This window comes from Theobroma umbraticum, unplaced genomic scaffold (genome assembly GCF_002168275.2).
Source record: "Theobroma umbraticum cultivar Fairchild unplaced genomic scaffold, ASM216827v3 scaffold_30.0, whole genome shotgun sequence".
Classification (NCBI taxonomy): Eukaryota; Viridiplantae; Streptophyta; class Magnoliopsida; order Malvales; family Malvaceae; genus Theobroma; species Theobroma umbraticum.
The window spans coordinates 14422561-14494649 of record NW_018397254.1 but is presented as its reverse complement, the minus strand read 5'-3'; the positions used below and the strand labels follow the sequence as shown (position 1 = coordinate 14494649).

General features: G+C 32.6%; 4 protein-coding genes and 1 pseudogene across 7 annotated transcripts; 4 read left to right on the top strand and 1 right to left on the bottom strand.

Annotated features, from left to right (window-relative positions):
- Positions 1-32296: 32296 nt before the first annotated feature.
- Positions 32297-34823, top strand: LOC110418394 (flavonoid 3',5'-methyltransferase-like; annotated as a pseudogene). Its single transcript, XR_016351065.1, has 5 exons — positions 32297-32554; positions 32765-32850; positions 33335-33479; positions 33627-33759; positions 34220-34823. The product of XR_016351065.1 is annotated as a flavonoid 3',5'-methyltransferase-like (transcript).
- An 8847-nt stretch (positions 34824-43670) lies between these two features.
- LOC110420931 (flavonoid 3',5'-methyltransferase-like) lies at positions 43671-45226 on the top strand. The gene is made up of 5 exons (XM_021434352.2): positions 43671-43758; positions 43876-43961; positions 44130-44274; positions 44381-44512; positions 44814-45226. Exons 1-5 carry the CDS (start codon positions 43702-43704, stop codon positions 45105-45107), a joined length of 714 nt encoding a protein of 237 aa, XP_021290027.1. The 5' UTR covers positions 43671-43701; the 3' UTR covers positions 45108-45226.
- Positions 45227-46494: 1268 nt separating this feature from the next.
- Positions 46495-50956, top strand: LOC110427336 (ELMO/CED-12 family protein). 3 transcript variants are annotated; one of them, XM_089782410.1, is made up of 9 exons: positions 46578-46811; positions 48607-48716; positions 49075-49143; positions 49396-49511; positions 49589-49643; positions 49896-50016; positions 50175-50222; positions 50416-50510; positions 50654-50956. In XM_089782410.1, the coding sequence occupies exons 3-9, from the start codon at positions 49105-49107 to the stop codon at positions 50750-50752; spliced, it is 573 nt and encodes a 190-aa protein (XP_089638536.1). In that variant the 5' UTR covers positions 46578-46811; positions 48607-48716; positions 49075-49104; the 3' UTR covers positions 50753-50956. The 3 variants fall into 3 exon arrangements, with proteins under 3 accessions (XP_021298504.1, XP_089638536.1, XP_021298500.1); XM_021442825.2 differs by lacking the exon at positions 46578-46811 and adding an exon at positions 46851-48467; XM_021442829.1 differs by lacking the exon at positions 48607-48716 and having other exon boundaries at positions 46495-46811.
- Positions 50957-52278: 1322 nt separating this feature from the next.
- On the top strand, positions 52279-56745 carry MAP65-8 (microtubule-associated protein 65-8). The gene is made up of 11 exons (XM_021424411.2): positions 52279-52701; positions 52796-52999; positions 53321-53578; positions 53675-53887; positions 54149-54304; positions 54375-54534; positions 54629-54780; positions 54860-54947; positions 55301-55374; positions 56246-56320; positions 56424-56745. The coding sequence occupies exons 1-11, from the start codon at positions 52618-52620 to the stop codon at positions 56742-56744; spliced, it is 1785 nt and encodes a 594-aa protein (XP_021280086.1). The 5' UTR covers positions 52279-52617; the 3' UTR covers position 56745.
- A 340-nt stretch (positions 56746-57085) lies between these two features.
- On the bottom strand, positions 57086-57593 carry NF-YC13 (nuclear factor Y, subunit C13). The gene has a single exon (XM_021424422.2). It carries the CDS (start codon positions 57554-57556, stop codon positions 57089-57091), a length of 468 nt encoding a protein of 155 aa, XP_021280097.1. The 5' UTR covers positions 57557-57593; the 3' UTR covers positions 57086-57088.
- Positions 57594-72089: the final 14496 nt, after the last annotated feature.

Genomic DNA, 72089 nt, shown 5'->3' with positions numbered 1-72089 from the left:
TTTGCAAAACAAAAATAGGAAAAGTAATGTGTAATTCATAAAGACTTTACGAGTGGATACAAGGAAGAGGACAAGCGAAGGGAAGTCTTTGTAACCTTGCATTTATAATCTCATGACATTCATAAAATTTTTCAATTTCCATAGTACTCATGAAACATATCATTTAAATACATTTCCAAAAACATTTAATTCAAAACAAGTTTGCATAAATCGTTGGAAACCATTTGCCTTTGAAAATCCCTTAAAAACACTTGAAAACCCAATTTTGTGAAGAATTTATTGATACATTTGGGAATGTATTGGTAGATTTCACTCAAAATGTCTCATTCTATATTCCGTACAAAATCAATCAATACATTAACCTCATGAATTGATAGATCAGTCTAAAATCACAACTTTTTGGGTAAACTCCTTGTTAGAAATGTTAGCTCACTAAATAAATAACAAGAATGTTCAAGAGGGGGGTAAATTGGATTTTAAAAATTTTAGTGACCTTTGAACCAACATAGATAAAGATTGACCCTAAAGATGTTTAAACTTGATGCTTCTTCAATATCCCTTTTAAGAATGATATACCTATTTAGAGTTAACTATAAAGATTCAATAGTCGATTCTAGGGAAGTGTTTTCAGAGAAAAATGAACGTTTAATTTTGTGAATGACTTGAAAAATATGGCAATTTAGAACAAGCCTTTTTTCAACTTAAGATGCACAACTAAAGGTAATATGAAAATCCTTTTTGAGAATGCAAAATGTGTTTCAAATGATTGAATCAAAAAGGTATTTCCTAAAGAAATTGAACAAGCTAAAGAAGTAAAATCGTAGACAAAAACACAAACAATTTCTAAAGGATTGGTTTTCTCAGTTGCCTACGTCATTTCCTTCAACAAGTTAAAGAGTTTTAAATCCACTGTGGAAAATATCTTTTAATGAAATCAAGCAAAACCCTTATAAATTGCTTTTTAATGGGATCAAACAGAACACTCACAATAGTTTTTTCTAAGCTCAACCACAACCCTCACAATTGCTTTTCACAAGAGCAAGCACAACCAACAATTGCCTTTTCACCACAGCAAGCACAATCCACACTAACTGTTAAAGGGTGATTTAGAACCTTTACAAGGATGTTTACAAAGATGAACAGCAAGCACAATACATTTGGAAATGTATCGATAGATTTGATTATGGGAAAAATCTATCAATACATTTGGCTATGTATCGATAAATGTTCATCTAAATGCTTTTAAAAGGCTTTTTGGACAAAATCTATTGATACATTTAGGCCATGTTTTGATAGATTCACCTCTAGATGAAATCTATCATTACATTTGGTCCATGTATCAATATTTTTGCTCCAATAGCTGAAAACAAGTTTGAAAACTAGTTCATTTGGACTTCAATTCACGCCATACTTTGTAAATCATTTTTGTACATCCAACATGAAATTTTCTAAAGTTAAAAACTCAATTTAAATGTTCAAAACATGAAACCTACATGCTCATCTATGGATTCCTTAATTTATCCTTTTACTTAAGGTGAGATTTCATATTCTTCCCCTTTTAAGAAAAATTTGTTCTTAAATTTAAATAATGTACTAAGCTCTGTTAAATAAGTACAAGTACTTCACTTGCATGTCGTTTTCAATTTCCTAAGTTATCTTCCCACTCAATTGATTGTGCCATTGCACCTATACCAATGCTACCTCTTTGGAGTGTAATTTCTTCAGTCGCCTATCTAAAATAGCTATCGATACTTCCTCGTAGCTTAAATTATCTCCCATTTGTAGGGGCTCATGCTGAATCACATGAGATGGGTCAAGGTTATATTCCATAGTATTAAAATGTGAAACATGGGATGAATGCTAATAAGATCTAATGGAAGTGCTAATTGACAAGCTATTGCGCCAACCTTCTCAAAAATCTCAAAAAAGTCCTATTAGAAACATTAGCTCGATAGATAAGTGACAAGTATGTCCAAAAGGGGGTAAATTGGATGTTAAAATTTTTTAAGTACTAGAAAAAGGTGCTATAGTTGACTATGATGAGGTAATAGTCGACTATCCTCGTGATTCTTTTGAAAGACCTTTGTTGAAGTTATTTGAACAAACTATTTAAACAAAGTGTAAAGGAAGGTTTTTGAATAACTTGATGAAGATGTCAAACAAGAACAATTATTACAATATTTTGAAAAATTATAATCACATTTAGAAAGATTAAAACATTTTTCAAGTCTAAAACAATAAAGAGTAAACAAAGATATTTTTCAAAAATTGTTTCAACAAGTAATGCATAAGTTAGGTAAAAGAGATTTAAACAAAGACACAACCAATTTGTAGAGGTTCAACTTTTTCAAATGTCCACATCCTTTCCCTTAGTAAGCTAAGGAGTTTTAAATCCACTATGAAATATGCTTTTTAATGAGATCAAGCAAAACCCTCACAATGGTTTTTTTGGGCTTAACCACAACCTTTACAATCGCTTTTAATTGAGCTCTAGTGCCACCCACAATTGCCTTTCACGAGAGCAAGCACAACCTACAATTGCCTTTTTACAAGAGCAAGCACAATTGACACTAATATTTCAAATCTAAGTTAAAACCTTTACAAGAGGGAATACTAAGGATGTGTCTAAGAGGTGGATTTTCTTTGTGAGTACAACGTAGGAAAGGTATGGTGGGTATAAAGATGTATGCAAAGAATAAGAGTGAAAGCACAAAGAATTTGGAGTTCAAAAATAGCTTAAAATTGAAGCTAAGTGGAAGAATGTGAACTGTTTCTTCCAACTTGAATTTTTTTTTTCTTCTTTATTTTTTCTTCATAAGATTTGATACTTGAGTATTTAATGTTTTTTCCCACACTTCCAGTCTTAAAAATATGTTGGAGAAGTCCTTTTAATAGATAGAGAAGTCTTGGAGTTGTTAGAGATGAATCTCATAAGAAATTAATTGTTTTGCTTTTGAATTTTTCATTTGATGGTTAATTGAAGTCAAGTATAGAGTCTTTAGGGTCGACTGGAAAAGCTCAAGGGTCAATTGAGGCTTTCAAATCTTCATATTTTCATGTGTTTTGCCTTAGGGTCAACTAAGAGACTTATAAGGTCAACTAGAGCTGTGTTTCTTCAAGATTTTTCACTCATTATGTTGTAAGGTCCACTTACCTTGATATAAGATCGACTAAGGCTTTGATTCTTCAATATATCTCAACATTTTTGCATGTGTAGTTGGCTATATCTTCCTTGTAGTCGAATGTTAAGCTAAGATTGAACTTTTTGACTTGAAAAACCCTTGATGTTGTATAGATTGATGATCTTTGAGTGCCTTAATATAAACTCCACAACTTGTGAACATATTTGCACTTTCAAACATCTCAAGAATGAATGTTAGGAAAAGCATAAAAAGAACTCATTCAATCTAGTTTTAACACTCATACAATTAACAAGAATGTAGACATATGTGAAATTAGTGTGCAAAAGTTCAATAACTTAAAGAATTCACACAACAAAAGAAATCAAGTTTGTAATTATGTATGAACAAATGTGTGAAAGTTGAAACATTTCAAGAATTTATGAAAAATCACTTAAATAATGTTCAAGAAAATTTAATCATTTTGACATAAACAAAACTATAATCATTTTAAAGCTAATAGGTCCAATATACCTTGGGCTTAACTTGCCTTCCTTGCCAAACCTTATAATGCCTTTAGTTGACCAAACCCTCAGAAACACATGATCCCCAACCTTAAACTCTAAACTTCGATGCTTATGGTTGGCATATGACGATTGACAACTCTGTGCCATCAACATCTTATTTCTAATCAACTATATCTTGTCGATGGTCTCTTGCATAATCTCCAATCCAAGGAGTTTCCTTTCGCCAACCTTAAACCAATATATGGGCCATCTCTATCTCCTCTTCTACACAACATTAATTGACGCCATTTGAATACTAACCTGAAAACTGTTATTGTAGGTAAACTCTATCAATGGCAAGTATCGATCCCAAGAGACTCTAAAATCCATAACACAAGTCTCAACATGTCCTCTAAAGTCTAAATAGTCTTTTCAAACTACCCATTTTTTGATAAGTGGAAAGTCGTATAAAAGTTCAACTTAGTCCTCAACGCTTCTTGAGCTTTCCCTCAAAATCGACTAGTAAACTGTGTACCTCTATTCAAAACTATAGTGACTAGAACTTAGTGTAATTGCATTACCTCACATATATATAACCTAGCATACTGTGCCAATCCATAGGTGGTCCTCGCCGATAGAAAATGAGCAGACTTAGTTAAACCCAAATAGAATCATTCCCTTTACTTGTGCAAGGTAATCTAGTTACAAAATCCATGGAGATATGTTCCCATTTGCATTAGGGAACTTGTAAAGGTTAAAGTAAACTGGCAAGTTTTTGATGCTCTACCTTAACCTGTTGGCACATTAAATACTTGGTTACATACTCAACCATATCTCTCTTGAGGCTTTCCTATTAATATATTTGTCTCAATTCATGGTACATCTTAATGGTGCCTGGATGTACCACATATGCTACCACATGGGCCTCTTTTAAGATCTCTCATCTCAAATCATCCATGTCTGGCACATATACTCTAAATCCATATCTAAGTAAACCATCGTACTTCTAGTGAACAACTGTCCTTTCCTCCTTTGAGGATCCTTTAAATCCTTCATCACAAAATCATCTTTGTCTTGGACTTCCTTAATGCGATCAACCAACATTGATCTCACTTTAAAATGGGTTAACAATGCCTCGATATCATAAACCTCAAATCGTATGCCCATATCGCCCAAGTCATGCATACATTACACCAATGATCTTCTCTCAATAGAGATATTGGCTCAAGTCTGCATAAATTTTTGGCTTAAGGCATCCACCACTACTTTGGCTTTGCCAAGATGATATAATATAGTACAATCATAATCCTTAAGTAGTTCCATCCATTAACGTTGCCTAAAGTTAAGATCTATCTGCTCAAAGATATACTTGAGATGTTTATGGTCTATGTAGATCTCACAAGTCTCACTATACAAATAATGTCTTCAAATCTTCAAGGCAATACTATGGTAGCTATCTTTAAATCATGTGTAGGGTAATTATACTCAGGTCTCTTGAGCTATGTAGATGCATACACTATAATATTACTATGTTGCATTAATACAAATCCAAGTCTTACTTGTGATGCATCGCAGTATACCGGATAACCCTAAGTTTTGAAGTTTAAGGCTGAAAGGATAAGAAAAAATGGTTTTATAATGAGGTGCCCAAAACGACATCGCAACCTCATTTTCTTGGTACTGCAACACCAAGCTCACAAGTTACGGCTATTTTTCCATGGTAGGGCACTACAACCTGGACTTCATGGCGTCACGATGCCAAACTCTCTAGTGTTATATAAGGGCTTCCATTTTGGTGTCGCAGCCTTGATTTTGTGGCACTATTGCACCATGTTTGCTGTTTGTTTTTTTTTTAACCTACAAAAGAACCTAAAGAACATTAATTGGAATAAATAAATAAATAAATCACTTCAAATAAAAAGTGCATAAGTTTAGAAAACTTGGGTTGCCTCTTAAAAAGCAATTAATATATAGTCATTAGCTTGATTTCTTCAAGTTCATTTGGCCTCGATTGAGGTGATTGATGATTTTTGGTGATTGATTTCGCCTCCTTGATAGTGCTTGAGACGTTTCCCATTCACCTTGAATGTCCTCTTTAAGCTTTTTTTGAATTCTTCCATTACTCCTTGAGGGAATACTTTCATGAGAATGAAAGGTGTCAACCACCTAGACTTGAGCTTACTTGGAATTAGTTTCAATTGAGAATTATAAAGTAGGACATGCCATCTCTTAGTCTTTTTTTTGTAAATCTTGGCATTCTCATAGGCTTGAAGGAAAAACTCCTCCATCTCATTAAGTTGCAATAGACACTTATCTCTAGCTGTTTAGAGATCAAAATTCAGTTTCTTGACGGCCAAGTATGCATTGTGCTCTAGTTTAATTAGAAGATGGCATGCTTTTTCAAAAACCAATCTGTAAGGAGATATCCTAATGCGATATTTGTTGGCAATCCTATATGCCCATAAAGCATCATCTAACCTCTTGGACTAATCTTTTTTGGATGGACACATAGTCTTCTCCAAAATTCTCTTGATTTCTCTATTGGACATTTAAACTTGGGTACTTAGTTGTGGATGATAGGCTATTGCAATCTTATGTATGAATCCATATTTAGAAAGAAATGCCCCAAAGCATTTGTTGCAAAAGTGAGAACCTTCATCACTAATAATAGTACTTGGAATGCCAAAATGATTGAAGATATTCTTTTTCAAGAAATTCAACACCACTTTTGAGTCATTACTTGGCAATGTTGCATCTTTAATCGATTTAGATACATAATAAACAACAACCAAAATATAAAGATAATTTTATAAAGGTATAAAAGGACACATAAAGTCAATTTTACATACATAAAAAATCTCTGACTAAAGGATGTTATTGAGAGGCATATCATATCTCTGTGGGATGTTACCAACTCGCTAACATCTATCACATTTTACAACAACATAGTGAACATTTTTAAAAATAGTAGGCCAACAAAAACTTGATTGAAACAATTTTGCTGCAATTAAGTTAAGTCTTGGTGCTTCTAAGTGCTTTAAGTTTGAGCTTTAACCAATTAGCTCCTTTGTTTAATCAATTAATGAGCTTCTGTGTTTTGCTTCCAACACCCTCTTAATCAGTTAAGTTTTGTGCTAATGGATTTAAGGTTTCTATCTTATTTTTGTATAGCTCCCAACTTTACCTTAATTTATTAAGGCTCTATGTTAATCAATTAACATTGTTCTATCTTCATTTGGTTTTTTTTCTTTACTTTTTTTATTGATTAACTTGTCTTATAATCAAGCAATCTTCTTGACTTGCTTCCAAACAATAAATATATTAAGGGTTTTAAACTTTTTCCACACTTTTAAATAAAGTAATTAGACATCAATGAATGAGAATGTTTTGTTATCATCAAAAACACATGGAGTCAACAATCTCCCCCTTTTTCAATGATGATAAAACATTCCTAACTTAAAAGTGTATGTCTGTTTAATTTATACATCTATGTGCAGTTGAGGGATTGCTTCCCCTTAGTATATTCTCCCTTTTTATATGTGCGTTAAAAAATGATCAAGAATTTAATTCTTTTCATGCAATTTTAATGTCTATCTATATACAAATATTTCAGCATTAAACATTAATCACAAATTTGCAAGACCATAGATATAGGCATAGAAGGACAACTATCAAATAGAGATATAAACTAAACATTGATATAATCATTGTCAAATCAGCAATTATTTACAATTGTTCACTATAGCACATAAAGGTAAACAGCAGAAATATAACAACAAATCAATCGCAAACATCCTATTATTTCTTCTCCTACTTTCTTCCCTTTTTTGTCATCATTAAAAAATATATTCAAAATCCCCCCTTAATGAGTGCATCAAAAATACAACAACTGCAACCAACATTCAATTTCAAGAAAGTCATAAGCTGTTTTAAACACTCAATTTCAATATACACAAGAGAATATATGACCATAGCGGCTAAACATTTAAACACAACCATAATCTTAATTCCTTCTCCTTTTTCTGTTAATATCAAAAGAGGAGTAAAAAGTAAAACATGGTTAATTCAAATGTGATGCAAAAAATGAAGAGATAAATGAGATAATCACTTTAAAGCATATTCTTACTCCCCTTTAAACACATAACTTTTTAATTTTTATGAGAGAAATCATGAGCCTAACAAAATGAGTATTTAAGTAGATATTCAACATTTTCATCTAATATTCAAGTATTCATGGACCTAAATGAGTATGAGCATTTAAATAGATGTTCAACATATGCATCAAATACTCATATTTTTAAGAAATATTTGCAAAGTAGTTCCTAAGCATGTCTAAGGTATCATTAGTCTTCAAGCATCATTCTTAATTATCATCGAGTATTATCAACAATTAATCATCATCAAGCATTCATTATTTATTCTCAATATTAATCACCCAAGCAGTATCAATCAAGCATTTTCAAGAAATTCCCTAATTCATATATAAAAAAGCAACTCAAAAAAAAAAATTAAGCATTCTTAATTACCATATTCAGCAAGCATTCCAAGAAATATTCTCCAGATCATGTATGAAACTATCAATTGAAGGAGAATTTTCACATCAAGAAAATATCATTATTAGTGAAGCATTACTATAGCCTTTAGCACTTATTGCAATCATGTAAATGAATATTATCATTAAGCAAGCACATGCATGATTACAATAAATAAAATATCTATATTCGTTAATCATGATTCCAATTTGTTTCATGAAAAGCAAGCATGAGTATAAATTATATAGACATATACCAATAAAAAATATGCAAGCATTAAACTTCAATGTGGTGCATGCTAGTTCTTAATAATCCTCATAATTCATAAGTGTGCAATATTGAAGATAAAGCACTTAACTCATGAATATGTCAAAAGTGAACATCTAAGCATCAATAAATATCAATTACTAATATTCAAAAAGTGAGTATTTATTCTAAGCACATTGGACATTCACTGCGCTATAGCTCATATTGGATTTGACATTCCACATTACTTATAGTAACCTATAAGCTAGTGTGGATGCACACAAAATCTTTATATCATGTAAACATTAAGACTCAATGAAGTCATAGTTAACATTTAAATGCATATTCAAAATAAATTTTAACTATGTCAACACACAATATAAATATATATGTCATGATCAAACTTGACTTGAGTTATGAAATTAAGCACTATAAGCAATTCTATCCCTTAAGTCAAGTTATACACTTCAATCACTAAGGTCAAGCAAGATTAAAAGTCATATAAGCATTGGACTCAACCAGAACAATAGATGAACAAAAAAAGATATTTTCATTAAGTTCAATGATTTCATCCTAGTTAATTTGATGAGCCTAGGCAATGATTTAATCTTGAAACAATCATTTAAGTACAAACATAAAACATATTTCAAGAATTATTCATAGATTAAGCATATGAACATTTCAATTTGCAAGACATGATTTTTCAATGTAAGCACATAAGAAATAACAAAATCAAGAACTTATGAAAAAGTTCTCATTTTTGCAAATTTTGTCAATTAAGTACAAAAAAATTAATAACATCAATAGTAGTGTTAGTTTTGCTCCTAACTTTAATGCTTTAATTGGTTAAAGAAAGCTTTAATAAGCTAAAGTGCTAGTGACTTGAAAGGTTGTGTTTGAGTTTTGGAGAGAAAAACTATTTTAATTGGTTAAAGGATTTTTAACAAATTAAAACCTTAGTGGTTTGGGTTTATATTTTGCACACAGAATCGTACTCACTGGTTAAAAAAGGTTTTAATTGATCAAAACAAGTTCAATTTTATTTCTAAATCTTCTCTAACTGATCAAAACATAATCTTAAAAACAAAAGATAAAGCCAAATTTCACATAATGTTTATCAAAAACATATTCAATTCAGCTCAATCAAAGTCCATTCTCATCAAGCATTCCTAACTCTCTCATAATTTTGCAAAATTGGTCTTCACTCAAAGGTTTTGTGAAAATATTAGCTAATTAGTGTAAGGTATCCACAAACTCAATTTTAACATCTCCCTTGTAACAACCTCTTCCCACGATCGTTACTGGCATCTGAGACTTGCGAGTAAACCCGTTAACTCCCGAACAAGCCTTAGTTAAACTTTCAGACAATTTCAACTCAACTCATGATTTGAATGCCATAGCTCATTTAAACCAAGTAAACACAATAGTTAAATCACGACATTTAGATACCAATAATCTGGTTTAATAACTACACAACTTATTCAACTTAATAAGTGGCAATCATTAAACAACATTAGGTTTTTAACAAATACATTTCCCAACTATTAATCATTATGAGTCTAACTACTCGACCCAGTACGACTTCTAGGCAGTTGAACGCTCAGAGTGGGTGCCTAAGAGATGCCATTACCTACATTGCAACAAGTCTCGATGTGCTAAGCAATGCATTTGAGCTAATCACTTATCTACAAAAAAAAAATAAGGAGGCGAGTCTCACAGACTCAGTGATCATCAACCCCGTGAGTAGGGCATAGATGGGAAACAAGTTAAAGGTAGAATATTTGAATATTAAAAGTATACAAATATATAAAAACAAATTAACTCAAAAGGAAGGCTTGTGCCTTATATGTAAAACCAGTAAGTTAATGCGAAGTAAGCATTTAAATCAATATCAAACCAGTTCATGTAAGATTTCTACCATCGAAATCATTTAAATACTGGCTTAAAGCAATTAGTATCGTCGCATGAGCTCCTGTGAAATCCATCATTAACAAAGTTTATAAGCAAATCCATAAATCACCTCGTTCACGAGGAATTAAAATCCAACGTCATCGTATAAATAAGGGAGCTATGGGAAAACAGTTATTTCTCACCATGCGAAAAACTTCGTGCATGAAAACCCAAAGAGATATCATTCTCGAGTAGGAATAGAATAATAAAGCTCATGGACCCGCTTCCATGTAATAACATCTGGGAGCTCTGCTCCACTGAATCCCCATAGCCATGGCAATTTCAACAATGTTGGCCGACATCGGAGAAATCAAGCGATCGCAACCGCATATACCACTAGTGGCCTAGCCACAAACAATCACAGACCATGGCCCCAACCATGTTTAACAGTCCGTCAGTGATCCAAAGGTTCTTTAGCTAGAGCTCACTTGTGCAAAAAGGTCACACTTAACTGAAGTGACAACCGACCTACTCTCGAATCTCCTAGTTTAATAAAACTATTTAAAAGTCAAATCGAGTTTTCAAAAGATCATTTCAAACCATTTTCAAAATACAGAACATGGTAGTGCACTAAAACCCTTTTTGTATAACTTTGCAATGTAAAACCTTTTTACATAAGGGTTAGACATCAAATCAACATGGTGAGTATGAAATCATTCATGAATGCACATCACACAATTAATAAGGAACATTTTTGACATAAATTATATTGAAAAGCTTGTTTCCCAATTTGAAAATCCTTTACATATATAACTTGTATATATATATAGTCAAAACACATTTCAAATGCTTGGGCATTCACAAACTCCTAGAATATCTACCAGCTCATGCTTTTCAAAAACTTGCTTTTAAAATAAATCATTTCATATTTGTAAACATATATATAATTGTGGAATTATTTTAAATGGACACCCCCTACTCACCTCACAATAGCTGGACACTACGTCGCTATTGACTTAAGCGCGTATCTAGCTAATTTCTACTTGCCAATATCTCGTTACCTCCTTCAGGCATGCCACCACGACAACTCTGCTTACTATTCTCTTCCTAGCATCCATTCAAACCCAATTTATTTAATTATGCTCATAAATGGCAGCATATCAACTAACAATCTTTAACTAAATCTCATAGTTTTGTCAACAATATTTACAAACATTTATCACACAAATCACATCCTTTAACTAACCAAAGTTTATACAACATACTATAGTCACTTTGCATGCTTACCTCTCGATTTAAGATTGAATTTCCCAAATGTGATTCACAACTTCTTCACTACTAAGATTACCTTTACTGCCACAAAATAACCAATCAATAGACATCTCATTTTTCCTTTCCACTTATGATTTCAAACCTAAAACACTTACCCATTGTTCATTCAGCTTGAAAATCACCATGGATTCTAAGGTCTACTTGCATGCATGCCTTGGGTCCTTTGAATTTGTGTGGGTTCTTGCTACCACAAACAAAAGCACACTTTAAAATTGATTTACAATATATGCATGTCATGAAAAATGAAGATCTCATCACTTACCTTTCCTCGGGTTCACTAAGTCGAACCCTCCTTTTCCTTTTTCTTCTTCCACTTTTCTGCCTTTCTCTCCTTCCTTTCTTCCTTTCTCTTTTCTTCTTGGTAGTGGATAGATATCTCAAGGCCGAGCCTTGAAAATTTCTTTAGTTTTCTCCATTTTGTGCTTACATGGGTGGATTGCCCAAGATCACTTGCCTTTTGCCTTATTTTCCTTTCTTTTCTCTTTATTCTCTCTCATGGGCGGATTGCCAAAAGTTGCATGTCTTGGTGGCTTGTTTCTTTTCTCTTTCATGTGACAAAACACAAGGCAAAAGCCTAGGCACCATGTCCACCAGCCACATTACTTTTCCCATACTTTTTCATTCATTCATTTTTTTTCTTAATTTCTTTATTCATCCCTTATTGCCATTGGACCAATTCAATCCCCACTCACATTTCATGCACAGACTACATCTTTTGCTCATTGGTCCAAAATCTATCCCATTTAACTTCAAATATTGAGAATTACACATCAGTCCTCTAACTTTTTCTTTTTTACCGTGCGACCCTCTAAACTTTCATGTTTTATAACTTAGTCCTTCCGACACTTCTTAAATTTCAATTTCCTTCTATTTTCTCCCTATATATGTGTACAAATATAATATGAGATTTGCACCCCCCTCAACATGTCACCATAATATTTACTTACCCGCTCGTGCTCTATTTAATAAAGGTACGTGAGTCCCACTAATGTCGTTTTTCTTCTGAATTTTTTTCTTACTTCTTCCCCCCCACTTAAATTAGTTATATAATCCTCTTCCATGACTAATCTCAACAATAATTAATATATTAATATATTAATATTATTTTATTATTAAAATATAAAAAATATTATTTTATTTCAAAATATTCTTTTTGCCCACTACTGCTCTTTCACACTTAAATTTTTATCAATTGACCCTTCATCTTATCGACTAGGTCTTATTGATTTTTATTCACAAATACGAGGTGTTACATCTCTCAAGCACATGATCTCTAATAAAATAATATCTAATTTCAATGTACTTAGTTCTAGAGTGTTAAATAGGATTTTTGAAGATGTCAATGGCACTAGTGTTTTCATAAAGATAAGAACATTACGCATGGACGTACCAAAATGATTCAATTGTTGCCTAATCCATAATATTTATGCACAACAACTACTTAGTGAAATATATTCAGCTTCAGTAGTTGAAAAACAACTGAGTTTTGTTTCTTGCAAGACCAAGACACAAGCATGTTTTTAAGAAATTGACAAGTACCACTGGTGCTTTTTTAATTAGTTTTACTACTAGCAAAGTCAACATCAGAATAGCCAACAAGATCAAAATATGATCCTTTTGGATACCATAGGCCTAAGCCTTGTGTATCTAAGAAGTATCTAAAAATCCTTTTCACAATAATTAAATGTGATTCCTTAGGACATGATTGAAATCTTGCACGAAGGCATACATTGAATGATATATCAGGTCTTCTTGCTGCTAAATGAAGGAGTGAACAAATCATACCTCTATAGAGCTTTTGGTCCACATCTTTTCCTTTCTCATCTTTTTTCAAGCTTAGTGGAAGGATTAATGGATGTTCCAATTGACTTCAAATTCATCATATGAAACTTCATTAGCATTTCTTTTGTGTATTTTTCTTAGTTGATGAAAATTCCATCCTCGCATTGCTTGATTTGTAGACAAAAGAAGAATTTTAATTCTCTTGTCATACTCATTACAAACTCACCTTGCATTTCCTTTGTAAAATTCTCACATCGTTTTTCATTAGTAACCCTAAACATTGTATCATCAACATAAATCTAAACAACAAGTGAATCATTTTTATTTTGCTTAATGAAAAGTATAGAATCTACACTCTTCCTAAAAAATCCTTTTTTTATCAAAAATTTTGAAAACCTTTCATACCAAGCTCTAGGGCCTTGTTTCAATTCATATAATGCTTTATGCAATTAATAAACATGATTAATCTTTTCAAAATCCTCAAAACCAAGGGGTTGCTCAACATATGCTTCTTCTTGAATAAAACTATTTGGAAACGCACTTTCTTACAATCTTTAACTAGAGTAGGTAATGCATCATCTTTTTTGAGCAAGAAAGTATATTTAAGTATATCTAGAATAATCATCAGCAATAAAAAAGATATATGACTTGCCTCCTAGTGACATCAATAGATCCAAATAAGTCCATGTGTAATAGCTTAAATGGTCTAGAAGTTGAAATTACTTTCTTTGATTTAAAAAGAACCTCTTACTTGTTTTCCAAATTGACATACATCACAAACTTTGTCATTTTTTAAAGAGATCTTTAGAAGTTCAATGACTAAATCTTTTCTTAAAAGTTTTGAAATAGTGTGCATGCTAGCATGTCCTAACCTTTTATGCCACAATCAACTATCACAAACATCATTGGCCATAAAACACGATTCATTATGAAATTCAACTTCATCAAGATAAATCACAAACATGTTCTCAATTCTTAAGCCAACGAATGCAACTTTTTTAGCGTCACTATCAATTACTTGACATTCATGAGAATTAAAGAAAACTCTAAATTTTTTATCACAAAGTTAACTAATACTTAACAATGTATACTTTAGACTTGTAACAAATAAAACATGCTTGATTTGAGTTGGAGAAGTGTTACCAATGGTTCTAATTTCTTAGATGATACCTTTGGAATCATTACTAAAAGAGATAGTACAGCTTTTCTTTCTATCAAGCTTGACAAATAAATTTTCATTTTCGGTCATATGCCTTGAGCAGCCATTACCCAATATCAAGTCTACTTCTCCTTTGGTTAAGCTTTCAAACATTATTCCTTTTGTTCTTACCCAACCTATAAAATAATTTTTTATTTCTTTTTCAAATTTACCCATACTTTGATGGGTCTTTGGGGGTTAGTAAGCACATAAAACTCTTTAAGCACCCAAACCATCTTGGTTTTGGGAAGATTATTACCCTTATGATAACAATCAAAAGAGAAATGGCCTCTCTTGACACAAGCATAACAATGGAACAAAGATACATCTATTTTCCTCATAAAAATAGCATTTCCTTTTAGTTTCTCTTCTCTATTCAATTTTAGTTTTGAACTTTTTTTAATTGAAGCTTTGAGAGCAACATTTTCATCCAATGACTTTCGCAAGGTTTCATTTTTGCTTTCTAGTTCAAACTTTAAAGATTCAAAGTCTACTTTGGAGCACTCAAGTTTAACTTGAAAAGTATTTTTTTGATCAAAAACAGAATTGAAAACGTACTTGATTTCCTCTAATTCATTACCTAAAGATAAATCGTTCTTTTTCAAAACCTTATACTCTAAAGCTAATTTTTCAAATTTAGCATATAAGCAATCATACTCATCTTGAAATTCATCATATGAAATATCACATAAAGGAGATGTTACCTCGAATTCATCATCTTTGGCCATTAAGCAAAAACTTACTTTATTTTCTATCTTGTCTTTTTTATCCTTCGAGCTAGAGGAGTCACTCTCTGACCATGTTACAACCACCATTGCCTTTTTTAACTTCTTGGCCTTCTTTGAGGATTCTTCCTCGAGTAGTGAACATTCGAATTTAAAGTGACCAAGTTTTTTGCACTCAAAGCATACCACTTCATCCTTTCTTTTTTTGTACTAATTTTTTCATGAAAAAGCTTGATCTTTTTTTTTATTTTTTTGCTCCAAATCTTCTGTCTTTTTGTCCCATTAACTTTTTGAATCTTCTAGCAATTATGGCTAGCTCTTCATCATTATCACTTGTAAGATTTTCTCACTTTTCTTCAAGTGAACTCACTTTTAATACAAGATTTTTCTTTTTCTCCTTTGCCTCTTTCTTTCCTTTTCCTTAATTCGAGAAGTTCCCTCATGGATGATCCTAAGCATTTCTCAAATTTCCTTAGCTGTGCTATGTCCAGAAATTTTGTTAAATTCAACAAAAGTTAAAGCATAATAAAGAGTGTTGATGGCTTTAGAATTTATTTGGACTTTTTTCATTTCAGCCTTAGTCCACTCTTCCTTAGATTTGGGCATTTTCTCACCTGTGATCAAATTTGTGCTAATAGGAGTGTAAGGACCATTTGTGATAACATCCCACACCCAATAATCTGCAGCTCTAATGTAAATTGATATTCTAGCACTCCAATATTGCTAGTTTGATCCGTCAAATAGAGAAAGGTTATTTGTAGATTGTCACTCAGCCACATTTGTGTTTTGTGTAGCCATTGGATCTCCCTTACTGATGTTAAGCCTTAAATCAAAGGGTTAGGCTCTGATACCACTTATTAGTCCTAAAAAAAGTATTAAAAGAGGGTGAATAACACTTAAAATTATTTTTAAAAGTAGCTCTTGAAATTTAAAATTTGTTTAGAAGATTTCAAATGAATGGTTTGAAAACTTGTTAAAGTTAGCAAACACCAAGCAAAAAAGGTTAAAAGAAGTGGACAAAACACAATATTTATAGTGGTTCAGTCCACCTGACCTACATCCACTACCTTAATATTCCCAATCAAGGATTTTCAACCCAACTTCACTAGAACCAATAAAATATTGATCCAAAATAAATATGCTAAAAGGGGTGAATAGCACTTTTTTAACTCTCACATAAATTGATTTTTAATTGAGGGTAAGTTAAAGATCAATGATGAGAAGTTCGATACAAGATGAAGGAATGATTAACAAAGAATGAAAATAAAGATTTATAATGGTTAGGTCAAAGACGTACATCCACTATCTTGATAATTAAATCAAGGATTTTTCAAACCATATCACTATAAATGGTGGAATTCCCAAGCTTTCACCAAGCTTCTATCTCACAATCTGCTTGAACCCGCTGACTTCACTTTTGATTTTATCTAACTAACTCCCTTGATTATTTGACTAATAGGCTTTTGTTTTATTGCTCAACTGTTGAGTATAACAGAAATAAGTTCTTAGCATTCAGATATCATCAACAATCCATCAACAATTAAAGTAACACATTGTTATAAACATAAACAACCCAGCATTAACAGAATTAAGCTCCTAAATTACCTAAATTACTTTTATCCTAACTTATCTTTCCTAGAGTCTTTCTACTTTCTCCCTTAGGGTTGCTTCACCATAACCTATCTCCCTTTTTTTGTCATTATAAAAAATGTTGAACACCAAGGTGTAGACTTAAGAGGAGTTTAAAGAAGTTGATTCATCTGTTCCATAATGTACACTGAGGGGTTTTGAAGCAGACACAGCTAAGGCTTTTTGTGATGAGGATTTAGCAGGGGATGTGTCTGAAACTTGTATTGGATCTTGAATGGAAGTTTTGGCTAGGTGTTTGGCTTTGTCAGCCAATTTGGAGGACTTGCTCCTCTTGATGAACTTTGTCTTGGTGGCCATGATTTTTCTACCTTCACCAATTAGTTAGGATTTAGCTTTGGTGGATGCAGCTACTTGTCTTTATTCTTTACCAGTAGGATGACTTTTTTTAGTGGTGTGATCTGATTCAGGGGAATCATAATTTGTGGACTTTTAATAAGACTTGCATAGCTTTTAGAGGTGTATCTCTCCTTTTTACTGTGATTATCTCCCACAGAGATGAGGGATCATAATCCTAAGGAATTTCAAACTCTCCTTCATTACACTATACATGGAGTAGATTTCCCAAATCCGTGACTGTGATTACAAATATATCAACCAATTGATGCAAGGTGTTGACAAACTCAATCTAAATGTCTCCCTTAAGCATATAGTCTCTAACAAAATGATGTTTGATCTCAATGTGATTTGTTCTTGAGTGCTAAATCGGATTTTTTGAGATATTGATTGCACTTGTGTTATCACAAAATATTGGTACATTATGCATGGTCACTCCAAAATCCTATAATTATTGTTTACTCCATAAAATCTAAGCACAACAACTACCTAAGGAAATATATTCAACTTCAGCTGAGGAGAGTGCAACAAAGTTTTGTTTCTTACTTGACCAGAATGCAAGCATATCTCCTAGAAATTGACATGTACCACTAGTGCTCTTTTTATCTATTTTGCTTCCAACAAAATCTGCATCTGAATATTTAATGAAATTGAAGGATGTTGCTCTAAGATACCATAATCCTAAATTTTGTATTTAAAAGGTACCTAAATATTCGTTTTACTGTAGTTAAGTGGGACTCTTTGGGTTGAGATTAAAATCACACACACAAGTATACATTAAATTGAATATCAGGTCTGCTAACAGTTAAATAAAATAAAGATCCAATCATACCTCTATAGAGCTTTTGATCAACACTTTTTCTTCACTCATCAGTATCAAGTTTGGTAGTGGGACCCATTGGTGTGCTAATTGATTTCAAATTTAGCATATCAAACTTTTTCAGTATGTCTTGAATATATCTTTCTTGATTGATAAAAATGCCATCTTTGCATTGTTTGATTTGAAGGTCAACAAAAAATTTCAATTCACCCATCATGCTCATCTTAAATTCACCTTGCATTTCTTCAACAAAGTTCTTGCGCAAAGCTTCAGTAGGAGCACCAAATACAATACCATCCACATAAATTTGAACTATAATTAAATCATTCAAGCATTTCTTAATAAACAATGTTGTATCAATACTTCCTCCAATATACCATTTTTCAACTAAAAACTTTAAGTCTTTCATACTAAGCTCTTGGAGCTTGTTTTAGTCCATATAAAGCCTTATGTAGTTTGAAAACATAATCAAGTTTTTCAAAGTCCTCAAATCCGGGGGGTTGATTAACATGGACTTCTTCTTGAATAAGTCCATTTAAAAATGCACTTTTCACATCCATTTTAAATAATTTGAAGTTCATAAAACATGCAAATGCAAGCAATAATCTTGTGGCTTTTATTCTAGCAACAGCAGCAAATGTTTCATCATAGTCAATACCTTTTTCTTGGTTATATCTTTGAACCATTAGCCTAGCTTTGTTTCTAACAACATTAACTTGTTCATCCACCTTATATTTCTGAACACCCACTTTGTGTGAACAATTCGGTGATTTAATGGCCTAGAAACCAGTGTCCATACTCAATTTCTTTCAAATTGTTCAAGTTCTTCTTGCATGGCCAATATCTAGCTTTTTTTTCTTTCCGCCTTTTCAAAACTTTTAGGCTCAATTTGGGAGATGAAAGTTGAGAATTCACATGTTTCTCTAATTTCTCTTCTGGTTTTGATTCATTGTAAAATATCACCAATGATCTACTCTTATGGATGATCTTTGATATACTTCCAGCTCTTTGGAAGATCAATGTGTTGACTTTTAATTCTTTGCAGAGATTATGAGGCTGGAGGTTTTACTTCTCTTCCAAATGAGGTTTCTTCAATGTTTTTCTTGTTTTTGTGGCTCATTTCTTCCATTTGTCTTTCAAAGTCCTTTACATAATTTCATCAACAAGAGCTTTCTTTTTCAAGGTTCATCAAAAACTACATGAATGGACTATTCAATTGTTAAAGTTCTTTTGTTAAAAACTCTATAAGCTTTTGAGTTCAATGCATTTCCTAGAAATATTGCCTAATCACTCTTAGCATCAAACTTTCCAAGAGAATGTTATCCATTGTTCAATACAAAGCATTTGCAACCAAAACTCCTAAGGTGAGAAATATTTTCTTTTTTACCTTTGTACTCATATGGGGTTTATTGATACTTTATTGAGAATATAAGCTATTTTGTTGACAACTTCTCCCTAAAAGTACTTTGGTATATTATTTTCACAAAGCATAGTTCGAGCTATTTCTTTTAAGGTTTGATTTTTTCTTTCTACAACCCCATTTGTTGAGTGTTCTAGATGCAGAGAAATTATGATCTAAACCTTTTCATTACAAAAGTTTTCAAGCTTATCTTCTTCGAACTCACTTCTATGATCACTTCTGTTGTTAACTATGACAAGTCCTTTTTCATTTTAAACCTTCTTACAATGATTTACAAATGCAGGAAGAGCATTGTTTTTATGAGCAAGGAAGTAGACCAAGTATACCTAAAGCAGTCATGAACTATCACAACGCCATATGATTTGCCTCCTAAGCTAGTTATGTTGATTAGACCAAATAAATCAATATACAGCAATTCGAGAGGTCAAGAGGTTGAAATAATCTTTTGGTTTTAAAGGATGTTCTAACTTGTTTACTTAGTTGACAAGCATCACATATTTGATCATTCTAAAATTTAAGTTCAAGCAATTCTATAACCAGATTTTTTCTCATCAATTTTAAGATGGTATGCATACTCACAAGTCTAAGTATCCTATGCCATAACCAGCTATCATTTCCATCATTTACCATAAGACATGTTTCACAATTAAGCTCAAGATCTTCAAGAAATATAACATACATATTCTTGATTTTTTTCCTATGAATGAAATTTTGTTGGTACTAATGTCTATCACTTCACATTTATATGAATCAAAGCATAACTTAAAACCTTTATCACATAATTGACCGATACTTAATAAATTGTGTTTTAAACCTTTAACAAAAAACACATGACTAATTTGAGCTTAAGAATTCTTACCAATAGTTCCTATACCATGAATTTTACCTTTTCAGTTATCTCCAAATGATACAATACCTCTCTTTTTCTTATCCAATTGAGCAAACAATATTTCGTTTCCAGTCATGTGTCTTGAGTAGCCACTATCCATGTACCAGGGCTACTTTTGATTTAGTTAAGCTTTTGAACATGTTTCTTCTCGGTTTAGCTCAGCCTATTAGACAAATTTTCAATTGTTTTTATCAGGTATCTATACTTTGATGGGTCCTTAAAGGTTAGTTGCTACATAAGATCCTTTTGGAACTCAAATCTTTTTTGTTTTCTGCGTATTTCTTATTCTATAACAATTATAAGATAGATGACCAAGCTTATCACAAATATAATATCTAGTAGAGACATTATCAGAATTTTTCTTAAAGTATGTATTTTTTCTTAATGTTTCTTTCCTCATACTCTTAAAAGTAGTATTTTCATCAATAGCTTTTTGCAAAGCTTCAGTTCTATTTTCCAATTCTAATTATAGAATTTCATAATTTGTTTTTGAATGTTCAAGTTCAATTTGAAGAAAATTTCTTTGTTCAAAAATAGAGTAGAAATCTTTTCTAAATCATTATCAAAAGATGAAGTCTTTTTTTTCAAAGCCTTGTATTTTGATGCGAGGTTTTCAAACTCATCATAAAGACATTCATATTCTTCTTGAAGTTCATTAATAGAAATATCATAAGGAGCAGAATATACCTCGGATTCATCATCTCTTGCCATCAGAAATAAATTTGCCCTTTCTTTCACTTTTTTTTCTTTAACATCTGAGCTTGAAACATCACTGTCAGACCACGTTGCAGCCACCATTGCCTTTTTCAATTTTCAATTTTTCTTTGGAGTTTCTTCCTTCAGTAAGAGGCATTCTGACTTGAAGTGTCGAGTCTTCTTGCATGCAAAGCATATAACCCTTTCCTTTTTGTTAGACTCATTTTATTTCTGGTTATCCATGAAGAACCTTGATTTCTTCTGTACCCTTTCTTAGCCAATCTCTTATCTCTTTGTCCCATAAGTTTTTTGAATCTTCTTGTTATCATAGCTAATTCTTCATCATCATCATAGGATAAACCGTCTAATTTTTCTTCAAGAATGTTTGCTTTGAAGGTAATGCTTTTTTTCTTTTCTTTTACTTCTTTCTTGTCTTATTCTTCCTCTTCTTTAAGCTTTAACTCATGAGTGAGAAGAGACCCACAAATTTCATCAAAAGTGATAACATTTAAGTCCTTGGCTTCACGAATAGCAGTCACTTTTGTCTTTCAATTTTAAAGTAGGCTTCTAAGAAGTCTTTTGACAATCTCATGTTTAAGAATTAGTTTACCTAGCTGATTAAGTTTACTGATGATGTTAGTGAACCTATCAAGCATGCTGGTGATATCTTCATTAGGTTTCATCTTAAACATCTCATAGTTGTGAGTTAGGAGAGCTATTTTGGACTCCTTGACTTGAGAAGTCCCTTCATGAATAATCTTAAGTTTGTTCCAAATTTGTTTAGTTGTAGTCTAGTTTGACACTTTGTTAAACTCAGTGGGAGTTAAGGCACAATGTAGAATGTTTATTGCCTTGAAGTTTGTCTGAACATTTTTTGTTTCTATTTTAGTCCATTCTGCCCTTAGCTTAAGAATCATTTCATTTGTTACTACATTTATAGTCAAAGGAATGAAAGGTCCATCAATGATGACATCCCACATTTCATAGTCTATTGCCCTTATATAGATTGACATTCTAGTGCTCTAATAGTTCGATCCATCAAACAAAAGTGGTCTATTTGTGGAATGTCTCTCAGCAATTATAGATTCTTGAAGAGCCATTTGGATCTCCCTTAAGATGTTAATCCTTAATAATGAGGGATCTGGCTCTGATACTACTTACTGGTCTCAAATAAATGTGCTAGAGGGGGTGAATAGCACTTTTTTGGCTCTTACTTAAATTGACTTCTAATTAGGGGCAAGTTAAAGATCAATGATGAGAAGTTCGATGCAAGAGGAAGGAATGATTTAACAAAGAATGAAAATAAAAGATAAAACAGAGCAAACAATACACAAAGACTTATAGTGGTTCGGTTAAAGACTGACATCTACTACTTTGATTGTTCAACCAATGATTTTTCAAACCAAATCACTATAAATGATGAAATTCCTAAGCTTTCACCAAGCTTTTACAATAGCTTTTCACAAGCTCAACCATAACCCTTAACAATAGGTTTTTTTTTTTTGGGATCAACCAAAACTCAAAACTAACTTTTCTTAAGCTAAGTTAGAACTTATACAACCAATCAAACTAACCCAAGCTTAATTAATCCCCTTAGAGTGACTCGCACACTCTAAGTAATCAAGGATAATAGAAATAAAGAAGTACCTATGATCACTAACCTGATTTGAATGGTACAAGATGAAGTATTTAATTCTATTACAAAGATTAGAGTGAAGTGCAAAAATTACGCAGAGAGTTCTTGTTATTTTTGCGCTCGTTTTGATCTTGAAAGCATCTCTTGTTCCTTAGCCATTGGGAGTGCCTTATATACTTGAAAAATCAACTCTAATGGGTGTTAGACAAATTCAAACCATTGGAAATAGTTTGAAGACAGTTTTAGCCGTTAATTTGTCTTTTACCAATCAATTTCAAATTTTCAAATAGAATGCTCTTAGTCGACTAAAATGCTTCTTAGTTGATTAAGTCATTTCTGACAGTGAACTCTTAGTCAACTAACAATGTCTCTCGGTTGACTAAGTGTTCTCTGTCTCACAATTTGCTTGAACCCACCAACTTCACTTTTAAACTTTATCCAACTAACTCCCTTAATTATCCAACTAAGAGGCTTCTGTTTTATTGCTTAATTGTAGCTCCTTATTCTTATAAGTTTTGATATTTGCTTTTTAATGATTAATATATTATTTAACATACATTTTGTCCTGCACACTCAAGTAAAAGAGTTCGAAATAAATAAATGAGAATGTTTTATTATCATCAAAAACTAATAGAGCCAACATGGAATTAATAACTTCCACCAAACTTTTACAAGGTGGGCTTCTAATCTAAGCTCCAACCCTTATACAACAAATCTTAAGCTTACCTTAACTTAGACAACCCCTAAAAAGAGGTACAAATGATCACCTAACTTATCTAAATTGTATAAGCTTCAATTCAAACACTTTCATAAAGATAGGAAGGGAATACAAGTGTAAAATTGAAGGTTTTTACTCTTAAAAGCTCTTGCAAACTTTTTGAAACTTCTCTCATTGATTTTTGAATGTTGGAAAGGCTTTAAATACTTGAAAAATCAATTTTAACCATTGAAGACAGAATCTGGCCATTAAAAACAATTTCTAGTCATTATTTTGTCTTTTAGTGCTTAAATTTAAAAGTGTTAACAGTGTTTCATTAATCAATTAAAGATGAGCTTTAACCAATTAAGCTTTCTTTAACTTGCACATTATTTCTCTATGTTAACCAGTTGATGGTAGCTTTAATTGATTAATAACTTTATATTTTCAAGCACCTTTAAACACTATTTTTCATCAATCATTCTTCAATTGATTAGAGCTCCTACTAGTTGATTGAGGCCTCTTTCATTTCATTCTTAACTAATTAAAATGGACTTCAACCAATTAAGAATTCTTTAACTTTGAATCTCTTGCTTTGGTGCCTTTGGATGGTCAACATCACTTTGAATTTGAGTTTTGATGCTTCTAAGTGCTTCAAGTTTAAGCTTTAACTAATTAGCCCTTTTACTTAACTGATTAGTGAGCTTTTATGTTTCATTTCCAACACTCTCTTAATTAGTTAAGTCTTGTACTAACTGATTCAGGCTTTTCTATCTTACTTTTTAATTGCACCTAGCTATGCTTTAATTGATTAAGACTCTATGTTAATCACTTAACATTGTTTTGTCTTCATTCGGTTCTTTTTTTAGTTGCTTCTTTAACCGATTAGCTTGTCTTGTAATTAAGCAATCTTCTTAACTTGCTTCCAAACAACAAATATATTAAGGGTTTTAAACTTTATCTTTTACACTTAAATAATGTAATTAGACATCAATGAATGAGAATATTTTATTATCATAAAAAACACATAAAGTCAACAATCGTTTTCCCAATTACCCTAATTTCTAACCAATTTTCCATTTACCATGACTTGAGGAGATTTGAAAAGTGCATTACATTTGTCATTAAATTGAAATAATAATAAATAAAAGATTAACGACATATGTTAAAATCATTAGAAAAAAGAAAATAGTCAATGATGAATGGATAAAGAACAAAATGCCTTTAACCTCTTGGTGATGAAGAAAAATGAAAACAATCAAAAGAAAAGAAGTTCAACGAAATGTAGAAATTTCAAGAATAAACCATTGTTTGATTGAAGAATACAGGAGAAAAGATGAATGATAGAATTTAAGGACCTTTGAAAAGCCATAAATATGGATGCATGACATCATTTTAGTAGTTAAGCATTTGCATACCATGATAGTAATTTTCATTATTAAAAATCATTTTAAAGTATGTAACCTCCTTCTAGATGACAAATTTATTCCTTTTAAAGTTATGCAGTCTCATTCCATATGAGGAGTTTATTCATTTCAAAGTTACGTAGCCTTATTCCAAATAAGGAGTTTATTCCTTTTAAAGTTATGCAACCTCATTCTAAATGAGAAGTCTGTTCATTTCAAAGTTACGTAGTCTTATTCTAGATGAAGAATTTATTAATTTCAAGATTACATAACCTCATTTCAAATGAGGAGCTTATTCCTTTTTAAAGTTACATAGCCTCATTCCAAATGAGGAGTTTATTAACTTTAAAATTAAATAGCCTCATTCTAGATGAAGAGTTCATTTTTTTTTCAAAGTTACATAGCCTTATTCCAAATGAGGAGCATCTTCTTTGGTCTTTTGGACCAAAATGATGTCTTCGTCTTTGCACAATTTCTAGTTCTCAAGAAATGCGCAAAGAAAGGCAACTATTCTTTGGGGTGTCTATTGAATTTTAAAAATAATAAATATATAAAAATAAAAAAATAAAAAAATGAGATAAACATGAAAAACGGTAAGAATAGGTTTACATCAATCTTTATCCTAGATGAACTTAAAATGCAAAAGAGATTAAGTCAGATTACATCAAACTCAAGAAATCAATTTAAGAAGAAATAGAACACATTAGGTATAAATATACCCAAGCAATAGCGCCAATAACACACAAAAAAAGAAAGAAAACCAAGAGATCGATAAAGGAAAGAAAACAGTTTTTGGAATTCTTGGGTTCTTGGGTTTTCGATTTTTTCTAGATCTAGAAAAATTGATTTAGTTTCAAAATAAACTATTCTGATTAAAGGGACAAGGGCACTAAGAGGAGTTTTATGGTAAAATTCCGTCACGGACAAACAATGGTTGGCAACAATGAACGGTGCTTGGAATAGTGGTGTAGAGTTTTTTTGTGGTTGGGTTCTATGAAAATAAGAAACTTTTTGCTTTTAAAGAGATAAGCTCTCACTTAAAGAGAAAAAAAGTCAAAAATAAGAGAAAAAATGGAGGGAAGCTTTTCTATCATGAGCAAAACGATGCCGTTTTGCATTAACTAAAGAAAACCTTTGTGGGCTGGATCTAATTCACCTCACCTGCACTTGGTGTTTAAGCTCGCGTGAACTCATATGGCTAACCTTGACCCATTAGTTGGGTTTTATTTTTTTTTCCTTTTGGGGTTTTTTAATCCAACTAGGTGAGTTTCCTTTTCATTTCTTTTTTTATTGAAATTAGTTTAATAGATATTTTCAACATTTTGATTAAAGAGTTTTCTTGGTTTAATAACTTTTGAACTAATTTTTTTTTTTTGTGATTCTATTTTTCTTTTAGTTTGTTGATAATTTAAAAATTAAGAATATTACACAAGTTTATAGAAATTATCCAATGATGAATCTTAAGAATACTAAAAGAGGTGGTTTTTTTGGAATTTTTAGATGAGAAAATCTTCCAAAATTTTCCCATAAGAGTTTAGAGGTTTTGGAAAATTTTTAATACCAAGGATTTACATAAATATTTGAATAGAATAAAAAAGATAAAAGTATAAAATTAAATCAATAAATTCTCCAACAATAGATTCTCAAGGATGCCAAAATAGGTGTTCTTGAGAATTTCTAGGTGAGAAAATTTTTCAAAATTATGCCATAAGACTTTGGAGATTTTGGAAAATTTTCAATACCAAGAATCTTTATTTATTTGTTTCAAAAAAATTAACAAAAGAAAAGAAAAATAATAAAAATAGAAAATGGGCAAAGGAAATAAAAATTGAATATTGAACTAGATTTTATCATAATTAATTAGATACCAAAATGGGCATTGTGAGGGTGTTGATACCTTCCTCTCATATAAATAAACTCACACCTAATCTGCTACGTAACTTAAAACCTATTCTTTTTAATGAACCTAAGTCAAGCTTAGGACCTTTTTAGAAAAAATTGATTCATATAGGTGATCAATCACACCTAAACAAAAACGATTGATAACAACTTCTTAAATTGAACTATGAGCTTCAAGACTCACACATTATGACACCATAGCTTTCTCTTCAATTCTTTTTTTTCTAATATTTCCTACCTCTTTCCCATCTTTAATCTTATAATGCACATTTATATTTTAGGTGTAAGGATGCTTTTGATCTAAATTTTATTAAAACCAAAATCAACAAAAAATAATAAACTTTTATCTATTTTCCCATAAATTTATTGCATGAATCATAAGCCTACTATCAAGAGAACTTAGTCTAACACAAAATAATAGTTCGCCATTCAATTAGACTAAATGCTCAAATTAAGGATAAATGTTTGAGCATTTTTTCAATTAAAGGCCAAACATTTCAATTATAACAATTAAGGGCCAAACATTTTTTATTTCTTACAATTAAAGGCTAAATTGACAAGTGGATAAAGCCTGTATCACACGTGATAGAAAATCGCACAAGCTGATAACATGGTAGCTGACTTTGAAATAATTGTTACATCCTATATTGAAAATATAGTTGTTACATGTTATGTTAAATATTTAGTTACTACACACCATGTAAATTTAGTTGTTACACTTCATGTTGATTATACGTTATGTTGAAAATTTAGTTGTTACACGTCATGTTAAAAAATATAATTGTTACACACCATGTCAAAAATTTAATTGTTACACAGCACATTGAAAAATGTAGCTATTACATGTCATATTAAAATTTTAGTTTTTACATGCTATATTGAAAAATGTTTCAATATAGTTGTTATATACCATGTTGAAAAATTTAACTGTTACACGTCATGAAGAAAAAGTTGTTACACATCATGCCATGTTGAAGAATGTTAATGTCCATGTCATGTGCATGTCCTATATAAGCCAAACACCTCTCACTTTAACCCTTAATTGTAAGGAGCCAAAGATACTTGGTCCTTAATTGTTACAATTGAAACATTTGGCCTAAATTGACAAAAATCTAAAAATTTTAACCCCAAATTAAGCATTTAGTCTTTCAGATATATAATAAAGCATCGCACCTAATTAATAGCTCAACGTCTACAAATTTTAGAAGAAATGCATTAATTTTCATTGGATTTCTAAGCTATGTAAGATATGAAACAAGGCTTTTTCATAGAAAATTTAAAATCTTGAGATAGCATCTCTAACTTAGTACCATAAGTGAGGTAAGCTTTAAAGAAAAGTGGGTTGGTTATTGGTTTGGTGCTTATTTCTTGTGCCAAAAGGAATTAATGATCTACTTTGGGCAGTAAAGATTGTGGACCAGAAAGGACTACTAAGATGTAGGGTTTGAGAGGATTCGAAGAGTGAATCAAGGATCGTTGGATCATGAGGGGGTGTTTGCAATTTGCATTCCATCTTCAACAATGTCAATTACCGAAGTGTTTTTATTTTCTGAGTGTGCATGCTTTTGTTGTTACTTCCTGTGATTGTGATTATGTTTTAATTATGAGAAAAAATTGTTGTGGTTTCGTTTAGCACACTTGAGAATGGTTTTTTTTTTCCTTTTTTTTCAATTATTGGTTTCAAAAGAATGGATTGTTATTATTGTCCTAACATGTCGAGTCTAAGAACCCGACCGTTAGACGTGGGGAAAAAACAAGGTAGGAATCACCACCAATTGTCTTTTTTAAGTATGATTGGTCACTTATTAACTCGATTCTAATAGACGAAATCCTAAATTAATTTTATGTCTGTCAAAAGAATGAGAACTGATCTATGATTTTTAGAGATAAGTTCAGGAATGCGGTTACTGTCAGTTAAAATTCTACTACGCAAGTATACGTATCGAATAGACAGTATATCAGCAAGTAGAGTATCGATCCTAGAGGAAATTGATCTAAAAGTTTACAAAGTATTAAAACTATAGCAAATTAATCTTATCCAAACAATATCAAAATAATATCAAATCAAACTAAGTTATAGCAAAATTAAACTAAGAAAATCAAAATAATAAATACATAAATAAATATCAAATCAAACAAGCCTAGGATTACAATATCCCTCACACTTCATTTAAATCTTACCTCTCTTTCTTAACTTATTTCAATGGTTTGAATTGCTAACCTAGAGTCCTAAATTATTTATAAGGGTCTCCCGACTCATCTTATAAAAATATTTATTTTAATCAAAACACTATATCCCTATGTGAATTGAAATTAAAATAGATTCATTAAGTTCAGGCTCTAATCTGGCTACATATGGCCTATAGGTGTATCCCTATCCTATACACAAATCAAGTAATATGATCATATGCTATCCCAATTTTAGTCTACACTAAACTCTTTTTCTCAAGTTTGTCTAGGTTCCTAAATCAATTTAACTGGTGCCCAAGCAATTAAAAACATTAAGAACAAATTGGAATAAAGAATTCAAATCCTATTGAAAATAAGCAAAAAAGAGATTAAAAATTTAGATTACATGTGAGTTCAATTGCAATCCTAGAAAAATAAATTAGCCCATAATATCTGATAAAGACAATATTCAAAGAAATTTAGTCATAAATTCAAGTCAAAAAAAATAAGAAAAACATAAAAGTAAGAGAAAAAACTAATAGTTAGAGCTTTGTGATATTGATTCTCTCTCCAATTCTCTTATTTTCTTACTTTGTTCCTAGCTTCCAATCTCCAGAATAGTTGCTTGCCACCTCCTCTTCAAAATCTCTGAAAAAGGTTTCTTAAATAAGCTCCAAATAACCTAAGTTTTCAAAATCCCGTCAACTTCTTTTATATTTGGAACATCGCCCAGTGCTACGGCGCTACTTCTCCAGCGCTGCAGCGCTGAGCTCTTTGGAAATTTTGTATGTATGCTTCCTTTCATCAACGCTGCAGCCTTGTTCTCCCAGTGCTGTGGCAGTTTATCAAATTCAAACATGAGTTTCAAACTGAGATGTTCCGAACTGGGTAAAGTAGTAAACATAAAAGTTTTATCCCTGTCTCTTAACTTTCCAATGGATGAAGAATCACATAAATTAGACTCTTAGATTGAAAGATATGCTCCAAATACCGCATCATATTCAGTCCTTTAGTACTGCTGCAGTGCTCCGACTTTGAAAAATATTTTGACCATGATCCAATCAGAACTGGGTTAATTAATAAAAATAAACATTGTAGATCTTCTTCTTATAATTCTATTGGCCTAAGAATCACCTCATTTGTAGTTGTTTAGAGAGAGATATGGTCAAACTACTGAAACATATATGAATAAAGTCATCACTATACTTGCACTGATTTTCATCAAATGAGCCTTTTTCATCAATTCCCTACAAAAGCCATAAGAGAAATTAGCAATAACTACTCTTAAAGTAATTTAAAACAAAACAACATAAAATTTAACTAAAATAACTTAAATTAGTCACTTAACAAGTAATCAAATTTAAACTAGAAAAACACCTAAAACGCTAAACTCTAAACCTAAAATCTCAAATATCTAACTACTTAATCCCCCAAAATGTGTCAAAATAACTCTATATAATAGAGTTATCAGTTACACATGGAGAAAGGTTAGCACCTCCGTGGCGCCCGTTCCACTAATGGTACTGTTTAATCATTAAGTTATCCTATTATAACCTACTTTTGATTTTATTCCTATATTTCCTTAACCCTTGCTTATTAATTAATTCTTTATTATATTAGTTGATTAAGTCTTTTATTCAGTTTCACATATGCACATGATACAGTTGTAAAATGATGTTATAATTTGTTCAATTGTAAATGATGAGGTCGACAATCTTTTATCGAAAAATCATTCGTAGACAATCCCAACACTTTGGTGAAGTTTCGAAATTTTCCTCACCTAGGGATATCCTAGGAAGAACTCGTCTATACGAGCTTTTCAAGGAAATCCCATCATTGGAATTCTTGCCTCATTAATAAGATAAATGTGACATGCTATAACAGGACAAAATTATTAGTGATGTCTACATAAGCACACTTAAACATGGTTTAGTTAATTGATAATTTATGGAACAATATATTTTAAGTAACTTGCTGCCTTATTTATTTATTTAATTGTATATATCTTTTGGAAGTATGCTTCTTAAGTCATTAACCTTTAACTAATACTATGAGTTAATATATATTATTTAACTATACATTTCGTATTTAATAAATAATTAATTAATTATTTAACATTTTAATTTAATTAGCTTTATTTAGATAAATTTGTTCAAGCTAATTAACTAACTATACAATATATATTTAAATATAACATTATATAAATTTATTATATTTTTTAATTTAAAAGCGATTACTTGAGTTAATAGATATTGGAATATATAGAGATTGGATTTATCCCGACGCTTCGGTGAAAATTCTCTCGAATCCCACACCTAAGAAATTCACTTTGGAAGAGGCAATTCTTTGCCCTTCCTAGGTGAAATTCTGTCTTTGGATTAACTCAAGTTAACCATTGTATTTTAATATTTATAATTTTGTATTATATTGTATGTTTTTATATTTAATATATTTGTATTTATATTTTGACTAATTCATTGTATAATAATTATTTGTTTATTTTAAATTAAATTAAAGATCTCGGAACTTTAAAATTGGGGCCCTCCATCGTACTGGTGAGGCCTTATTTTGGATTCCAAACCTAAGAAAAATTCGTTCGAAATTATGATTTTTTGCATTACAGGAGAATGTCCCATCACAATATAATTTTATATTCTCTCCATTAGCACTATCATAAGTGTAGGAACACTAATTATGAGCCCTACATGTTACTTCCCTTTTTATTATATTCTCTACCATTCCCCTTTTTATTCTAAATATTTACCTTTTATATTTTAATTTAGTATATCATTATTTTATAACCAAATATTTATTTGCTTTATATATCTATATCTTATCTACCTAAATAAATTTTCCTTTTAACTAAATATTTTTCTACTCCTATATTCATTATAATTATATGTATTTAGTTGCCTACCTAAAAAATTATTTCTATTATTATTATTATTTTATACATGCCCTTTGTATATCTTTATATCTGCTTCAATCTATTTTTATACCTAAATATATTTTATCCTTTTTTATTTTTGTATTTTAAAAATTTTCTTTCCATACCACTGATTCTATACTTGTAAAAAGTACCAAATATCTTTTCATATCCATTTTTATGAAGCTGTAATTTTATTTTCCTAAAAATAACTCAAATAAATAAATAAATGAAACACAACGAAAAAAATCATTCAAAACAGCCATCAAAGATTCAAACCCAATAGCTTTAGAGCCCAGAACATACCAAGGTTCAAGCTTAGTGTAGCCCAAAAATATTGGACCTCACGGATGCCCACAACAGGCACTTCTTCTCCAGCCGAAGTGCACCGTTTAGGACAGAGGGATGGAGGCTTGTTCTTCCTACAATGGCATCGTTTTGGGTGCTATCTTGACTGCTTATGGACTATCGGTCTCTCTCTCTCTCTCTCTCTCTTCTTTCTTTTTTTTTCTTTCTCTTTCTGCCGGCAGCCTTCCCTTGCCACCGGTTTCCCTTCCGATTCTTCCCCTACCCACAAAAAATCCACTCTTTTCTGTGCACCCAAACCCCAATTGCAGCAGAACATTTGAACCATGGCAGATTGGTTTAAGAAGACCATACTTTCTAACAATGCCCTTCAAGAGGTATTTCATGCCACAATGTATTGTCTGTATCAGCCTTTTTTTTTGTTTGTTTCTTCCTTTTCGTCCTGCTTACTCTCATTTTGAGTTTTTGGGCACTCTCTCAATCTCAACAAAAATAAATTTTGTTTTCTTTCTGTTTCCTGGGGCCAAGTAACTTTTTGAGTCGAGTTAGAGGAGAAAAGGCCAATGCTCTTCTCATTGTGTTTGCAGTATATCTTGGAGACAAGTGCTTATCCTAAAGAGCACCAGCAATTGAAGGAAATAAGAGAGGCCACCATCGACAAGTATAAGTAGTGGTAAGTCCATCTTTCTTTTAGTGGTATATCCAGGTTGGTTACAAGCTCTCTCTCTCTCCTTTCTTTTTCCTTTCTATTTTTGGTGTAATGACAGAAACAAGTGTTGTAGTAAGAATATAGAGTAATAGTTAGTGGTCTGATATATAAATAATATAATTGTACTGATTTAATTCAATATAAAGTAGTTGTTTAAGTGATTTTTCCCACTTACATTTAACTGCAAGTTTTCCTATACAATTTGTCTCTACTCCTACATGGTATTAGAGATGCATACAAAGAAGAGTAAAAGGTTAATTAATGTTTTACAGTTCAAAGCAAAGACTGTTTGGAAAGAAGCTTTTCAAGAACGAATGAAGCGTTTTTCACTTGGGAACAATTGCAAGAAGGGTTAAAAATAACATGTGTAATTCAGTATTAACCCACTTTTAAACTCAGAAATCTAGAACACAACTTCAAGAAATGTGATTTACGTGATTCGCTGCAGGAGCATGATGAATGTGCCTGCTGATGAAGGGCAGTTCCTCTCTATGCTTCTAAAGATCATAAATGGCAAGAAAACCATGGAAATTGGAGTTTTCACAGGCTATTCCCTTCTTACTACTGCCCTTGCGTTGCCTGAGGATGGCAAGGTAAGCTTGTGCAACTATTATGCTTCTAAATCGCCCTGTTTCTTCTTCTTTCTTTTCTTTTCTCACTGCATGTACTCCTCGTGAGTAGCATTTTTGTAGCAGCTGATTTCTAAGTTCAAACAACATTATCTATCATCCTTCTGGCAGATAGTAGCTATTGATCCGGATAAAGAAGCTTATGAGGTTGGACTGCCATTTATTAAGAAAGCCGGAATTGAGCACGAAGATTAACTACATCGCATCAGATGCCTTCCCAGTTCTAAACGATCTTATTAACAGCGTAAGTGCAGTCTTGACATACGCAATTAATGACCAAAGTTCCAGAAAGCATACTAGTAGTTGTAACTTTCATTGCTTGTACGTTGGTACCTTGAAATGTTTAGCTCTTGCTTGTTCATCCCTCATCACAGGCAAAGTTAACCGTCCAAGTCTTTTCAAGCTAAGGAAGATACATGAGCCATTTTTCATCTTTTGCATCATATTCAAGCGTCAAGACCAGTAAAAAGTGAGGTCCTTTTCTGTAATTTCCATTTTGTATCCTTCTAGTATGAGCGCTGTCCGTTGCATCGCATGCTCTTCCCGGACAGTATTTTTGCTGAATGCTCATACATTTAGCATATCATTCTCATTGCAGGTGTAGAGAAATTCTCTATGAAATGACTGTTATACCTCGAGTTTTCTACAATTATAACATCCAAGAGCTTCAGTAATCCTCATGTTCGGATTTCCACAAAATGCAGGGTGAAGAACATACCTTTGATTTCATATTTGTGGATGCTTCCAAGAAGGATTACCTGAAATTTCATGAGCTAGCACTGAAATTGGTCAAGATCGGAGGAATTATAGCTTATGACAACACCCTATTTTTGGGTTCTGTTGCAAAATCAGACAAGGAAAGCGTGGAGGAGCCTATTAGGAAACTCAGAAACGTCGTGATCGAATTCAATAGGTTCATAACGGCTGATCCTCGTGTTTAATCATCTCTTCTTTCCATTGGTGATGGTCTTACTCTCTGCAGGCGTCTCTACTAGCAAAACTGGGTCAATATGGGCTATTCCACTGCAACATTTAGTTTGAAACAATAATAATGTTGCCCACAGAACCTTGAGTTTGACATGGTAGCATGCCCTGTCAAATCCATGGATTGTTAGGTTTTTTGTTACATTGTAGTTCTATTTGATTGGAACAACTTTGGTTTAAGAAGTTGTTGGTGATTAATTTTTTACTTGATAAAAAAATTTGGGGTTTCTCGAGTGCTTATAGATATGTGTTAATGTTTTTGAGTTGTATCTAAAGATGTTATGTAAAATTATGAGAAAAATAAAAAAATAATTGATAATTATAATTTTGAAAATTTGTTTGTGAAAAGTTGTGGGAAGTTTTCACAAAAATTATTTATATGTTCTTTGTGTGTGATTTTTCATTTGGACTTACTTGATTTAGGAATTTGTCAAAATATTGATGTTTTCCCATAAAATGGAAGTTTGATTAGAGAGAAACAAAATGAATATTATCAGTTTAATATTCTTTTTTAATATGAAAAAAATTCAGAACAATCAAAAGTCTTGAATTGAAGACACGTGTTCCAATATCCTCTGCAGCTACGTCTAGTAGAACAAAAATGGATATGAGGATTTTTAGTTGCTTGAATCTGATGCTCCTACAAGTTCCGGAATTGATTCCACAGAATTTTCCGCCATATCCGTCAACTTAATTCATATTCGATTCCTCCGTCCCCAGGGAGCCTTTTTAGCTGTTCAATTAATGCTCATCCTTAAGGACTTACTCACCAATTTTGGAGATGCAACGTTAAATTTGATAGTTCCATTCCTGGGTAAACGAAAGGTATTGACATAGTGAAAATAACAATAGAAAATGAAATGTTTTTTGCTTGAAAAAATCTATGAGGAACAAATATTCAATCAACAAAAATATTCCAAACAACACATAGTTATGAATGCATCAAATAAAACTATAAGAAAACACACAATTTTTAATGTGAAAAACTCCTAAATTTGAGAGGTAAAAACCACAAGACCTAGTCCAGAAAAATAATCCATTATAAAAAATGAATGAGTACAGCAAAGAGTCATCCCGCAATTCTAACATTCACGATAGTGTTAGCTCTATTAGTTTTTGATAATAATAAAGCATTCTCATTCATTTATGTCTAACTATACTATTTGAGTGTGCAAAATGAAATGTATGTCAATAATAAATTAATCACTGAAAAGTAAATATCAAAACTCATTAGAATAAGAAGTTACAAATGAGCCACAAAGCAGAAGCCTCTTAGTCAGATAATCAACAGAGTTAGCCAGCTAAAATTCAAAAGTGAAGTTGACCAGTTCAGAGACAGAGAAGACATAGTCGACTAAAAAGCATGGTTAGTCAACTAAGAGCTCACTGCTAGAGACTTCAATTACAAGACAGAGAGAACTTAGTCGACCAAAAAATATGGTTAGTCAACTAAGAACTCATTGCCAGAGAATTCAATTACAAGGCAGAGAAGACTTAATCGACTAAGAAGTATGCTATCATGCATCTATCAGAGTTAGGTTTTCAAGTATAAAAGACACCCCTAACAACTAAAAACAAGAGAAGATGCTTCCAAGATCAAAAAAAGAGCTCAAAAATAGCAAAAAACTTTCTCAATCCTTCTGTCTCTTCACTTCAACCTTTGTAATAGAGTTTAGCACTTCATCTTGTATCATTCAAATCAGGTTAGTGATCATATACATTTCTTTATATCTATTTTCCTTGATTACTTAGAGTGTGTGAGTCACTCTAAGGGGATTAATCAAGTTTGGGTTAGCTTGATTGGTATTATAGGTTCTAACTCAATCTAGGAACAGTTAGATTTTGGGTTTTGGTTGATCCCGTGAAAAACCATTGTTAAGGGTTGTGGTTGAGCCTTTCAAAAGCCATTTTAGGTTTTGATTGATCTCATGAAATACCATTATTAAAGGTTGTAGCTGAACTTATGAAAACCCATTATAAAAGCTTGGTGGAAGCTTAAGAATTTCGTTGTTTATAGTGATTTGATTTGAAAATCCTTAATTGGAAGATCAAGGTAGTGGATATAGATCAAAGAGACCGAATCACTATAAATCTTTGTGCATTGTCTACCTTCTTTTATCTTTCATTTCATTCTTCTTTAAATCATTCTTTCATTCTACATTTAACTTCTCATCATTGACCTTTAACTAGCCCCTAATTAGAAGTCAAGTTTAGTGACATTCACAAAGTGTTATTCACCCCTCTCTAGCACACTTCTTTGGAACCAACATATAGTGCTTACTTACTATGAATAAAATAGAAATCACCAAGTAACAATGCATAAAACCAAAAATAAAAGGTATTACAACCTAACAATTGAGAAGAGAAAAATGCAATATGACCATAAAAATTGAAGCTCACATTGTTAGGAACAACATACTCAAATTCCATCAAAATCAGACCACAAATCACCTTTCAATTGATACCACAAAGCAAGTCAAAAATTTTCTCCCTATCTACTTTTTCCTTTCCTTTTAAAAAACAAATCCTTAATCATAAAAAGCAAAAGCACCTTTTTCTCTTTTTTTATTAATTTAAGTTGTGAGCTCCACTTGAAAACGACCCACAACAAACTCCTCTTTCGACTCACATAGAGGCAACTACTAAACCGATAATCAAACGACAAGCTTCGAACTTTCCCTTCGGTAGATTTTTCATTAACATGTCTGAACCATTATCATCTATGTGAATCTTTTCAAGCTCCAACAACTTAAAGTCTAGAACATCATGTATCTAGTGATATTGCATATCAATATGTTTAAATCTACCATAAAAAGTAAGATTCTTGCTAAGATGGATAGCACTTTGACTATCACAAAACAAAACTTATCTCTACTATGTAAAACCAAATTCATGCATAAAGTTCTTCATCCAAAGCAACTCTTTACAAGCTTTTGTAACAACAATAAACTCAGTCTAATAAGTAGACAAAGCAACACATTTTTGCAATCTAGATTGCCAAGACACAACTCCCTTTACAAAGGTAATCAAATAACCAAACGTAGACTTTCTAGTGTCAATATCCCTAACCATGTTTGAATCCGTGTAATCACAAAGAACATGTTTCCCAATTCCAAAACAGATCTTCAAACTAGAAGTGCCCTAGAGATATCTCAAATCCACTTCACAACTTTCCAATGCTTTCTACCAAGATTTGAAAGAAAACGACTAAGCACACCAATTACTTGCGTTATATTAAGCCTTGTGCAAACCATTGCATACATCAAACTTCCTACTGTAGATGCATAAGGAACATGTTGCATGTCTTCTTTCTCTTTATCATTAAAAGGAAACTATTTAGCGTTAAGCCTAAATTGAGTAGAAAGAGGTGTGCTTACCACTTTAGCTTTATCCATGTAAAATCGTTGAAGTACTTTCTCAATATACTTATCCTAAGACAACCACAGTTGCTTGGTCTCTCTGTCATGGATGACCCGCATGCCAAAGATCTATCTTGTTGGTCCCAAGTCTTTCATTGCAAAAGACTTTCCAAGCTCCTTTTTCAACTTATCAATTTTGGAAAAATTGTGACCAACAATCAACATGTCATCAACATAAAGCAACAAAATGATGAAGTCATTGTCAAAAAATTTGTGCACAAACACACAATGATCATAATTAGTTTTCTTGAATCCCTATTGGATCATAACAAACTCAAACTTTTTGTACCACCGCCTTAGTGCTTGTTTCAAGCCATATAAACTTTTCTTCAACTTGCAAACATAGTTTTCTTTGCCCTTAATCATAAAACCCTCTAGTTGCTCCATGTAAATCTCCCCCTCCAAATCACCATGAAGGAAAGTGGTTTTCACATCCATCTGTTCATCTTCTAAATCAAGACAAACTACCTAACCAATAATAACTCAAATAAAAGACATTTTAACCACTAGCAAAAAGATCTTCTTAAAATCAATTCCTTTTTTTTTTGTCTAAAACCTTTGACAATTAATCTGGTTTTGTATCATGGATTGGAAGAATTCTCTTCATTTTTCAACTTGTACACCCATCGATTTTACAAAGCTTTTTTTTTCGTAGGCAACCTGTCCAACTCAAAAGTATGATTGTCAAGCAAAAATTTCATCTCATCTTTCATAGCTTCTTTATAACACTCAAGTTCTTCTTCGTCAATAAAAAGCACATATACATCAGGTGAGTAACGAGTAAAAGGAATTTGCTACCTACTAGACTTTCTAAGTTGAACAGTGAGTTCATAAATAACCTTATGAGCAAGAACATCTACTTCATCAGCAACATCATCATAATTATTCTCAATTTGATCATTAGGAATATAATTCTCCACATCTACTTGATCACCAAACTCAGTTACATCAAGTGTATGTGTTTCAAGAACTAGGTTAAGATCAACTAAGCCATTAGTACTTATAGACTTTAACTTCTCTACCTTATCAATACCTTTAATAGTCTGATCTTCCATGAAAACAACATCACGACTTTTGACAAGCTTATTTTCAAATAGATCATACAAGCTATAGCTAAATTCATTATGGCCATAGCCAATGAAGATACATTGTCTTGTATTGACATTTAACTTGGACCTCTCACCTTTAAGCACATGTACAAAAGCTTTACAGCTAAACACACGCAAGTGATCATAAGAAACATCCTTACCATACCACACTTTATCAAGAACATTAGCCTGCAAAGCAATAAAAGGAGATAAATAATAACATGTGTAATAGTATATAAAGCCTCACCCCAAAAAGATCTAGGCAACTTTACTTTTGAAAGCAAACATCTAACTATCTCCGTCAATATCCTGTCCATCCTCTTTACCAAGCCATTTAGTCTAGGAGTCTTAAGGGGTGTCCTCTGGTGTCTAATACCTTGTTGTTTGCAGTATTCATGAAACGATTCATGGTATTCACTACCATTATTAGTACGAATGCATTTCTATTTCTTTCTAGTTTATCTTTCAACAAAAGTCTGAAAACTGCTTAAAGACACACGAGTACTTTGTCCTTAGACTTCAAAACAAAAACCTAAAGTTTCATTGAATGGTCATCGATGAAAGTCACAAAGTAAATGCACCACTAAATGTTTTTTCCTCATCGGACCACAAACATCTAAATGAACCATCTTAAGCAACTCTAAATTTCTGGAGGAAGGGTGACTCTTAAAAAAGACTATTCTGTTTCCCAACCAAGCAGTAAGCACGTTTTTTTAATCTTACACCTTTCAACCCTGAAAGTAGATTTTTCTTGACTAATCAATTAGGTCCCTTCTCACTAATGTGGCTAAGCTTTTTGTGCAATAACTTTGAAAAGTTGTCATTATCAACTGCATTAACAACATCAGTAGAGACTGAAAGTTTAGTCTAATATAAATTTGAATTGCTCTTTCCATGTCCCATAATCAAAAAACCTTTTGTGAGTTTCCACTTTCCACCACCAAAAGTACTAAAACAACCTTTATCATCAAGAACACCAGCAAAAATCAAATGCAAATGGATGTTTAGTGCATGTTTAACATTATTTAGAAAGAGTTTTATCCCAATATTGGTTTCCACACAAATAGTTCCAATACTAGTCACCCTTAACACACCATTATTACTTATTCTTAAAACCATATAATCATCCAAAGTATAAAATATGAAGAAATCCTCTTTGATGTCACATTGGAATAAGTGCCACTATCGACAACCAGGCTTGTATCATCACAAACAACATTAATCAAATTTTCATTGAGAACAGTCACAAGATCTTCTACAGTAGCATTGGCAACACAATCATCATTGTCAATGTCTTTCTTTTCTTACTTAAAGTTGTTGCTCTTGTTCTTATTTTTTAATTGATAACAAAATGTCTTGATATGTCCCTTTTTACCACAATGACGACCTTCGAGATTTTTGTATTAAGACTTTAATTGACTCTTTTTCTTGCTTGAACCTTTATTGTTTCGTCCCTAATCTCTTTCTTTGCATCTCCCCCTATTTTCAATAACAAAGACCTCAAACTGTTAAGTTGATGCCTCTTGAGTTCTTCGTCTCACCTTTTAATTCAAGATAGTAGTTTTTACATAATCCATGGTAACAACACCACTAAGAGTATACCTTGTCAAGGTCACATGAAGATTTTCCCAAGAATCAAGTAGAATATTAAGCAACCAAAGTTCTAAAATTTCATTTTCAAATTTGACACTCATAATAGATAGCTAGTCAAAACACTCTTGAAATTCACTCAAATGATCAGAAATAGAGCTACCTTCCTTGTACCTCAAATTCATAGCCTGTTTCAACCAAAACAATTTATTGTTGCCAATTTTAAAGGCATACAAGGTATCAAGCTTTTCCCACAAAGTTCTGGCATGTGAATCATTAGCAATATGATTCAAAACATTATCATCTACCTATTGCCGAATAAAATTATAAACCATCTCATGCTCAAAACCTTATTATTCATCAAATTTAGTCTCAGGTTTTTGAGTAGCAAATACTGATAAATGTAGCTTTTTCACAAATAGTAGATTTTTCATTTTTCCTTTCCACTTGTAATAATTTGTGCCACTCAAAGTGATCATTCTACTATAATTAGGCTTCATTTTTCAATCAAGCTAAACCCATAAATAGGGAATCTACTTTGATTCTAGTTGTTCGGAAAGGGTATTGGTATAGTGAAAGCAACAATACAACATAAAGCTTTTTCTACTTGAAAGAACCAATGACAAGCAAATATCCAATCAATGAAAATATCCTAGATAATAGATATAATTATGAATACACAAAATAAAACTACAAGAAAACACACGATTTTTAATGTGGAAAACTCCTCAATATGACAATTAAAAACTACGAGATCGAATCTAAAAAATTAATCCACTATAAAAGATCAATGAGCATAGCAAAGAGTCATTTAGCAATTCTAGAACTCACAACAGCCCTTATTTACTATCAACAAAGTGGAAATCACCAAGTAATGATACATAAAACCCAAACTAAAAGGTATCACATCCCAACAAATAGAGAAGAGAAAAATACAATTTGACCATATAGATTAAAGCTCACAATGTTAAGAACAACATATTGAAATTGCATCAAAATCGAACCACAAATCGCCCTCCGATCAATACCACAAATTAAGCAAAAAATTTTCTCACTATTTTTATTTGTCAGCACTTTTTCCTTTCCTTTTCAAAAAAAAAATCCTTAATCTTAAAATACAAAAACACTTTTTTTTATTAATTTAAGTTGTGGGCTGCACTTGAGGAGGACCCAAAACAACATATTTAATTAAGTTGATTTAAGAGAAAGAAGGGAGTAATGTAAAAAAAAAATTCTTTTATGAAAGCTAGTTTTCCAATATATATAAAAGGTAGAGAAAATTACATTTTTATCCCACAACACTATGTGTAAAATTTAGGGATGCTTTTTTTAGTCTTCAAAAATAAAGTGTTTTTGAAAATAACTCTTTTTGTAATTTTAACTGTTTTTAGGTAAGAGGAAAGATTTTTGGAGAAAATTACTCTTAATGAAACCTCCTCATATTCAAGTGCATAGGTTGAAAAAAATGTTGCTTGTTTTTTAGAAAAAAAAATCAACCCCACCAATATTTAGGAATAATGATATAAAGCTGTAAAAACTAACAATACAAGATTTAAATTATAAGAAAAGAAAGATGAAAGAGAAGAAAGAATGGTCATAATCATAATCATGCACAAAAATGAACAAATGGGAAAAAAAGAAAAAGAGAAGTGGAGACAAAGCTATTTTGGTTTTCAGTGAGTCTTTAATTTTTTTCCTTTGGTTGGAGGGGTTTCTGCAGAAGGATCCCAAAGCCTTGATAACTACAATCCTAAGGATGTACTAGTGGTATACAGCTGCTATAAGTGCTTCAATGAAAGGAACAACTCAAAAAACTCAACAAAAAATATTGTTACATGCCATGTTGAAAAAAAAAATTGTTACACACCACATTTAAGGTGTTTAACTCCAAGAGTTTATGTCCTAGTAAATACAAAAGTAAAGATCAAATTACACATCATGTTTAAAAAATAATATTGTTACACGTCATATTTTAAAAAAATTATTGTTACACGCCATATTGAAAAAAATTATTTTTACACGTCATGTTTAAAGTATTTAACTCCGAGAGTTTATGTCTTTGTAAAATGCAAAAATAGAAACCAAATTACAAGCCATGTTGAAAAAAAAAGTTGTTACACATATTGAAAAAAAAAAGGTTATTACACGTCATGTTTAAGGTGTTTAATTCTAAAAGTATACGTCCAAGTGAAATACAAAAAAAGAGACTAAGTTACGTGCCATGTTGAAAAGAAAAATGCTACACATCATGTTTAAAGTGTTTAACTCTAACAATTTATGTCTTAGTGAACGATAAAGGTCAAGGCCAAGTTACACTCCATATTAAAAAAATAAGTTGTTACACGTCATGTTAAAAAAATATATATTACACGTCATGTTTAGGGTGTTTAATTCTAAGAGTTTATATCCTAGTGAAATACAAGGATAAAGATCAAGTTACATGTCATGTTTAAACCATGCCATATTAAATAGATTTGTTACACGCCAAATGCATTAGAGTTGTTACATACAGGTAAGGCATGTAACAACTTTGAACAGTATTCTAATTTACATATTTCACTTATATAATTTCAACCCATTAACTTTGGTGTTCTGTGAATGTAAATCAATAAACCCAAAAACATACATTGATATCATCTTTGTTTTTTGATCTGTAAATCGATGACGCTATGACAACAAATAGAAAGAGAGATGGAGATGGTGGTAAAATTAAAGAGAGCTGGATGGCGGGAGAGAGAAATCAAGAGCACAGTAGATTGATGCGGGAGAAAGAAATTGATAAAATTAGAGAGAGCTTAATGGCTAGAGAGAGAAATCAAGAACACAATAGAAGGATGCTGGAGACAGATATTAAGAATTTATAATAAATAGTTTAATTTATCTGAAATGACTTCAAATGTATTTTTGTCAAATCATGGTAAAAATTAAATAAAAGTAATTTATATTAAGGATTAAAATTTATAAGAGCTGAAAAATAATGCGTTAATCATTCTCGCATGCAAAACAAAAGTGAGATTGTAGCCACTTGCACTCGCTATATAAAGCTTTGCCTTGGTATTCAACCATGTAACCAACCAAGTGCAACTCATTACATTTAGTGTTACCATGGCAGTCTCGAGCTTGAAGCATAAGTCGCTCATTGTACACCGCCCCATTTTGGAGGTTATTTAAACAATTCTCTTTTTGTTTTTCTTCCTCTACTAGCTGTGGTTTGGGATTGTTAAAGGAAAGTCTCCCTGTTATTAACAAAGTGTAACTAAGACTATTACTGTATTGCAGTACATCTTAGAAAAAAATGCCTATCCCAATGAGCACAAGCAACTGAAGGAATTAAGAGAAGCCACTGCCGAGAAGTACGGAAAAAAGTATGTTCATCTTTCATTTAAAGTGGTTTGCTTCCAATCTAATTAATTACCGGCAGGCTGCAGCTCTTTTCTAACACTGCTTATGTAATAAGCTAATGTTAATTCTCCTTCTCCAATTAGAATTATAATGTACTTTTTACAAATCTGATTTTGCTTGATCTATTGCAGAAGCATCATGAATGTGCCTGCTGATGAAGCACAGTTTCTATCTGTGCTTCTAAAGGTCATGAATGCCAAGAAGACAATGGAAATCGGGGTTTTTACAGGTTACTCCCTGCTTGCTACTGCCCTTGCGTTGCCTGACGATAGCCAGGTGAATTTCTGTTTTCTCAGCCACTCTATTTTTCCTCTGATAATCTGTAATTCATCATTTCAATGGCAGACTTCTGATTGCCATATAAAATTTTTCCTCTTGCTAGATAACAGCAATTGATCTGGACAAAGAAGCTTACGAGACTGGATTGCCATTCATAAAGAAGGCTGGAGTAGAGCATAAGATTAACTTCGTCCACTCAGATGCCTTTTTAGTTCTAAATGACCTTATTAATGGTGTAAGTATATCATCAACTTGATATAAATAGTGGTGAACTCGAAAGAAAAGAACTTGGCGCCTTGAAATTGCTTAGTAACAGAGTATACGTGCTAGGACACCTTAAAAAATTATAGGTTCAAAGAGTTAACAACTTGTTTAGCTTGAGCCAAGAGAAACGATGCATAAGTTTGATACATTTAAGTATATGTTTATACATTGTTACTCATAAATCTTAATTTGTAAAATTTTTGTAAAATATTGATAAAGTAATGAGTTATAAACTGTTTAGTGTAGTAACGATAAGTTCAATTGACAAACAGGAGGATGAAGGGACCCTGGATTTTATATTTGTGGATGCCCAAAAGAAGGATTATATGAAACTTCATGAGCAAGTGCTGAAATTGGTCAAGGTTGGAGGAATTATTGCTTACGATAACACCTTATGGTTTGGCTCGGTTGCATACGAGGAGGAGAAGGATGAGATGCCCGAATTTGTTTGGGGAACCAGGGAGTATGTAATTCAATTTAATAGCTTCTTAGCAGCTGATCCTCGAATTGAATTGTCTCTTCTTTCCATTGGTGACGGTGTCACTCTCTGTAGGCGCCTCCACTAGTGAAACTTTTGCTGATATTTGCCTTCTTTAACAGTATCCAACAAGCCGTGGCCAAAAAATAAAGAACAAGAAAAACAGTATGTAACAACTAAGAAGCTTGAATAAAAGTACATATCTATTGTCCTACTTCTGCTTTTCTTCTTACAAACTTAGTATTACACAAGTACAGACAAGACAATCGTTGCAGCAATGAGCAGCAAAACGAAGAAAACGAGGACGAAGCTCGAATCAAAGTACAGCGAGCAAAGAAAGTAAATAAAAGAGCAACTATAGCCTAGCAACAAGCAAAGGCAATACAAAAAAAAGGGTAGAATTATGGGTTTGGGCACTAGTTTTGGTAACAGGACTCTACCCAGAGATTAATCATTATCAACAACTCCCTGATCATAAAACAACAAAGTTCGGCTGTTGGCTCTAACGTCACCACCAACAGCATAAAACATGAAATCTCTATATGGGGAATATTTGCCTTTGCCTCTTTCGAATTTCTTTACTAATAGCAATTGGCAGATCCTTCAACCATTGCTACTGAACATTTAGCCATGTGAGCAGAGAAGGCAGCTGAGGGGGGGGGCGCTTGGGGCACAGCGTGGGTGACATCCATGATTCGCGTTGGCATTTTGCCCTGCCTTTCAGGCTCCAAAAAAGTCTCCTCCAAAGCTCTCTTTCTTTTGGTTTGCCTTTCCCCACCCTGCCATATAAAGCCACGTGGCAGCATATCGAATCTCAAATTCAGAGCGCCCGTTGATAAAGACAACGAGACAGACAGCAGAGAGTCGAGTGAGCTTAGCCAGCTTACGGCCAAAAACACACGGCCTTTTTTGATCTCAGCTTTAGTCGTCAGGGTGTTTTTTTTTATAGCAAAATTTCATGATTTGTCCCACCTGACTCACGCGTTCTCCCTGCTCGTGAGCGAACACCTCCACGAATAAACACGGATGTGTGCAGAGCAATCTCTTGAAGGAGAGTGGCGTTGATTTAAAATATAAAACTTATATATTGGGTTTTAGTGTTAAGAAAGTTTCGACGACTTTGGTCACTGGAGGGCCAGGAGTGTTCTGAAGACGGCCTGCCATGTGGAATGAAGCAAATAGACCGCCTTGGACTTCTTTCCACTCTCGACACAGAGTTTGCTTTCGTCTATCTAAAAGTCTAAATTACCCTCCCCTTTTTCTTTCAATTATTAACTCTAGCTTGCATAATACGCCTTTATAAGTAGAAATCATCATGGGATGATGATATTTTGGATTTTGTCACAGGAATAGCATGTTCGTATTTCTACCCTCTAACAACAATGATGCTTGAGTATGTTAAAATCAATTGAGGGAAGAAAAAAGTGGTTTACCAATTAGAAAAGTGAAGCATATTCCACGAGCAGACCAAAAAATTAGGGTAGTTTTGACTTTTGACGTTTAGGCCACTGCCTCACTCCTCACTCGCATAATAAGTCAGGGGCCAACAGGACCGGGGCCTCTCCCTGTTTTTCTTCTGTTCTATGCTCTTATCGTCTGAGACTGAGAGACCGCTATAACCAGCAGCAGGAATCGCAATAATAATAATAATAATAATAATAGCATTCAGGTGATTAAAGGCGTTCTGAGATTGGAAATGAGTGTAGTTAGGACTCAAGGAAGCTGTGTGGCGATCCGCTCTCTTTCCCCTTCCTCGTCCATCAACCGTGCTCTCACGGTTCTGCTACTTCCGGTATTCCTCTCTCTCTCTCTCTCTCTCTCTCCTCTCTCTCTCAGCATCGTTCAATTTCCACGTTGTTCAAGCAATTCGATGTTCATTTTGCAAATCGAAATATATATATATATATATATGTAGTTCTAGCTTTTCCTAATGCCCTGCAATGGTGTTGATTATTCAATAGTTGATTCGCTTAACATGTTCAATCAGTGTTCATTTTTCGTTGGATTTATGATTCAATGACGTAGAACTGAAACGTTTCTTTATATATATATATATATATAATAAAACAAAAAGAAAAGAGAATGATAATGATGAATATATTTCAATCAGTGGGGACTGGGGAGAGGGGCACTATCTCAACGAATCTGGTGCTTTAATGGTGGACATAGATTCTGTCATTTTCCTCCAATCGGAACAGAAGCCGGGAGTACGACTGAAACTCATTTCATGTCCACAGATTTTAGTTTTTCTTTTCTGCCCTGATTAATCTCCATTTGGCGCCGCAGGATAGGGGATCGATTTCAGCATGATTCTAGCGAATTTTCATTGAAACCATTCTGGAATATCTTCCCCATTGTTCTCTCATCTCTCTGACTTTCATTATGCCGGATTTGGCGCAATTTAGGGTTTCTGTAGCGGTCCAACTTCTTCCTTGCTTCCATCGTTATCCGCCTATTTCTCCTTGGCGCCCACAAGTGAACGGTCCATGATTAGCCTAGACTTGTCCTCATCAAACACATCAAGATGTCACCCGCACTTGAATACACCCGAGACCTAGACGATAGACACCCAACCTACGTAATTAAAGTTTTGACTAAACCCAACAATATCTTTTGTTGTTGGATCCATTATTATTGTTTTTTATAAAATATTTTAACGATTTTGTGTATTCACAGGATTGACCCTTCTCATGTCCTTGATTTTCGTACGACGGTGATGCGTCTGATGTGAAGTTTGATTTAATCTTCTTTTTACAAATGATAGAAAAGTCTTATCTTAATAATGCCTCATTTTTTTTTATTTAGAAGAAATATTTCTTAGCCTTAGAATTTATCTAAATTCACTTTCGTCTGACGATTCGCTCACGCGTGATCGTGGAGCGTGTCGTACAGATCCGACCCCCTTTGGATTCTAGTGCTCACATGGGAGGCTATATGTGTCCACATGTGGTCGGGGAAGAGGTCCCACGTTAACAGCTAATGCGCGTGTCCAAATTCTAAAACCACCCCATCTTTGTTATTCCTTGAGTTTGTCCGGTGAATTTCGACAAAGAATGGCTTAAAATTTCCTACTAACTTTCTACACTGCCATACGCAAAATAGTAACTGTTGGGGCTTGTCGAATAGATATATAGTTACGGAGCGCGTACACGAGAACCTCGTCTGTGGGGTCTCGGGTAATGGTAGTAAGCCACTAGGCCAGTCATCTGATGGTGGTCCCTACCACTTACATAGGAGTGCTACAAAGAAGAAGTGAGAACTGCTATATCCACTTTTATGGTTCGTTTCATAGTATCCAAAAATCATGGGCCAATTCTTGCTGGATGCAGCAAATCAGTAGTGGAAATAGGAAGTTTCTTGGACGCCTGAACTTCTTTTCTCTTTTGTCAAGTGAAAATTTCGGAAGTTATGGTTGCTATGAAATGGTTTGGTGTAGCTCTGGGGCCAGGTTTGCTAAGCACTTGCTTCTGCTTGTTTTTTGGCATTTTTTTTTCCATCTCTTTGTTGGTTTCAAGCTGTGAGCCTGTGACTGTAAACTTGGCTGGCTATGTAAAAACAAAAAAAATCGCTCCAATGGTTGTATGCAGATGCTGCAACATGTGGGACGCCTGCTTGGATTGGTAAGGGCCTTACTTGTGTTTGCTTCAAGCGGAAGGGAGCTTATGAACGGATCTGCATTAACTTGACACCCCTACAGGCAAGTTCATAATGATGATGTTTTTTTATTAACATGGGGAAAGAAAACAAACAAAAGTATATGCACTGTGAATGGTTGCTTACGATTTGGACTAAAATTGAAAAGGTTGTTTCTTTACTGATAGTGCTCCAGAAAAAATGTTTCTAGAGAGTAGGCTAGCTTGCCACCCTGTCTTGATCGTGCCTTGTTAGGTTCAAAACCAGAAACTGATTACATTGCAGGTTTAAACCGTTTTGAGAAAGATTGCAAGATGCTTAACATTAAGCAACTTTTCTTTGGAAAGTTCTTGGCATTGTTACATTAGCCAACTTATTCAGGTAATTTCCCCGTATGTGATAGTTTCATTAGCAAGTTGCAGGAAGAAAGATTGAAGAGATTGAAGCACCGGATGAAGGTTTACTTTGATGGCTCTAGGCCCGATCACCAGGTTTGCATTTTACACAAATTTTATATTTGAAAGGTGCTTTACACTATAATATTGTCCATTGAGGACAGTAACTTGAATCGGAGGGCCCTATGGTCTCTTGAGAACAACCAAATATCCGTACAGACAAGCATATGCTCATGCAATAGTTATGACTAAAGATGGTGTGATCTAATTACCAGTTCTATGTGCATTTTTCTCGTAAAATATTTTCTTTAACCCAAACTCACTGATTCAAATTTTTCATGATGACAGGAAGCCCTGAGAGCACTGTGGTCTGCTACATACCCTGGACAGGAGCTCCATGGCTTGATATCTGATCAGTGGAAAGAAATGGGATGGCAGGGAAGGGATCCATCTACTGATTTCAGGTTGGCTTTACTTGCTTTTCTTTGGCAAATTCTTTATTTTGTTCTGTGTCCCCTGACATTTTTTCGTGATCAAACAGAGGTGCTGGATTCATTTCTTTGGAGAACCTGTTATTCTTTGCAAAGACATTCTCGGTAAGTATATGAATTTAAGATATGCTAATTAGCTAGCCAAAATTCAGTTAAGCATTGTCAGGAGCATTGCTTGGATTAAGTGACAGTTCTTGGTTTCAAGTCATCTCTCCTTACCTCTGTTTGTGGCATCAGATAATACACAAAATCACTTTGTGGGAGGACCAGCCATATAGTGTAGGAGCCTCAGCGTCCAAGTAAATTACCACTACTATTTTGCATTGTGAAATCTGAACTTGTCACTTGTTATTGCAGACATCATTTCAACGTTTATTAAAAAAGCAGGGAGGAAAGCGAGCTGCATGGGAGTATCCATTTGCCGTTGCTGGTGTAAATATCACATTCATGATCATGCAAATGCTTGACCTTGATGCGTGTAAGTGGAAAATGAATAGGTGAACTATGTTTGTGTTCTACTTCTGAATATCATATCTAGTAATTAAACCTTGAAGTACGATATTTTAATATGACTCCGTGTTCATTAGTTTATTTAACTTGAGGATGTAGCTAATGCCCGCTTATTCATTTTTGCAGCAAAACCTAGGACATTTATCCGATCAGTTTTCTTACAGATGTTATCAGGTAAGAGCTGCAACTAATCCTAGTAAACAAAGCATTAGGGTTGTTTCTGGTCTAGTATCGCCTTACCTGCCAATGGTGAAATGGCTCAGATATAAACATAGCAGTTAGCGGTCCTGCTTGGATTAAGCTAATACATGCACTAATTGACTGGATTATTTCTCTGTACTTTTTCTTTTCTGCAATGAATGTTCAGAAAATGAATGGGCATTTGACTTGCTTTACTGCGTGGCTTTCATGGTTATGGACAAGCAATGGCTGGAGAGAAATGCCACGTACATGGAGTTCAATGTGAGAATCTTTATATCTTTGCTCATAAGATTACACCCATGAAAGTCCCCATTTTGCAAAAATTACTGGCATTGGCAATTCTGGCTAGTCCTCAATAATTTTACTGCCTGGTTGTAAAAGCTTGTCTGCATGTTTTCCTTCAGGATGTTTTGAAATCAACTCGGGCTCAGCTGGAGAGAGAACTTCTAATGGATGATGTCCTACGGATCGAAGACATGCCTTCTTATAGCCTTCTCTGTTAGCAATAACCAACTATAAAGTTCAAGCGGGAGTCCTCCAATACCAGTTCAGTCCCATGATATATTTATTTTAACTTTAAAAGTTGTACAATCCCTCTTCCTGTCCCTTTCTTCTGGTAATTGAATCCATAAGCTGGTCATATTGATACATGTTAGTTCCCCTTTGATAGATTCCACCATTCCAACCAACTGTTATAAAATTGTTTTCGATGGGGGCGAACAGGGAAAGAATCGAAATCGTTGATCTTGTTCTGAGTTTGTGAGGTTCATCCTAGAAATTCAAAAGGTAGTCAAGGGCCTCTACTTGAGTTATTTGATTCTAGTGTAATTTAGATGGGGATAAAAATTTCAAGTTTAGGTTTTGGAGATAGAAGAAACTTACCTATAGGAAATTGGGAACTAAAGTGCGGCAATCAGCACAAAACCTCAAAAAGCACAATCAGTTTGGGTTAAAGTACAATTGGATTTATAAACTTAAAAGAGAAAACGAGCTAAGTTCATTGCACTGCAAACGTCAGTCATGGTATTAAGTTATAGAAAATTTGAACTGTTAAAAGACTCATGGGGTGAGAAAATCTTGGGCAAAATTCCCATAAATTACAGGTGTAGTTTATTGTCCCATAGACGGAGCAGATTAATAATGGTTGCCAATGTGAAGCTGTCACAAATCATCAACCATTCACAAAGTAATTGATGTTAGAGCATTCTATCAAAGGAAAATTAAAAAGTCCTCTCTTTTGAGCCCAATTGCCCATGACCCCCCCCCCAATCTTAAGAAAGAAGCCCTTTGGGTGCGTACGCAGGACGGGGGATGTCACTTTTCCTTTTTGTAGACAGCTACTTGTAACAATAAAGTACATATATAGAGCTTGGTTTGAAGATTACTTCTTTACAGGTAGGCCCTGATTTGGGCTTCCCTGGCACTCTTGGCATCTAATCCTCAAAATCACCGCACCTAAATTCATACCTTGAATGAGGGTCTAATGATAAGGAAGAGACACCTTAATTCCCATTATATGTTTGTTAAAAAGGTGAATGAGGTGGAATGTATTGGTTTGAAAATGATTCACTAACTATCCTCAACTGGCAAGAATATATGTTATGTTCCCTAATCAAATGGAATCTCTAAAATTATTGCAAATAAGAATATCTTTGAGCATCCCAAAAATATATAATCCATATTACTAGTTCCAGCATCACTTGCTCACGACTGAACCTTGGGATCAGATGGTCCAGATTCTCCAGTTACTGCCATTTTGCAGCTGAATCACGTTAAAAAGAAACAAAAAAAAAAAAACAAAAAAGAAAGCACAACTGTTGTTGAGTCTGACATTCTAACACTGGATGTAAAACTGTTCCATTTGGACACAGATTGCTTAGGAATCAAGTTGCTGTTAAATCCAATCCAAGACTTTACCTAAGCGGAATGTTCATATACTACATCAAATATTATACAATGCTTGATTAGTAATACATACCTGAGTGAGAAACGTCTCTTTATTCTATTAAAGAAGGAACCCCTGCTTAACGTATTATTAAAACGGAGAGTCATATATTGTCTTTCTGCATAATTTAAATTCAAAATAATGAGGAGAGGGAAAGGCTGAACCTGGAAAATCCACAAAAATCGGATGACTCTTGAACCCAAAGCTTCAGGAGCACCTACCTCTGTCAGCCTTGTCTTTTAAGCAAAAACTCACAGCCCATTATTCTCTCCCTCTCTCACCATGGTTTCATTGCTTATCAAACAACTCACTCAGACCAACAGCTTCCACCGTCCTGTAGTCCAAGTCTCCTAGCCGACGCGTCCAGCTTCCAGCAGTTTCAAGTGTCTCAGCAGCAGCTGTCACCGACGCAGGGATCATCAGATGGGATCATTTCAAGCGCCTACTGGGACGAGAAGCTCTGCATTGTTAGAAACTTCATGTGGATATTTACTTCAAGAATTGCAGGCAAGAGATTTTCCCCCTTTTTTCCCCTTTTGATCTTTTACATAAGCTAATGGTTATAACCTGCTCTATGCTTTCTGATATTGTAATGGAAAAGATGATATGGGATGAGGTTGGAGAGGATCAGTTAGAAAGAGAAAAGGTTCTACTAGAATTGGAACAGGAGTGTCTGGAGGTCTACAGGAGAAAAGTTGACCGTGCAAATATATCAAGAGCTCGACTACATCAGGAATTGGCAGAATCTGAAGCTGAATTTACTCACCTTCTTTTGTCTCTTGATGAACGATCTCTTCCCGGACGGGTACCTTATTTATCAACCTCTGCCCTGTTTGAAGCTAGTGGTCATATTTAACTTACACACAAAAATTTCGAAAATGCATGGTGTTGCCTATGGTTCAAAACATTAATTGCCCAAAATGATCTGCATTTCATTGATTTTTCTCATAGTAAAGGACCAACTGACAAGAACTTTCCCCTATCACTTGAAAAATTGTGCAAAACTACATGACTTTGAGTGATTGATCCAGTCAAAGATGAAGAGTAGGAGCATATGTTAAGTAGCAAAACTAATTCTTATTGTTTATTGCCTGGTTTCATGATCTTCGACTTAATGTCTCTGCAGCCAGAGAAAATGTCAGGAACACTAAAGCAACAACTAGATTCCATTACGCCAGCATTGCGTGATATGCGGTTAAGGAAAGAAGAGAGAGTGAATCAGTTCCAGGCTGTGCAAGGGCAAATTCAGAAAATATCTGCTGAAATTGCTGGTCAGTCAGAGTATGATGACTCAATAACAAATGTCATAGTGAACGAGAACGATCTTTCTTTGAAGAAACTAGAGGAATATCAGAATGAGCTACAAAGACTCCACAATGAGAAGGTACAATACTTTCTTGGAAATATGATTAATGAAGTTGTGCAGAGGAATCATCCTAATTAACATCTACTTTTTTTTCCTGTTTCCTTCATTCTGAAGAACAACAGACTCCAGCAAGTGGAAAAATATATAGATGCTGTTCACAACTTGTCTGCAACCTTGGGGATGGAATCCTCCATGATTATTACAAAGGTTCACCCAAGCTTGAATGAATTGTGTGGGATTTCAAAAAACATAAGTGATGGTATTTTGGCCAAACTCAACAGCACTGTGGATTCTCTCCAAGAAGAAAAGCAAAAGCGGCTTGAGAAGGTACTGTCATGCTGGCATTCTTCTGAACAAATCTTATTAGAGGACAAAGTAAATTGCTATCTAACCTCATAAATGACAACATAAACATAACATCATGGTAAAAACAGAAAACTTTGATTACTTGAGTGATCAACCTTTCCTTCCTCTGTTTCCCATGAAAGATAATAAAAAGATTCTTCCATAATCATCTGTCTTCCTTTTAGCTCAGTCGTAAGTTAAAGTTTCTGACAAAATCTTTTGCCAAATTTGTCTACTTCGCAGCTTCACCATCTTGGTAAAGCATTGACAAACTTGTGGAGTCTAATGGATACACCCTATGGAGATCGCTACTTGTTTTCCCACATCATTGATCTACTATCAGTCTCATCACCAGAAGTATCAGATCCTGGAAGCCTTACCCTGGATATAATCCAACAGGTTGGTGCTATTATCATCACTTCAAACTATTACAACAAGTTTATGTTAACACTTTTTTCAATGTTCCAAGGCTGAAGCTGAAGTCAAGAGGTTGGATCAGTTAAAGGCAAGCAAAATGAAAGAGCTATTTCTCAAAAAACAGAATGAGCTTGAAGAGATATGCAATAAATCACACATGGAGATTCCTTCAAGATCAGAGATGGAAAATATACTAAACCTTATAAACTCAGGTGGGATTGAGGAAATAACATCTTTTATCAAGATAATTTCCTTCTTACTTGTTTAAATGCAAAGTAATCCATGATCTAACTATAACATATAAAGGGGAGATTGACCATGCCGATCTCCTCATGAGCATGGATGAACAGATATCAAGAGCAATGGAAGAAGCCTTGAGCAGAAAATCAATCATGGAGAAGGTGGAAAAATGGATGCTAGCTCGTGATGAGGAGCGCTGGCTGGAAGAATATAGCATGGTTACTCATCTCAGAACAATTTTTCTGCAAAATTAGTTGGTTATCTCTATCGCTGAATCACTTTCGTGAATATTTCCAGGATGAGAATAGATATTCAGTCAGCAGAGGTGCCCACAGGAACCTGAGACGTGCAGAACGGGCACGAGTAACAGTCAACAAAATCCCAGGTAAAATAGAAAAGTCCCTTCATATTAGAAAAATATATGCCCCATAAAAAGCTGATGCTCGTTAAAGCACTCGATGCATTGACCTACTTTTACCAGACCAGAGAAATTTATAAGAAGTGCATAGCTAATGGTACATGGAATTCATTAACTGGCCTGAGCAAAACAGTTAAATGAATATTGTGAAACCTAAGTCACTGAACTATGGTACATAATTTAATTAGGTTGTGTGAAGCCTTCAGCACTCTACCTTAAAGCATGATTTTCAAGTGTCAACCCCGTGAGTCTTGTGTGCATGAATGTATGTATGTATTTATTTTTGAACATTCAAATTTTCACAAAATGGCTTCATGCAGCATTGGTGGATTCACTCATAGCAAAAACAAAGAGTTGGGAAGAAGAAAGAAAGAAAATTTTCTTGTATGATGAGGTAAGATCATATATTTCATATGATTATGGATTGATAAAAACATATTTTCTTTGATTGTGTGACAATAACGTGCATGATGCTGAAAATGGAAAAGGAAGCACCATTCTTCACCTAAAGTTAGAAGTTAAATCGCAGACAGCAGTTCAAAAATAGTAAGATCAATATAAATCAGGCATATACGAAAAAGGTTAGCAACTATATCCAGCATAATTGATTCAGTTTCCAAAAAAACTCACGACTAGTTATTTCAGAACGTCAACATGCTTTTACATTTAGGTTCAATATGAAACACTGCAAAGTACATAGTTGAAATTTATCCTCAGACACACCTTCCTTCTCAAGGCCTATAGAAGCCACTCAAACATTGAACCGATTATTCTTCCTGAGCAACCCTTTTTCATGAGATCATTAACTAGCTTCCAGAAAAACTAAAAGCCAATTCATAGTTAGTAACATGTACCAATTTAACATTTAAATTAATTTTTTATTACCTTGCACCAGGAATGGCCTCTTAGGATCTATGTACCGATACCCCTGAAAGTATATCTTGCCCCAAATTTCTAATCTTATGCAATATTTTCATCTGGGGTTCACCTATATATCATTAATCAGATATCCTTCGCAAGAAAATTACTAAAATAAATCATAAGATGTTAGCATTCCATAGAAAAGTTATAGGTAATTCATTAGGGAATGCATCAAGACATGGAACTCTCAACTCTTGAAGTGATCACTTGAAATCCCTAGCTGTAAAAAACTCTCTATACACTAACTTGAAATTAAGTTTTTGATATAATATCTCATGCACGATGTAATTAACCAAACAAGCTGCTATGTGGGAATTTGGGAAATGACATCTATGGTTATCTAGGTACCTCTTATGGCAATGTTGGAAGAGTACAACCAGTTTAGGCAAGAAAGAGAAGACGAAAAGCAAAGGCAACGGGTCAGTATAATTCCACATTCAACCAAACTAGAATTCAACATTCATAATGGCTTGTTTATTACATACCTACATTTCTAATAAGGAGCATCATTTTTTTTTTCAGGATATAAAGAAAGTCCAAGGCCAGGTAGTAGTTGAGCAAGAAAATTTCATTGCATCGAGGCCAGCCACCAGCAATCGGTGCCTTTCAAACAGGAGTTTAAATGGAGGTTTTGGCAATGCAACCCCTTTAAACAGGAGGCTTTCTCAGAGTATCCAACACTTAGGATCAAACAGCATAAACTCAGCAACTCAAGGCATATCCTACATTAAAGAAGGAAAGAAGGTGCAAGGAAAAAGGATATTTCCTAGACCCAATTTCGCACAGCAAAAAGATGAAACAGCTTCAGTGGTTTCAACATTTTCCGGGCCCTTATCGCCTTGAAATTATGAGATTCCATTCTGAATATAATCACAAGTAATTGTAATATGTTCTGCAGAAAATAAATTCAGTTTATTGAGTCAGTTTAAGCCTCGAGGATAAAAAAAATACTTATTATGTATTTATCTGTTGTGCTTTTGTTCCAATTCTTAGGTTAAACGAATTTTCAGTTCAATGAAAAATAAAATGGAAAATACTTCAATTTTCTTGCTTTTTTGGTGCTTGATAATCAAATAGCTAGAGTGTTCCTTGCTCCTAATTTAGTAACTATTACAGATTTGACTAGAAGGAAATTTGTCAAAACCAAACCAACATTTAATACAAATTTTGTTAATAAAAAAGAAGAGCTATGCATCGTTTATCTGAATCGGAGCTTCATTTCCTGGCTTACGAAAGAAATGGTCAATGCGGCGAGTTCCTGCCGCGGCGGGTTTATCAGCAACGGGCCGGGAACGCTCTCGATCGGTCACCGTGCGCGCAACGGACTGTGTTGACTCGGCTGGCATAGGAAGCGAGTCGAGAAGGAAATCGCTCGTTGGTCTATGCCTTTTAACGGCGGTTCTGAGGTGCTCGAGCTTCACCGTCTTCTTTTTCTTCTCTGTAGCGACTTCGGCCGATCGCTCGGCGAGGAATCGGAGGAAAAGGTCTGTGGAACATGAGACGATGAATAAGGCCTCTGAGTTGATCTTGTTGATGTCCTTGTCCAGTTTCATGATCTTTTTAACCCTTCCTGTGGGGAATTCGGGTCGGATCGGATCGATGGCCTCATCTTCTGCCATTGATGGAACGTTAGGAGTTGGGACAGAAAAACACATATACAGAGAGAATTTAGGGTTATGAATGTGCGGGAACTTTGTGCTGCATTTTCCAAGGGTAAAATTATTCTCGTTCGACGCATTGAATTACATTGCTTTTCAAAATTCTAGAATGTCTTTTTGAGCATTTGTAGAGGGTGCTTTCGTCCAGTGAAAATTTACCAGCCATATCTTCTGCTATTTTCGCGCCAAATTGAAAGAATAGTTTTGATTTTTAAAAACGTCTAATTTTTAAGTTCGCCAGTCTTTTTTTTTTTTTTGGTCTAATTTTTCTTGTTTTTACAGCGAATACTTTTCCTGACTTTCACTTTTCCGCTGCCTTTAGTTGGTTTATTAAAGGATGTTGTGCAAAAAAAAAAACTTAATATTTAAAATGTTGTTAAATTATATAAGATTATTTAAATAAGTCTCTAATATTTTATTACATTCAATTGAATCCTTAAAATTTTATTTTTAGTTAAATAAACCTTTAAAACTAATCAAAATGTAATTGTATTAATTGTCTTAATAATAATTGTCATATTTTATTCTTATGCATTTAACATGAGATATTGATATATCATAATAATGGATAGGGTTATCATATAACAAATAGCCATAATATTATCATATTTGGTTTAAAATTTCATCACAAGAATGTCCTTCTCATAATCAATGGGAATGTGATTCTCATTGAAAATGGAAGAAATGTGACTTCTTCTTGGTGCAATCCCACCATTGATCTCTACTTCTTCTTCTTCAGTATTTATTCAATAAATCTTTATTTTTTTATTTTAAATTCAAATCAATTTCAAAAATTTTTAATGTATAATTTCCAAGCATATGATAATCTTTACGGGTTTTCTTTGTATTGTTGTGTACTTCAAGCTTTTCTTGTTCCAATATTATTTTGTATTTCATGAATATTTTTCAGCTAATTTGTTTCAACATTTCCAGCTTTTTATGTTCTAATATTTAGATTTTAGTTATTGTTTATCTATTTCAATGCATTATGTCTTTGGCTTGATTGAGAAAAAAAAAAAACAAAGATTAGGTAAGAAATGGGATGAGTGGCAATGTTCTGATGTAGCAGTACCCCTATTTGTGTTTGTAATGTTTAAATTTATGGTTGTTTGTGTTGTTAAGTGAGTTGGCAAGGGATGTCTAATGATAGAGTGTTAGGATGGGTTGTATTGTGGCTGGTGATTGTTCTTGGGGGAAACAAGTTTTGATATGTTGTGTGGCATGGGGAGACATGGCTTTTGCTTGTTGTGCAAGGTATAGGGTAGGAACAGGTCGAAGAATTTGGTAACATGATCATTTGTGCTAATAAGGACCCCATCGATCTAGCCTATAGTATTGCTTGTTGCTTTGCTTATTGATTTAGCTCTGAAATGAATTCTTAATGAATGCCTTAAAAGCAGTTTGATTGCTAGGAATCCATCTTAATTGTTAAGGACATGCACCAATGTACCTTGTGGAAGTAACTCAGCCTCACCAAGGATTATAGAAGCAAAAACATCTATGCAACAACATTGAATCAAAGACAGTAAACAACAGATAAAACACATATACAAAATCTTAGTAGGAAACTCAACACAAGACTGTTGGAAGACTCAACACCACAACGCAACTCATCAAGCAACAAGCAATAATCAACTCAATTTTGAATCCTTGATTTTGTTTCCTTAATATATTGTTACTATTGGAAGACTTTATAGAACCTTTTCAACTTTGTCTCTATAAACCTTGCAATCCAAATGTAAAATACACATAAAAAACTCAATAAAATTCGTCATTCCTTTTTTCTTCTTCCTTTACTCCTCATCTCTGTCTCATCCTTATTCTACCTAAAATTCTTTAAACTTTGTTAAAATTTCTTCACTGTATCAAAGTTATAATGCCATATTAGTAGTCCTCATTTTTCTTTTGTCACAACTCCTCTCTTCTCTCACTCCACCTCGCTCTCTCTCTCTTTCCCTCAAGTTTGTCACTGACGTCAATGTTTTTCCAATTTGTGTCCCCATTTTCTTCATCCTCTTCTTTTTTTCTTGCCCTTGTTGATATCTCTCTTTCTCTAGATATATTTTTTTTAATTTCTTTCTCTTCTATCAAATTTCTATCAACAAAAACCACCATCTCGCTCTTTTCTTTCTTTGGTGCTGCCTTTTTCTTTCTAAGGGATGGGGTTGGGGTGTTTAATAACCTTTTTTTCTTAGGATGCCCGAGAGATGTGTAGGTAAGTTTTATCCTTCTCAAAGCAATAATACCTATTAGTTCGTATAATTGGGTAATTTAAAGTTTTCAATTACCCTATTTCTATTATATTGCTTATAAAATAGCTTTTGAGGTTAGTTGTTAGGAATATTAGCTCAATAATAATGAAGAAATATCTAAGAGGGGGATGAATTGGATTTATAAAAAAAAATTCTTTTCCTCAAATTAAACTTTTAATGAAGGTAATCTAGAAACTTTTTAAATGAAGACAAGTTAAAAAAAGATTTTCAATTTGTGTTTTTCAATCAAATTGTGCCAACAATAAGTTAATGAATTAACAAATAAACAATATGAAAACTAATTTCTTACTCTTCAAGGTAAGGTAGAATCCTCAAATGTGAAAGGTGAAGAGTAAGAAAAGCAAAAATAATTTGATTAACAAATTAATGCATAAACAAGTTGAAGACAAATTTTCAAAACTCTTCAAGGTCAAGTAAAATGCACAAGTATAAACAGTGAAAAGTAAACTAAAGAACAAATAAGTTAAGAACAAATTTTCAAAACTCTTCAAAGTAAAGTAACATGCACAAGTGTAAATAGTAAAGAAAAAATGCACAAGGTATTTATAGAGGTTCAACCCTTCCTTGGTGCCTACGTCCTCTCCCTTAGCGAGCAAAAAAGTTTAATCTACTATTGAATGAATTCAATACAATGCCTTTTAAATGTTTAAACATAACCATTACCTTTTCAAGGATCAAGCATAACCATTGGTTTTTTAAAGTTTAAGCACAACCTTTATACACTACTTTTTAAAGACTAAAGTATAACATTTATGCCTTGCCAAGATTAAGCACAACCTCTAAATACTAGGCTAAGGTGTAACCTTTTTCTCTCTTACAAGATTGAAGCAAATATATCTTTAAAAGGTAGGTTTTGCTAAGTAAGTACAAGGGAGATAGAGTATGATGAATACAAAGATGTATACAAAGAATAGGAGTGGTAGCACAAAGAATTTGAAGCTTAAAGATAGCTTAAAAGCTAAGTGAAAAAATGTGTTTTGTTTGCTTTAGTTTGGTTTCTCTTTCTTTTTCCTCTTTTTCCTCATAAGATTTGATTATTGATCAAATGATGTTTTTAGCCACTCTTCTAACTTAGTAAATGTATTGGAAAAGTCTTTTTTATAGTTAGAGAAGCTTTGGAGCCGTTGGAGAAGGTTTAGTGAAGAAACTAGCCATTTTTCTTTTGATTTTTGTGTGTAACGGCTAGTTCTAGATCAAATGTATTAATACATTTTGGAATGTATTGATACATTTACATTTTTGTAAATGTATAAATATATTTATATATTGGAATGTATCAAAATGTATTGATAGTGTATCGATACATTTTGAAAATGTGTCCATACATTTTGGGTAGAACCATTTTATTTAAAATATATCAATACATTTAACTAAAGTATCGATACTTGTAGCGAAAAATATAGAAAATTCTTCTTTTTGAACCCAATTTCATGCCAAATACTTGGAAATTTTAAATCTAAATGGAAGAGAGATTTATAACTAATTTAAACAAGTTTAAAAATTATTCAAACAAGTTCAAAAATTATTCAAGCAATTTCAAAACTTATTCAAGTAATTTTAAAACTTTTTACATGGAAAGACTTGGGATCTTCAAAACTTACTTAAAGAAGTTTAAAAACTATTCAAACAAGTTTAAAAACTCATTCAAACAACTTCAAAAATAATTCAAAAAGGTTCAAATATCATCTTAGTAATCTTGATAATTTTTCACATGGAAACACTAAAGCACTTTAAAAGCAAATGTATGAAAGTTTTTAGCATTCATAAAGTAAGTTCAAAACCACATTCAAACAATTTTAAAAATCATTCAAACAAGTTCAAGGGTCACTCAAACAAATTCAAAATCATTTAAACAAGTTCAAAGATCACTCAAACAAGTTGAAAGATCATTGAAGCAATTTTATCACTTTTGTTATTTCAAAACTATAATAATTTTTTAAAGCTAATAAAGCTAACATTAGTCTACAAGACAAATTCGATTAACACTCTCTATTTTCCTAAGGCCATTCACCTTTTCGCAAGCAATCAACATTCTCTCACAAAGACAAAACCTTCCTTTCCCTTTCTTTTAGAAACACACAACAACTGTTTTTTCTCATTAAAAAAGAAAAAACTATATTCTCTATTTGTTGTTTTTGTTATTTCTTCTATCAACATTACTTCTACATATCTCAATATTAAACCTTAACCTCCATTAATATATATTTCCAAAATGACTCTCTATCTGATTTTTCTCATTTTTCCCATTATACTAGCTTTCTAATTGTATTTATATTTTATTAAGTCTAATCTTCTTATTTTCTTCAAACTTAATGGCATCCTTATGATACCTATACCTTTAACCCTTAATGTGTGCAATTTTGTCTCAATTCATCTGAATTAGACTAATTTTTAATTGTGGAAAACTCAAATCATAAATTTGATTGAGAGTCGAGACATGCTAGGCTTCATCGTTGGTTAAAACACTATGCTTGATTGGACAATTTCCACTTCATCTCAAATTCTTAAGATAAACCCTATATATTTGGTTTGGAAGAAATCTAATACTTTGTTCGAGGAAGGATCATTGGGACCTTAATAAAAGACGTAATTAAATTGTTATTGGGCTTGAAACTTCATCTAATGTTTGGAAAACACTCGTTGATGCTTTTGCTTAAGGGTCTCAAGAGAGGAGTTTTGTCTTCTACAAACTCTTCAAACTTATTGAAAGGACAATCTATCAATTTCTGAGTATATTCAAAAATTCAAAAGCATCTACCATGACCTTGCTACCATTGACAAATTTATAAGTGATCAAACCAAAGTTTTTCACTTACTTCGAGACTTGGTTCTAAATATGAATATTTTGTTACTATAATGATGAAACCACCAATTTCCTCTTTTAGAGAACTTATGCCCTTAATATAAGGACATGAAATAATGAAGGTAAGTAATAATTTTGAAAGTTTTAGTTCATGGAACCAAAACATGACATTAATCCATCAACATTTTCATTTTTGAGCTAAGGGGAATTAAAGGAACTACAATAACAAGTTCAAATAAAGAAGTCCCATAAAAGTCAGGCCTCTTCGTCATTGATAGGTGGTAGTTGTGGTGATGGAGCAATGGTTGTGGTCAAAGGCAGAGGGGAGGGGAGTTTGTAAGGCCCCCGACCCCCTCTAAAAAAATTAAAATTTTTAAAACATACTTTTATTTTTTCAAAAATTTTATAATTTTTGCCTTACTTAAAATTTTTATAACATATCTTTTTTTAGAAATTTTATAATTTTGCCCCTATAATAAATTTATAACATTCCACAATTGAGCACTATTGCTGAGTTAACTTGTTTCTGGTTGTTATTACCTCACTCTTGCAAGAATTGGATTTTAAATTTAATGAGAATATGATCGAATTGCTCACTCTTGGCACCTTTTTGAACTCTCAGAAAGATTTGGAATTGTTTGATGTTGAAAGTATTTGCAACCTTGCAAATAAATATTACCTTTGATGAGTTTATTGAGCATGATAGGATACATCTAAGTTATAAATTGGATCTATTCAAGCATAACATTCTTCATAATCGGGTTTTAAAAAATATATCTATATTTTCTGAGCTATTTCAAGTATTGAAGAAGACAAGAATATCAGAAGTTTACTTCATTATTGACAGATTGATTTGACTTGTCTTGATTTTTTTAGTTTCCACTGTAACATTAGAACACTCATTTTCTATTATGAAACTCATTAAGAACGAGACTCATAATAGAATGTTAGATTATTTTCATCGAAATTCATTGATCATTCCCATTGCAAAGGAAATCATTCAAGGTTTTGATATTAATTCAATAATAAATGCCTTCAACTCCATAAAAATCGTAGAACTCAATTAAAGATGCCTAATCTTAGTATGCAATAGTTGTTAAAAAATATCTTTATTTTGTACTTAACATGTAGTTGGAGTTATTGTATAATATTTACGTGAATTTTTTTCATCTAAATTCCTTTATGTTGTTGTTAAACATTGAACTTCTAATACGACTGTTTTATAAACACATTGTCTTCACCTTCCAATATGAAATTCTAGCTTCGCAATTGGTTGTGGTGAAACAATATTTTTAGGGGATTTGGGCTCTAATAGTATTTTGAGATTTTGGATAAAGAAAGAGGAAATAAAAGGTTTAGATTTTTTACTTTAATTTTGGGTTTGTATTTTTTTTATGGGAATGATTTCACACAAACACCTCATCAAAAAGGATGGTGAAAGGTTAACCAATACTTTCTAATCATGGTCCATTGTGGCTACACGTTGATCCCAACTATGGCCTTCACCATGTCAACCATCGTGTCAGGTGCGGTCAAGTCAAAAAGTGGTAAATCCATTTCTAAAAATCATTTAGCATTCAAAGTAAGCATAACAAAATAAACAATGTTGTATTTTAGTCGTTTAATAAAATCCATTAATGTCATTTAGTGATTTAAGACGGAGTATCCATTTTCAATACTAATGGATTGAAAATGAATTATACTCAAAATGGGTACCTTATGATAAAAAATATAAATTTATTAAACTCTATAATTTTTTACATAAAGATAATTTTGTAAATTAATACTATGTCTTCAATAAAATATTTCTCAATCAAACAATTTGTTGTTGATTTAATACATGCAAATATACGTATTGAACAAGTAATATAAACAGTTAGTCCATATTCGTATCTCATAGGGATTTGTTATTAGTTGTTCACTAAATACTAAAATTATGATAGATCAATCTTATTCAAGTAACTCAATTTTGTTGAATATTAATTAAAACTAAATTTAATGAAAAACTAAACTAATTAGCAAAAACTAAAAATTCACTAGAAAAAGCAATAAATTAAAACTTAGGATTATGAGTAGTTTTGCTAACCTAGAATCCAAAACTATGTACAAATCTCTGTCGTGATGCTTGCACAAATACCTAACTTAATTGGTTACTTTATGTCTATAGTAACCAATTAAATAAAGTTCATTATGCTAGTGTTTTAATTTGCCTTTATAGGACAATTGGTGTATGTCTACCCTAATCGTGAACCATATCACCTAAGTAACGTGAACATTCACTTGTTCACTAGATTGATCACCATTCAAATCTTAGTCTAATCTAAAATTACTTTGTCGAGTCTCATCTAGATTGATAAATCATTCACTTGTTGACCAGACAATTAAATGCATTAAGAACATATTTGAATAAACATATCCATTCATAGTAAACAAAAAAGAAACAAATATTCAGATTAGATGTTGAAATCTATCATAATCTTAGGAAAAATAAATTAGTTCATGCCGAAAATAAAAATATAATCCAAAGAAAATTATCCATCAAAACAAGTCAAAAAAAGTTAAAGAAAAACAAAAGTTGAGAGAGAAACAAAGAGTTGTCAATTCTTGAATCTTCAATCTTCCTTGCATGTTTGATGGCTTCTTTTTCTCCAAAGAACCCTAGCTTAATTGTGTTTGAAGTTGCTCTCAAAAGCCCCCTTAAATAACCCCTCAAAACCATAGGATTCTAAAAACTCACTAAAACTGAATGCCAGGATATTGGACTAGAGTCACAGAACTGACTTCTTAATGATATTTATCTATGATCCCATTTGAATTGAGAAAAATGGTAACTTAAAATTGTAGCCCTGCCTCTTAGCTTTCCAATAGCTTAAGAATCACATCAATTGGACTTCTAGAGTGAAAGATATGCTTAACATACCACATCATGTTTAGTTTGTGCAAATTGCTGCAGAACTCCGATTTCGACAAGGATTTTGACCATGATCCAATCAGAATTGGAAAAAGTGGCAAATATAAAATTATATCCCTTTCTCTTAGCTTTCTAGTGGTCCAAGAAACTCATCAATTGAACTTCTGTAGTGCGGGTCATACCCAAAATACTGAAGCTTATTCAGTAAAAATTTACACCTAGCCATTGTTGCATGGTTCACTTTCACGAATCTTTATGCACTTATGAACCTTCAAAACAAAGATTAAATTAGTAATGGCTCAAATTAGGACTTTTAACATAAAAATGAGCTAAAATTACTTAAATTAAAGTAGTTCAACATGCGCTATGCTTAATAATAAAAACTACCTAAAATTACTCAAAAACATAAGGACTTAGCTATTTTTAATAATCAAAATGTGACAAAATAACTCTATATCATAAAGTTATCACACTCCAAACTTAATATTTTACTAGTTCTTGAGCAAAACCTAAAAAAACAAAATAACATTGTTGAAAACATCAAACTAGGAGTAAGTAACACCAAGTCATTAATCACTTTTAATTTTCTCATAAATTATCTCATTTTCCAAACTTAAAGTAAAACACACATATTATCAAAATTCACATTACATTCAAATGCAAGCTCATATTTGAATGGATTCTTATGTGTGTGTAAAATCTCTTGCAATGAAAATCATGCATTTTGGATAGGTTTATGCTCATGCAAACTTCAAACTAGTTTAGAGTTTTATACATTTGCTTTTCATCTCCCTTTCCACTAATGTAGGATAGCATTAAACTAAGGATCCTTAGGATTTTATTTAGCTTGTAACGTATGGCTAGGATGTAAGATATGAGATAATAGGTAGCTTGAATCACCCTAAGCACATAATTGTTCTAGGACCTATATAGTCTTATTTTGCTTCATTAAGTATACCTTTTTCATTTCCTTTGACTTTTCATTCATCAAACATTTCTTTTATTCTCAATTCAACACCCCCAAACTTGTTCTTTTCATTGGTAGTGGGATGAATCTTTCACAAAATTTTGCATTTTTCTATACACTTCATCTTTTCACTTTTTTCATCAAATAACTCAACATATATTTCCTCAAATAATATATATGCTTAGGACTAAGGGTTATAAAATTAGAAAATTTCTCAAAAGCTAAGTTAATTTTTTGTCCATGTGCTTAATCAAAGAAAAGGACAATTCAAGCTCAAAAGGGTATACTAAGGATAAAAATATAATTAGGTTAGCTTGAAAGGCTTAATCGGTCCAAGGATGGTCTAAGTCATCTCCTTAACTAAGTATAGTCCATGATTTCGCCTCAAGGAAGAGTAAAACAAATTTTAGAACTCCAAACATGGTTTAAAAATTTTACATTTACATAAGCTTTCTCTAAAGGTGCATAATAATTCAATACAAGAGATATAATGCTAAATTATGGAAATCTAATCCTATCATGATACTAAACAGAAGAATTCATATAACACTCAAATAATGTTAATGCATACTATGAGCAAAAGATTAACAAGATAATTGGTTATCATCATTAGACAGGTAAATCAAATAAATTGGTGTAACTAACTCTAGCTTTAGAATATTAAAATATGCATAAAATTAAAAACAAAAGTTGAAAAAAAAAACTAATCGTAAAACATTACACAAATGAATAACAATAAAACCCTCCCTTAAACTTAAATTGCATATTGCCCTTAATGTGAAAAGCTAAAAAAGATAAGAAAAATAAACACCCTTATCAATGGTGGCAGTGAATTGAAAGTTTTAATATTCTTCCTCTTCATCTTCATGCTTTCCTAACCTACATACTCAACAAAACAAGCTAAGGAGAGGTTATAACTACTTATTTAAATGGAAAAACAAAAACTAACTAAAATAACCACAAAATCTAAAGGGATATAGTTTGGGTTATCTTCCAAGAAGCGTTTTTTTATAGTCAATAGCTTGACCTTGGTTGAGGTCTTCATTCACCATTTAAGAAGGTTTGAGTTTGCATGGAAAAAGCTTGAGGTGTGAAAGTAGCCTCCTCCTAAGATGAGGTTATAATGGTTTTAACTTAAGATTTGGTGCTTGCTCTACCCAAAGTGGTGGAATTTTGTTTTTCTTTTTTTTTTTTGCAAAAAATGTCCATGTATAGATTGTTCAGAGCTTGTCTAATTACCAACTAGCTTTGTTAAACGTGCTTGCTGGTAATTGACAGGCAATCGAAGCTCTACAATCTTTTTGTTAATGCAGAGAAATGCAAGTTGGAATAAAGAAACCTACTTTTTGTAATTACTCAATATATCGATGAAATATAATGGTGTGAAGTTGGTCATCATAAAGGCTAGAATCATTTTGCACACCTTTGAATCCGTAATTGATACTGATGGATCATAATCTCCTCTATTTTCTTTATCATGTGAGGGGATTGTGATAAGATTTTCAATTGGGGGAATATTTTCAATGTTGAATTGTACGCTTATTAGACATGAGATATTTTCAAGCTTGGACTATAGGGTTGTTAAGGGTTATTTTGATGCTTTTTATTTCAATGTAATCATAAGTCCAAAGCTAATTTGTGGTGCTTTGCATTAAGCAATAAAAATTGCATACTTTTCAAAACAAATCGATGAAATATGACACTTTTCAAAAAAAAAATCTAATTAGTAGGTGGCACTTGGTTAAGCTATCCGACTCATTTTGATTGAAGGAAATTTTGAGTAATTTTTTAGTTTAGATCATTTTAAGGTTGAATTATGCTATATTTGGATCATTTTGAATTCAAGTAATTTGGTTTGACCTGTTAGTTATTTAGATTATTTCAGTATATGTTGTTGATTTTTTAAGTCAAATTCAAATTAGAGATGGATAGATTCTGCAACTTTGAGTCATTTATATTAGTTATTTGAAGTGTTTGAGTTCAGATTAATTTAAGTTTGGATCATTTTCGAATTTGAGTTGAAGGATTTGGATTGTTAACTATTTTTTATTGAACCAAGCTAAGTCAGATTCAAGTTGGAGGAAATTTTTAGGTTCGATCAAATTTGTCAACTCTAATAAGATGTCTTGTTATAGGAACCATAAGCTACTTTTCCTTCTAAATATCTTTTACAATAAAAGTTCTCTTTATCCTTTGTTTAAATAAAATTAAATCTTAATTTTGATTTGCCTAACCAAAATATTTCAAAAAAAATTTCTAGAAAGAGAAATTATACTTTAGCTTTTCAAATATGGGAATCCATATATTTATTATTGAGTAAAATAGTTGGATACAAAATAAAAAATAATATTTTAAGTAATTTTGAAATATTTTTAAAATAGAATAAATTACATTTATGGTCTCCAAACATTGAGCTGCATATCATTTTGATCCTTATAATTCAAAAATTCACTTATTGGGTTTTATACTTACAATTTTATAACAAAAGGGTCCTTTCATTAGTATTTTTATTAATCTAACCATTAAGTGATAATTGACAACGTGTGGGAACTCACATGTAAGCTGATGTGTATAAAATTATTTTTTTAATATTTAGTTAATTTCATTGCATTCATAATCATAGTCTTTAAAGTTTTTTAAATGTTATTAGTGTTTTTTATATTGGGTAAGTTATCCGCCCTTTTTAAATTTTGACCATAGTCCATTAGTATGGAAATGGGCACGTCACTCCTAAATCATTAACACCCTTAATAGATTTAAGAAAAGAATAAAATACCCAACAAATAAAAAAAACCAAACCCACCTCATTAACACTTTTGATTTTCATTTCTACTTTCCCTGAAACCGTTTCTTCTCTTTCAATGTCTCTCCTTTTCTAAAAGCACTTGTTCATCACCTTTGGCTTCGCTTGTTCGTTGCTAGCGCCAATAATGGTAGGTTGCTTGGGCAGATTCCTTAGCCAAAGAAGGCATGGGACGTGAAAAGACAATAAAACACACTCACTACACATCACACGCTTAGTCAACTAGCATGGTCTTTCCACCATCGAAGAGCCACATATCCAAGGTTGACCACATCATCATTGTTTTATCAAGGTGTGGCTATGATCTTTGTCAACAAAAGGTAGTTGGATCTTAATTAATAGATTAGCAATCAAAAAGTGCTTCAGTGCTAGTAATGCTCAAGGTTCTTGAGTATGAACTATTCCACTTTTATCCAGTTAAGGAAAATATCACAAACATATCATTTGCACCAATAGGCCTGCATGACATGTTCAATAGAAGGAGTGTTGTAGAGCAATTCGAAGTATAAATAACATCAGATAAAAAGCCAAAACTCTTTGATGGTGAGGTTTCCTCGAAGGTGACTTCTCTCAACAACAATCGAGCTCCAACTGCAATAATCATCTTCAAAGCTAAAGTTTTAGATACTATTGCGAAGTGTATATAGCATCGTCTATGGACATTTATTGCACATAGGAATTTCATTTCTATCCGAGTGCCATAATTGTACTACAAGCATGTTACAAAGGTCCTTTTTATGTCTAGACACCTAATTTTCTAATCTAATGATACATTTAATTCACAGAATAAAATAGGTATTTTGTGTGAAGTGATAAAGTAGGGATATAGTGGAAATATTATTATGTAATTTGGTTCATAGAATGGAATGGGGTAGGAATTGCTATTATGACTTATTACAATATTTGGTCGGTAAAAATAATTTTGGAATAACAAGAGAAGATAGGATAAAAAACAAGAATACACTTTATTATAATATATGATTATTTATTTTTTTATTTCTTAAATATTAATAATTTATAATTAATTTAAAACATTAATAATTGATCATTTAAATATTAATATTTTATTCATAATTTAATCATTAATATTTGTAAATATCAATATTTATTTATAATTTAAATTATTATGATTCAAATATTGATAATTTTAATTAATTTTTAATTTTTAAATATTATTTTTATAATATATAATTAAATTTATTTTTTTATTTTTTAAATATTAGTAATTTATAATTAATTTAAAATATTAATAATTTGTTAGAAAAAATAAGTCTAAAGTAAAACTACCAAGAGGGAGGGGGTGAATTGGTTGTTAAGTAAAAATTTTCCATTTTTGAAAAATCAATTCAACTATGAAAGAATAAATAGAGCATAAACTAAATAAGCAAAGAACAATAAATAAAAAAGGAACTCAACAGGATTTTTATAGAAGTTTGGCCTTCCAATACCCAGGTCTTCTTCCTTGATAGCACAAGAAGTTTAAATCCATTATCAACTTACCTTTTCAATAGGATCAAATGTAACCTTTACAACATCCCTTTTACAAGATCAAGCATGATCTCTACAACATGCCTTTTGTAGGATTAGGCATAACCTCTACTAAGATTCTATCTTTTCAAGTTAAAGCACAACTTTTATAGAAGAGAAACCCTTTTAAAAGATTAAGCAAAACCCCTCTACCTTTTGCTTGGAGCTATAATTGATAGAATAGTGGATTTAAGTGAACCAAACTAAAACCTTCTAAAAAGGTAGATAACGAAGTTTAGGTTCAGAAAGGTATAAGCTTTCACCAGGATAAGAATGATCAAGGAAGCTCTAAGCTCAATAAAGATCACTTGAACGGTAAAGATATGAACTTTAGGCTTTTTCTTTACTCAAAGGTAGAAACTTTTCTGCTCACAGTTGCTGTTCTTGTTTTTTTGCCTTTTTTTTCTTGAAAGATGATTTAAAATCTTTCAAATCCTCTTTTCTTCTTGCTTTATGGTCCTTAAGATGTATATTTATGGCCCTTAAGATTTTCTTCTTATTGGAGTAAGGTTTGAATCATTTGTTGTACGTTCACTACCAACTTACACAAATTTGTTCCTTTTATAGAATTGATTCTTTGTAGTTGAGTTGTTGGTTCTTTGCAAAGTTTATAGCTTTTTTCTTTGAAGAGATGATTCTTTTATTATGAAGTGTTGATTCTTCTACAACTGGGCGTAAAGGTGATACCTTTGCAATCTTGAAGAATCGATTCTTTTACCTCATGGTGTTGGCTCTTCATGGTGGACTGGGCCAAAATTTGAATTCAAGCTTGAATTTTGCCACTCCACTTTTGTCCAGTTGTGCCATGCATTTATTGGTCACTAAATTTTTTATTTGTATTTATGGTGCTTCAAAACCTGATTTTTTTTTCTTGTAGAATCGATTTTTTCTTCATTGCTTTTCTCCTTTTGCCTTCTATCTCTCCAAAATCGATTCTTTGTCTCTAAGGTGTCAATTCTTCACAAGGTATGTAGCTTTTGTCTTCCAAGAACTGACTTCTCCTTATCTTAGAATTGATTCTTCACTATTGATATTTATTTGAGAACTGACTTCTTCGTCTCCAAAATTGATTCTTCCTGTAATTAAAGAAATACATTTTGCTTTCTTTTCATTTAAGAATCAAGTCATTTCTTTTGAAAACTTGATCCTTGGGCTAGCATATATAATTTTAAAAACAAGAGACTTTTGAGAAAATCAAAAGTATGATTATCCGTATTCAAAATATGTTCAAACAATTAAAGTAGTT

Excerpts from the sequence above, each read along its gene's own strand:
- LOC110420931 (XM_021434352.2), top strand. The coding sequence starts at position 43,702 with ATGGCAGTCTCGAGCTTGAAGCATAAGTCGCTCATTGTACACCGCCCC. Across the intron at positions 44,275-44,380 it reads CGTTGCCTGACGATAGCCAG|ATAACAGCAATTGATCTGGA; the intron begins GTGAATTTCTGT and ends TCCTCTTGCTAG. Across the intron at positions 44,513-44,813 it reads TAAATGACCTTATTAATGGT|GAGGATGAAGGGACCCTGGA; the intron begins GTAAGTATATCA and ends ATTGACAAACAG.
- NF-YC13 (XM_021424422.2), bottom strand. The coding sequence starts at position 57,556 with ATGTGTTTTTCTGTCCCAACTCCTAACGTTCCATCAATGGCAGAAGAT.
- LOC110427336 (XM_021442825.2), top strand. The coding sequence starts at position 48,428 with ATGGTTGCTATGAAATGGTTTGGTGTAGCTCTGGGGCCAG. Across the intron at positions 48,717-49,074 it reads TTAACTTGACACCCCTACAG|GAAGAAAGATTGAAGAGATT; the intron begins GCAAGTTCATAA and ends AGCAAGTTGCAG. Across the intron at positions 50,017-50,174 it reads AATGCTTGACCTTGATGCGT|CAAAACCTAGGACATTTATC; the intron begins GTAAGTGGAAAA and ends TCATTTTTGCAG.
- MAP65-8 (XM_021424411.2), top strand. The coding sequence starts at position 52,618 with ATGGGATCATTTCAAGCGCCTACTGGGACGAGAAGCTCTGCATTGTTA. Across the intron at positions 53,888-54,148 it reads AGCAAAAGCGGCTTGAGAAG|CTTCACCATCTTGGTAAAGC; the intron begins GTACTGTCATGC and ends TCTACTTCGCAG. Across the intron at positions 54,781-54,859 it reads GGCTGGAAGAATATAGCATG|GATGAGAATAGATATTCAGT; the intron begins GTTACTCATCTC and ends GAATATTTCCAG.